Raw genomic sequence first — 71,780 nt, 5'->3', positions numbered from 1 at the left:
GTCTACACCAGAAAACAAAAGTGATATCCAAGTGTTCTTAGGTATGGCTGAATTCTATGCCAGGTACATTCCCAATTTTACAAAAAGGTCAAGTTCAATTAGAAGTCTACTTAAGAAGAATACAGAATTCTTGTGGTCTGAGGAGTGTGAGAAAGAATTTCAGGATTTGAAGAATGCTTTATCATCTGCACAATCCCTTAGTAGTTTTCAGCCTGTTCTGCCTTGTTACCTTATAACAGATGCTTCTGATAAAGGGTTAGGGTGTGTGTTGAAGCAACAGAGAGATAGTCATGATTTCACTATTGCCTTTGCCTCACGCACTTTGCGTGGTGCGGAGTTTAAATACTCCACAATTGAAAAAGAGGCGTTAGCCATTTATTGGGCCATTAGAAAATTCAAACAATTTCTTTGGGGCATATGTTTTGAAGTGCATTCTGACCATAAACCCCTGCGAGAGATCTTCGAAAAAAAAGATCTAGATAATGTATCTTCTCGTATCTGCAAGTGGGTGGTAGCGCTCCAAGATTTTCAATTTGTTGTAAAATATGTTCTTGGGTGTGACAACAAGACTGCCGATTGTTTATCTAGATTGAGTTCGGGTGATGTGACAGAAGATACTAATTGTACGTCATGGTGGACAGATGATGAAGTGAAAGTTTGTGCTATAACTGATGGGTGTGTTTTGGAACAGAAATGGTTAGAAGAGATGGCTAAGGATGTGGACTTGGTAAAAGTAACTGATTTACTCAAGTCTGGACAATTGAGGAGCAGTTGTGATACTTCTGTTCTGCCTTTTAAGAAAATATGGGATGAACTGTGGATACATGATGGATTGTTGTTGAGGGGAAATAAATAAGTAACCCCATCTTGCCTACGTACGCATCTTCTAGATCTTTCTCATTCAGGTCATCAAGGCATTAGTAAGACTAAGGAAAGGATGAGGAATATGTATTGGTGGCCTGGGATGGATCTTGCTTTGGAAAGGAAATTCAGAGAGTGTATCGAATGTCGCCTAGCTGATAAAACGTTGAAAATGAAGACCCAGCCTATGGTACTTAAAGAAATTCCCAAAGATATTTGGGAAGAAGTTTCCATTGATATTATGGGGCCAATTTCTTCAGGGTCTAATTCTAAGTATGTCATTGTACTTATGGATATGTTGTCTCGGTAGCCAGAGGTGTTAATCACTTCAGAAGTTACTTCAAAAGTTGTAATAGATTTCCTTTCTAAGGTCTTCAGCAGGGAAGGGAATCCTAAAGCTATTTTAACCGATAATGGGGTTAAATTTACTTCAAACTTTATCTGTGAATTTCTTTCCTCCAGGGGAATAATTCACAAGAAGTGTGCGCTGTATCATCCCGAGACAAATGGCATGGTGGAACGTTTTAACAGACCATTAAAGGAGACTATACAGTTTGCCAAAGTGAAGGGAGTTCATTGGGAAAGTTAGTTGAGTCAAAGGTAGAAGAATATAGGTTTACTCCACATTCTAGCACAGGCCAGACTCCTTTTGTATTATTCAGGAAGCGTGTACCGTATACCAAAATCAATCCTCCATGGGTAAAAAGATATCTTGCTTCAGTTCCTTTATGAAGCTGGGGAGGGAGGCGGTTTGTCTGATGTGGATGGGTAGGATGTTCCAGGCGGTGGCTGTGAGGTAGGAGAAGGAGAGTCCTCCTGTTCTGGTTTTCCTGATGCGGGGTACTTCTGAAAGAGAGAGCTGGGCTGAGCGTAGGGCCCTGTGTGGTACGTAGAAGTTGAGTCGCTGGTTCATGAAGGCTGATCCGGTGTTGTGGCGGGATTTGTGTGCGTGGGTGAGGATCTTGAAAGTGATTCTTTTCTCTATGGGGAGCCAGTGCAGTGTACGTAGGTGTTGCGAGATGTAGCAGTGTCGGGGTAGGTCGAGGATCAGTCTGACGGCGGCGTTCTGGATGTTTTGCAATTTGCAGGTGGGTTTTGGTGATTCCGGCGTAGAGTGTGTTGCCGTAGTCCAGTCTGCTGGTGATGAGGGCGTGTGTGACGGTCTTTCTATGTTCAAGGAGGATCCATTTAAAGGTCTTGCATATGAGGCAGAGGGTGCAGAAGCAGGTGGAGGTGACTGAGTTGATCTGATAGTTCATGCTGAGGTCGGGGTCCAGGATGATCCGAGGTTGCAGGCTTGGCTGGCGGGGGTGGGCGGGTTTCAGAGGGTGGGAGGCCACCAGGAGTTGCTCGATTTGCATAGGGTTGAGGGCCCATGATGAGTACTTCTGTCTTGTTCGTGTTGAGTTGAAGGCAGCTGTCTCTCATCCAGTTGGCGACTGCTTTCATGCCTTCGTGGAAGTTGTGTCTGGCCTTGTCAGGTTCGTTGGAGAGGATGAATTGTGTGTCGTCGGCATAATGGATGATGTTTATTCCGTAGGTTCCGACGATGGTGGCTAGTGGGGCCGTGTAGATGTTGAACAGCGTGGGGCTGAGGGAGGATCCCTGGGGCACTCTGCAGGTAGTGGGTGTGGGATCTGCGAAGAAGGGGGCGAGTCTCACTCGTTGCGTTCTGCCTGAGAGAAAGGATTGGATCCAGTTGAGGGCCTTGTCTCTGATGCCGGCTTCATGGAGTCTTATCTGGGTGTGATGGGAGATTGTGTCAAAAGCCACCGACAGGTCGAGTAGGATGAGTGCTGCCATCTTTCCATTGGCCAGTAGGGAGCGGATATCATCTGTTGCGGCCAGGAGGGCTGTTTCGGTGCTGTGGTTTGACCTGAATCTGGATTGGGAGATGCCGAGGATGTTGTGGTCTTCTAAAAACGTGGTGAGTTAGCTGTTGGCTGCTTTTTCAATGACTTTCGCAGGAAATGGAAGTAAGGAGATGGGCCTGAAGTTTATGAGGTCGGTGGGGTCTGCAGAGGTTTTCTTGAGGAGGGGTTGATATTGGTGTGTTTCCAGTCATCGGGGAAGGTGGCGCCAGCCAGTGAGCAGTTGACGGTTAGGCGGAGGTTGGGGGTGATGGTGTCTGCAGCTCTGTTGAAGATGTGATGGGGGCATGGATCCATGGGAGCCCTGTAGTGTATGGACTTCATTGTTTTCAGAGTATCTTCGGTGGAGAGGGGTGTCCAGGTGGAGACTGTAGGTTTGTTGGTGTCAGGGCTTGGAAGGGGGGGTTCTGCGCGTGGGTTGTCCTTGTTGAAAATGTCATAGATGGTCTTGATTTTGTGGTGGAAGTAGGTATTGAGTCTGTCACATAGGTCCTGTGAGGGTGGGATGTCCGTTGTTTCACTGTTGGGTTGGGCAAACTCCTTGATGATGCTGAAGAGTTCCTTGCTGTTGTGTGCTTGTGAGGAGCTCCTGTCTTGGATAGCCTTCTTTCTGGTGTTTCTGATGAGTTGGTGGTGTGCGATGGTGGTGGCTCTGAAGTTGCTGTGGGTTTCTTGGGATTTGGTGTTGCTCCAGATTTTCTCAAGGTGGCGACAAGTGTGTCTTGATTCCCGGAGTTTGGGGGTGAACCAGCTGGCTGTCTTTGCGTGGGTGTTGTTCTTTTTGAGGGAGCTATGGGGTTGGCACAGTTGGTGATCCAGTTGTGCTGCGGTGTTTGGGTCATTGTTGCATGCGATGGTGGGGGTGGCGATGGCGAGGGCGGCGGTGAGCTGATCGACGGTTATTCTTGTCCAGTTTCTATGCAATGGCTGGAGTTGGGGTCTGGTGATGGTGGGTGTGTTGAAAGTGAAGTGAATGCATCGGTGATCCGTCAATGGGAGTTCCGTGGTGTAGTTGAAGGTAGCGGAGGTTCCTGTAGTGAAGATGGGATTGAGGATGTGTCCTGCAGAGTGTTTTGGCTCTGTCATGATCTGTCGGAGTCCTTTGTTGTGGAGGTTGTCCAGGAGGTATGCCGTGTTGGGGTCTTGTAGATTCTCAAGGTGGAAGTTGAGGTCTCTCAGCAGGGTGTAGTTGGTGGCTGCAATGGCTTGTGCGGAGATGCAGTGCGTGATGGAGTTGGCGAAAGGTGTGCGAGGTCGGAGGGGCGGTAGATGATGGTTCACCTGATGGTGGATGTTGGGCTGGTGTGTAGCTTGAAGTGGAGGTGTTCCATCAGGTTTGTGGCTTTTATTGAGTCATCGGAGTGTGTGTTAAGGTGGAGGTTTGACCCATGGACAATGGCCATTTCCCCCCCTAGGGCGGCTGGTGCGGTCTTTACGGGCGATCTTGTATCCCTGGGAGATGGCGATGTCTGGGCCTGAGGTGTTGTTGGTCTAGGTCTCGGTGAGGAATGCGACGTCCGGGGTGGTGCTGTTGAGGAGGTCCCAGATTTCGGTGGTGTATTTATGGAGGGAGCGAACATTGAGGAGGATGCACTTCAGAGGTTTCAGGTTCAGAGAGTTGTTGCAGGTGGGTTGTGCTGGGTCCTGGGTCTTAGTTGTGGTGCAGGTTTGACGGCAGTGGAGGCAGCTGAAGGGACCATGTGTGTTGTCTGGAGATGCTTGCTTGCAGTTTTTGTTGTGTCCTGGGTTGAGTGCGATGAGTTTTGCTGCTGTGTAGAGGCGGAGGGTGGCAGGACCAGGGGTCGTAGCGCTGGTCGCGTTCGGGTCATGGACGGGTGCAAACGGGCTTGCCTTAGGCGTGCCTTTGGTGCGGCCACCATTAAGTAGGGAGGGGGGAGGAGAAGACAGTTGGGAGGCGGGAGCAGAAAACGGTGCGAAAAAAGGGGGTGGGCTGCAGCAGTAGCTGCAGCGGGGATAGAGCGTGAGAGAGAGGAGGGGTGTGGGGCTGCAGGGGCAGCAGCGGCGGGGGAGAGCGAGAGTGGAGAGAGAGCGGAGTGAGGGGAAAAAATGAGGAAGAGAGTAAACGCAGAAAGCGAAGGACACAAAATGAGCACAAAAGGAAACAGAATAGAAAAGAAACAGCACACAGAAAAAAGAGAGAAAAGACAAAAAAAGTGAAAAGAAGTCAGAGGGCAGCCTAGGAGAAGAGCAGAGCTCTCCCACTAGGCACCAAGGATGAGGCGCAGGCAGGAGCCTGTGGGTGGAAGAGGGCCTCGAACTCCTGACAGAGGTCAGAGTCCAGAGGACAGAAGGGCTTCACTTGCCGGTGGAGCTACGAGGAGGGAGAGCAGTTCACTGACTAGGTCAGTGAGGTTGCTCATCCTACAACGGAGCGACCGCCATTAAGTAGGGAGGAGAGGACAGCTGGGAGGAGAGAGCGGGAGCGTGAAACGGTGCAGAAAAAAGGGGGCGGGCCACGTGCCCAGCAGCGGCGGGGATAGAACGTGAAAGAGAGGAGGGGGTCGGGCCGCAGGGGCAGCAGCGGGGGGCAGTAAGAGAGGGGTGAGAGCGATAGTGAAGAGAGAGAGAGCAGAGTGAGGAGAGAAAAACGCGGAAGAGAGAATAAACGTAGAAAGCGAAAGACACAAAAGGAACAGCACACAAAGAGTGAAAAAAGGCAAAAAAAAGAAAAAAGGAGAAAAGAGGCAGAGGGCAGCCGAGCAGAAGAGCAGAGCTCTCCCACTAGGCACCAAGGATGAGACTCAGGCAGAAGCCGGCAGGTGGAGGAGGGCCTCGAACTCCTGACAGAGGTCAGAGGACAGAAGGGCTTCACTTGCTGGTGGAGCTACGAGGAGGGAGAGCGGTTCACTGGCCAGGTCAGTGCGGTTGGCACATTATTTTTCCAGGATATGATTGAAGCTCGGTGGACTTTAAAGGTAGATGGTATTTTTCATAGTACCCAGAAGCAGTATTTCTTCACAGCTGCAAAGCATCTTGTGTTCTTGTAGAAAACTGAGTGTCTTTCCCTTATGGCCTCTCTCTTGGTTGGAGGGAGGTAGGACCCGGAGTACACTTACCCCAGGAGCAGACCAGAGTCCTCCCTCTTCCTGGGGTCTTCACAGTGTCCAGAGGAGCTATTTCAGCTCTGACACCCAGGGGCTTCGTAGCCCATAATGCCGTGCAGGTGCAAGGGGCATTTACAGCAGTTCTCTGCACCCCTGGGGCCGTTTGGTATTACAGGAGAGCTGACCTCATGGGTCTCCCATGTCTACACTTTCTGCAGGCACTGTGCTGTCTCTTCAGAGGCTGCCACAGCCCATCTGGGGGTCTCTCCTCCCTCCTCAAGGTCTCTTCCAACCAATGTGGGTGCACAACCTGCAGACAAGATCACTTCAGTGACGTCTACAGTCTACCGTGATCATGACACCTGAACTTGACGTTTAAAAGGTTGCAGGTGAGCAATCTGATTCCATGTGGCTGTAGAAAAGTACCATCTTGCCTGGCATGTTACCCCCATATTTCAGTGTATATATGTTGTTTTAGTCTATGTGTCGCTGGGACCCTGCCAGACAGGACCCCAGTGCTCATAAGTGTGCCTGAATGTGTTACCTGTGTAGTGACTAACTGTCTCACTGAGGCTCTGCTAACCAGAACCTCAGTGGGTATGCTCTCTTTGCTTTCCAAATTTGTCACTAGCAGGCTAGTGACTAAATTTACCAATTCACATTGGCATACTGGTACACCCATATAATTCCCTAGTATATGGTACTGAGGTACCCAGGGTTTTGGGGTTCCAGGAGAGCCCTATGGGCTGCAGCATTTCTTTTGCCACCCATAGGGACCTCTGACAATTTACTACACAGGCCTGCCAGTGCAGCCTGAGTGAGATAACGTCCACGTTATTTCACAGCCATTTACCATTGCACTTAAGTAACTTATAAGTCACCTATATGTCTAACCTTCATCTGGTGAAGGTTGGGTGCAAATTTACTTAGTGTGAGGGCACCCTGGCTCTAGCCAAGGTGCCCCCACATCGTTCAGGGCAAATTCCCCGGACTTTGTGAGTGCAGGGACACCATTACAGGCGTGCACTGTACAGGGGTCACTACCTATGTACAGCGTCACAATGGTAACTCCAAACATGGCAATGTAACATGTCTAAGATCATGGAATTGTCACTCCAATGCCATTCTGGCATTGGGGGTGACAATTCCATGATCCACCGGGTCTCTAGCACAGAACCCGGGTACTGCCAAACTGCCTTTCCGGGGTCTCCACTGCAGCTGCTGCTGCTGCTGCCAACCCCTCAGACAGGTTTCTGCCCTCCTGGAGTCCAGGCAGCCCTGGCCCAGGAAGGCAGAACAAAGGATTTCCTCTGAGAAAGGGTGTAACACTCTCTCCCTTTGGAAATGGGTGAGAAGGCTGGGGAGGAGTCGCCTCCCCCAGCCTCTGGAAACCCATCTCTGCATAAGCCAGTCTACACTGGTTTAGGGATCCCCAGCCCTGCTTTGGCGTGAAACTTGACAAAGGAAAGGGGAGTGATCACTCCCCTGACCTGTACCTCCCAGGTGAGGTGCCCAGAGCTCCTCCAGTGTGTCCCAGACCTCTGCCATCTTGGAAACAGAGGTGTCTGTGGCACACTGGACTGCTCTGAGTGGCCAGTGCCAGCAGGTGACGTCAGAGGCTCCTTCTGATAAGCTCTTACCTCTCTTGGTAGCCAATCCTCCTTCCTAGGTAGCTAAACCTCCTTTTCTGGCTATTTAGGGTCTCTGCTTTGGGGAATTCTTTAGATAACAAATGCAAGAGCTCACCAAAGTTCCTCTGCATCTCCCTCTTCACATTCTGCCAAAGGATCGACCGCTGACTGCTCAGGACGCCTGCAAAACCGCAAAACAAAGTAGCAAGACGACTGCTAGCAACCTTGTATCGCTTCATCCTGCCAGCTTTCTCGACTGTTTCCAGGTGGTGCATGCTCTGGGGTAGCCTGCCTCCTTTCTGCACCAGGAGCTCTGAAGAAATCTCCCGTGGGATGACGGAATCTTCCCCTTGCAACCGCAGGCAACAAAAGACTGCATCACCAGTCCTGTGGGTCCCCTCTCAGCATGACGAGCGTGGTCACTGGAACTCAGCAACTCTGTCCAAGTGACTCCCACAGTTCAGTGACTCTTTAGTCCAAGTTTGGTGGAGGTAAGTCCTTGCCTCCCCACGCTAGACTGCATTGCTGGGTACCGTGTGATTTGCAGCTGTTCCGGCTCCTGTGCACTCTTCCAGGATTTCCTTCGTGCACAGCCAAGCCTGGGACCCCGACACTCTAACCTGCAGTGCACAACCTTCTGAGTTGTCCTCTGGCGTCGTGGGACTCCCTTTTGTGACTTCAGGTGGACTCTGGTTCACTTTTCTTCAAAGTGCCTGTTCCGGTACTTCTGCAGGTGCTGCCTGCTTCTGTGAGGGCTCCCTACGTTGGTGGGCACCCCCTCTGTCTCCTCATCCAAGTGTCTTCCTTGCACCCTCAGCTGGCATTTCCTGGGCTCCTGCCCACTCTCGACACTGTCGCGACTCTTGGACTTGGTCCCCTTGTCTTACAGGTACTCAGGTCCAGAAATCCACTGTTGTTGCATTGCTGGTGTTTGTTCATCCTGCAGAATCCCCCTATCACGACTTCTGTGCTCTCTGGGGGTAGTAGGTGCACTTTACACCTACCTTACAGGGTCTTGGGGTGGGCTATTTTTCTAACCCTCACTGTTTTCTTACAGTCCCAGCAACCCTCTACAAGCTCACATAGGTTTGGGGTCCATTTGTGGTTCGCATTCCACTTTTGGAGTATATGGTTTGTGTTGCCCCTATACCTATGTGGTCCTATTGCAATCTATTGTAACTTTACACTGCTTGCATTACTTCCTTTTGCTATTACTGTATAATTTTGGTATTGTGTACATATATCTTGTGTATATTTGTTATCCTCGTACTGAGGGTACTCACTGAGATACTTTTGGCATATTGTTATTAAAAATAAAGTACCTTTTTTTTTAGTATATCTGTGTATTGTGTTTTCTTATGATATTGTGCATATGACACCAGTGGTATAGTAGGAGCTTTACATGTCTCCTAGTTCAGCCTAAGCTGCTTTGCCATAGCTACCTTCTATCAGCCTAAGCTGCTAGAAACACCTCTCCTACACTAATAAGGGATAACTGGACCTGGCACAAGGTGTAAGTACCTCTGGTACCCACTACAAGCCAGGCCAGCCTCCTACAGTGGCCAAGTGTGAAGCGTGGCTCACGCGGGCGTCATTCTCTGATGTCACTTCCTGGCTGCCTGACATAACAAGAGCTCCATGTATCACTGTCTGACTTCTGGCTGACAATCCAATCCGAATTGTTTAGATATGATACAGAGTGTTCCAGGGATTCAAAAGTGACTCAGATCCTGTATATAATATTACTCAGCAAATCCTTTATCTAGAACTCTTGTTGAATTCAGCTACACACAACCTTCCCGATAGCTACTCGTATTAATATTTGTAAAGTCTGCCCTTCACCAGTTTTTGTGTTCCTTTGACGCTACGAAGGACCTCACAACCATTGTAACATTCACTAGAGCTGTGTGTTCATGACAGGTTTTTTTCTGTTCTGCACATCATTAGGAAACTTGCATCCCACACACAAACTGAATTGTTCGATCATTTTCAGTTGCATGGTTTATCCTGTTCTTTCAGGTGTGTTTTGTTGCATCTCAGGTTTTCCTCCGGAAACTATAGGGGTGCCTTGAGGGCAACGACTGAAGAGTAAACTGCAAATCAATAAATTAGTTTTAGAGATCAATTTCTGATTCTTTTATATACTATACTTTTCCTTTCTTTCATGTCACTCAATTATTTCTGTTTCACTGGGCCTAATGCTCTGATTATTTTATTATCTAAGTGCTGCTCAGTGATAAAGCCCCCTGGAGCTGGGAAAGTGGGCGATGAAACTGAATATCACTTTGCACAGAGGACTGAGAAGGTACTAACGGGCATATTTGTACCCCATTTGCGCTGAATTGGCATCATTTTTTTTTAAGCAAATTCAGCGCAAAACTAACTCCATATTTATATTTTGACGTTACACCAGTCTAAAGTCAAAATATTGGAGTTTGCACCATTTTACACATGCGTGAACCTACCTTGCGTCAATGAGATGCAAGGTAGGCGTTCCCATCTAAAAAATAATGCTAGCCTCATATTTATTCCCCAGTGCTAAAATGACGCATGGGTGGGAGGAGGGGCTAAATAACGGTGCAAAGCTTTCTTTGCACCATTACTGAACGCCTGGGTCAGATTAGGTGTTAGGGAACCTGTGGACCCAGTTCCATGCTTAAACACCATGGAATGGGTCCACAGGTGCCCTCCTCAAGCCCCAGGAACGCCCCGACCCACACCAGAGGGACACCAGAGGATGTGGGACCCCATCCCAGGTAAGTAGGGTAAGTATAGGTAAGTCATTTTTTAAAAATTAAAGTGCCACTGCGGTCCCACCTAGGGCCCCCTGCATGGCACAGGGTACAATTGCCACGCCCAGGGGATCCTGCTCCCCTGTGCTGGCCACTGGGGTGATGGGCATGACGCCTGCCTTTTCTAAGACAGGAGTCATGTGGTATGGATGGTTTTGCACCAACAAATGATGCTAAGCTGGTTAGAGTCATCTTTTTTTACTCTAACCAGCGTAACACCATTTTTGGGTACAAAACCCCCTTCTCCCAGACCGCCACCCCGTCCTGGCTAACGTCATTTTTTAAAACTCTAGATATGCCCCATATTGTCCGGATTTTCAAGGGAAATTATTGTAAATGGAGACTTGCACGGTGGAAACAGTGAAACAATACTTTGTGAATATGGCAGGGGTTCTCTTTTAATAAGAATGTATTTACTTCTTTTAATTATTGGTGTTTTTGTGATAGGATGCATAAATCAACATTTGTGTTTAAATACACTCAATAGTTATAAGTAACGCCATTGTAGGAGTCACTGAGGCTCATATTAAATATTGATTCTATCAAGGTCAGAGGGATCCCTTTTGGTAGAGCGCGTCCTCCTATGTGTTTAAAACGAATATAAAATTCCTTCAAAAAATAAATCTAAGATTTGCATTGCGTCGCCTGGTACATCTGGAAAGAGCTCACACTTGTTGGTGATGCACTTCACAAGTGCTCTCCTACCTGGCAGTCTCTCTCCCTCTCCAGGGACTCTGGTGCCTGCAGTGTGGGGGTCTCCCCCCCCCTCCATCTCCAGGGACTCTGGTGCCTGCAGTGTGGGGGTCTCCCCCCCCTCCCTCTCCAGGGACTCTGGTGCCTGCAGTGTGGGGGTCTCCCCCCCCCCTCCCTCTCCAGGGACTCTGGTGCCTGCAGTGTGGGGGTCTTTTCACACCCTTCTCCCTCTCCTGGGACTCTGGTGCCTGCAGTGTGGGGGTCTTTTCACACCCTTCTCCCTCTCCTGGGACTCTGGTGCCTACAGTGTGGGGGTCTCCCCCCCCTCCCTCTCCAGGGACTCTGGTGCCTGCAGTGTGGGGGTCTCCCCCCCCCCTCCCTCTCCTGGGACTCTGGTGCCTGCAGTGTGGGGGTCTCCCCCCCCCTCCCTCTCCAGGGACTCCGATGACTACAGGGTGGGGGGCTTTTTACCCCCCACTCCCTATCCAGGGACTCTGCCTCCTGGTGGCTTCTGCCTCCTGGTGGTCTATGCCTCCTGGTGGTCTCTCCCTCCTGGTGGTATGTGCGTCCTAGTGGTCTGTGCCTCCTGGTGGTCTCTGCCTCCTAGTGGTCTGTGTCTCCTGGTGGTCTTTGCCTCCTGGTGGCCTCTGCCTCCTGGTGGTCTGTGCCTCCTGGTGGCCTCTGCCTCCTGATGGCCTCTGCCTCCTGGTGGCTTCTGCCTCCTAGTGGTCTGTGCCTCCTGGTGGTCTCTGCCTCCTGGTGGTCTCTGCCTCCTGGTGGCATCTGCCTCCTAGAGGTCTGTGCCTCCTGGTGGTCTGTGCCTCTTGGTGGTCTGTGCTTCCTGGTGGCCTCTGCCTCCTGGTGGTCTCTGCATCCTGGTGGGCTCTGCCTCCCAGTGGTCTGTGCCTCCTGGTGGCCTCTGCCTCCTGGTGGTCTGTGCCTCCTGGTGGCGTCTGCTTCCTGGTGGTCTGTGCCTCCTGGTGGTCTCTGCCTCCTGGTGGTCCCTGCCTCCTAGTGGTCTCTGCCTCCTGGTGGTCTGTGCCTCCTGGTGGTTGTGCCTCCTGGTGGCCTATGCCTCCTAGTGGTCTGTGCCTCCTGGTGGTCTGTGCCTTCTGGTGGTCTGTGCCTCCTAGTGGTCTGTGCCTCCTGGTGGTATGTGGCTCCTAGTGGTCTGTGCCTCCCGGTGGTCTGTGCCTCCTGGTGTTCTCCGCCTCCTGGTGGCCTCTGCCTCCTGGTGGTCTCTGCCTCCTAGTGGTTTGTGCCTCCTGGTGGTCTTTGCCTCCTGGTGGCCTCTGCCTCATGGTGGTCTGTGCCTCCTGGTGGTCTCTGCCTCCTGTTGGTCTCTGCCTCTTGGTGGCCTCTGCCTCCTAATGGTCTCTGCCTCTTGGTGGCCTCTGCCTCCTAGTGGTCTCTGCCTCTTGGTGGTCAATGCCTCCTGGTGGTCTGTGCCTCCTGGTTGTCTCTGCCTCCCGGTGGTCTGTGCATCCTGGTGGTCTGTGCCTCCTGGTGGTCTCTGCCTCCTAGTAGTCTGTGCCTCCTGGTGGTCTCTGCATCTTAGTGGTCTGTGCCTCCTGGTGGCCTCTGCCTCCTGGTGATCTCTGCCTCCTGGTGGTCTCTGCCTCTTGGTGGTCTGTGCCTCTTGGTGGTCTGTGCTTCCTGGTGGCCTCTGCCTCCTGGTGGTCTCTGCATCCAGGTGGCCTCTGCCTCCCGGTGGTCTGTGCCTCCCGGTGGTCTGTGCCTCCTGGTGGCCTCTGCCTCCTGGTGGTCTTTGCCTCCTGGTGGCCTCTGCCTCCTGGGGGTCTGTGCCTCCTGGTGGTCTCTGCCTCCTGGTGTTCTCTGCCTCCTGGTGGTCTGTGCCTCCTGGTGGTCTCTGCCTCCTAGTGGTCTGTGCCTCCTGGTGGCCTCTGCCTCCTGGTGGTCTGTGCCTCCTGGTGGCCTCTGCCTCCTGGTGGTCTCTGCCTCCTAGTGGTCTCTGCCTCCTGGTGGTCTATGCCTCCTGGTGGTCTCTGCCTCCTGGTGGTATGTGCCTCCTAGTGGTCTGTGCCTCCTAGTGGTCTCTGCCTCCTAGTGGTCTGTGCCTCCTGGTGGTCTTTGCCTCCTGGTGGCCTCTGCCTCCTGGTGGTCTGTGCCTCCTGGTGGCCTCTGCCTCCTGATGGCCTCTGCCTCCTGGTGGCTTCTGCCTCCTAGTGGTCTCTGCCTCCTGGTGGTCTCTGCCTCCTGGTGGTCTCTGCCTCCTGGTGGCGTCTGCCTCCTAGAGGTCTGTGTGTCCGGGTGGTCTGTGCCTCTTGGTGTTCTGTGCTTCCTGGTGGCCTCTGCCTCCTGGTGGTCTCTGCATCCTGGTGGGCTCTGCCTCCCAGTGGTCTGTGCCTCCTGGTGGTCTTTGCCTCCTGGTGGCCTCTGCCTCCTGGTGGTCTGTGCCTCCTGGTGGCGTCTGCCTCCTGGTGGTCTGTGCCTCCTGGTGGTCTCTTCCTCCTGGTGGTCCCTGCCTCCTAGTGGTCTCTAGCTCCTGGTGGTCTATGCCTCCTGGTGGTTGTGCCTCCTGGTGGCCTATGCCTCCTAGTGGTCTGTGCCTTCTGGTGGTCTGTGCCTCCTAGTGGTCTGTGCCTCCTGGTGGTATGTGGCTCCTAGTGGTCTGTGCCTCCCGGTGGTCTGTGCCTCCTGGTGTTCTCCGCCTCCTGGTGGCCTCTGCCTCCTGGTGGTCTCTGCCTCCTAGTGGTTTGTGCCTTCTGGTGGTCTTTGCCTCCTGGTGGCCTCTGCCTCATGGTGGTCTGTGCCTCCTGGTGGTCTCTGCCTCCTGGTGGTTTCAGCCTCCTGGTGGTCTGTGCCTCCTAGTGGTCTCTGCCTCCTAGTGGTCTCTGTCTCCTGGTGGTCTCTTCCTCCTGATGGCCTCTGACTCCTGGTGGTATGTGCCTCCTGGTGGTCTCTTCGGCCTTTCAGGGTTGTTTTCACCCATCATCAGCTCTGCCTTTATCCCTGCAAGTGGCTTTAATTGTTTACTTTTTACCTAAACGTCTTCCTCCTTCACAACAGGTGATCAAAGGAATCCTCAATGTCTGAACCTGTTCCTCGCCTGGTGGGATTGATGGGACACTCAAATGAGTATGTGTTCAGAAGTACATCAAGTAACGCCCAGAAGTGCATGAAGTAAAGTGCAAAAGTGCAGAAAGTAACGTCCAGAAGTGCACAAAGTAACATCTACAAATACACAAAGTGATCTCCAGAAGTGCACAAAGTAACGTCTAGAAGTCCACGAAGTAATCTCCAGAAGTGCACAAAGTAACGTCCAGAAGTGCACGAAGTGATCTCCAGAAGTGCACAAAGTAACATCCAGAAGTGCACAAAGTAACGTCCAGAAGTGCACGAAGTGATCTCCAGAAGTGCACAAAGTAACGTCCAGAAGTGCACGAAGTAATCTCCAGAAGTGCACAAAGTAATGTCCAGAAGTGCAGAAAGTAACGTCCAGAAGTGCATGAAGTAACGTGCAAAAGTGCAGAAAGTAACGTCCAGAAGTGCACAAAGTAACATCTACAAACACACCAAATGATCTCCAGAAGTGCACAAAGTAACGTCCAGAAGTGCACAAAGTATCATCTACAAATACACAGTGATCTCCAGAAGTGCACAAAGTAACATCCAGAAGTGCACGAAGTGATCTCCAGGAGTGCACAAAGTAACATCCAGAAGTGCACAAAGTGATCTCCAGGAGTGCACAAAGTAAGGTCCAGAAGTGCACGAAGTGATCTCCAGAAGTGCACAAAGAAACGTCCAGAAGTACACAAAGTAACATCTACAAATACACAGTGATCTCCAGAAGTGTACAAAGTATCTCCAAAAGAGCACAAAGTAACGTCCAGAACTGCACAAAGTAACGTCCAGCCGTGCTCAAAGGCCCATATTTAAACTTTTTGACGTAAAACTGCGCAAACACTTTTTGCGTCAAACCGTTTAATGCCAGCTTGTGTCATTCCTGAGCACAAGCCGGGCGCCATATTTATGGAATACTGCAAGCCAGCAGTAAGTATCGGCTAGCGCTGAAAGAAAAGATGCTACCCAGGTGGGAGTGGCGGTAGGGTGAAATGGCATTAGGGCACCAGAAATTACGCTAGGCTGGTGAACACCAATAAATATGGTGTTAACCAGTCTAGCGTCATTTCCTGAAGCAATAGCACTGAAAAATTACCCCTGTCTTAGTAAAGACAGGATTCATGCCTACCACCCAAATGGTGATGCCGAGGGGACTAGTGTCCCCTGGGCATGGCCATTGGACCAAGTGCCATGCTGGGGGGCCCATGTAAGGGCCCCCAATGGCACTTAAAAAAAATACTTACAATACTCACCTGGTATGGGGTCCCCCGTTCTCTAGTGTCTCTCTAGTGTGGGTGGGGGTGTTCCTGGAGCTTGGGTGGTCACCTGTGGGCCCATTCTATGGTATTTGGCCATGGAAATGGGTCCACAGGTCCTCTAATGCCTGGTCTGACCCAGGTATTAAATAATGGCGCTAAGCAGACTTAGCAACATTATTTAGGCAAGCCTCCCACCTGTGCACCGTTTTTGCCGGGGGGATAAATAGAGTGCTACGGGCTTATAGTAATTTTTGGGATGGGAACGCCTACCTTGTATCTTATTGACGCAAGGTGGGTTCGCGCATCCAAAAAATGACGTTATTTCCAATATTTTGATGCTAGGCAGGTCTAGCGTCAAAATATAAATATGGAGTTAAGTTTGTGCTGTTTTTGCATTAAAAAAATGACACACAAATGGCACAAACAGAGTATAAATATGCCCCAAAGGGCCTCTAGGAGCCCCACCTTCGCTCCCAGAGGCAGCGAGTGCCACTCTATTGCTAAACTCATACATCCAAAGCTAATCTGCCCGAGTTACTGAAGTCATGTCTCTGCAGGAGGGTTACACAACCAAGCACTTTGTAGCTGGCGTTCCCATTGTGTGCAGCCCACTCCCTGGGGTGCAAGAAACAATGCCCCTTAGATAACACAGGCTCTGTGTTGATGGGATTCTGGCACTCCTCTGTTTTCGAAGAAGCCAATTTACTGTGTGATCTGTAACACAAAAGCTGAAGTATGTTTTGTCTTTAATGTAAAGGTGTTGTGATCTACCTGACAGGTTTGTAAGGTGTGGTACACAGAACACAATACAATTTCCATTTCACATTGTTTCTAAAACCTACTTGGTTACATCTGAACACAACTCTAATCTTAGTAACTAATTTAGCCTTTTCTAGTAATCTGGCCCTGAGTTTATAGCAACAAAGGCTCATTTGAAAGACAGGCAACTACTTGTCAAATCTCAAAAGAGATTTGGGAAATCTATGCGGTTATTCGATAGCAACTGGAGCTGTCCCAGTAGCCTGAAACTCACCTTTAGGTTTTCAGTCATCTATGACAAAATTAGATTCTTTGCCCCAACTCACTTAACAACCTGTGTCAATGATTCACACACATTTAACAGGAACCCTGGGAGTCTTGCGAGTAACACAACACACTGTTCTCAACCCTGCCAATGAGCTGCCCAGCTATCCCCTCACATCACCGAGCATCCTGCTAACCAGCTGCTGTGATCATTCTGGCGGGGAAGTAGGGGTCACAACCCATGCTGAACAGTCTGTATCATTTTGGGGGTCACAGTCCGACTGAGGGGTGGGTCAGACGCCATGTTTCTTACACTAAATACTCTTTGCACCTACAAGATGATCATTAATATTACTACTACTGTTGTTGTTACTGTTGTAGCTGATGCTGTTGTTGTTGTTGGTAAGTAGCTGTTGTTGTTGTTACTTGCTGTAGTTGTTGTTACTGTTGCTGTTGTTGTTGTTACTGTTATTATTGTTGTTGCCGTTGTTGTTGTTGTTATTGTTGTTATTGGTTTTGCTCTTGTTGTTACTGTTATTGTTGCTGTTGTTGTTGGTATGTTGTTGCTGTTGTTCCCGTTTTATTGTTGTTACTGTTGTTGTGTTTATTGTTGTTGTTATTATTGTTGCTGTTGTTGTTACTGCTGTTGTTGTTTATATTGCTATTGTTGTTACTGTTGTTGTCGCTACTGTTACTACTGATGTTGTTGCTTCTGTTTCTACCATTGTCATTGTTGTCACTGTTGCTTTTGTTGCTGTTGTTACTGTTGTTGTTATTGCTGGTGCTGTTGATGTTCTTACTGTTGCTGTTGTTACTGTTGCTGGTGCTGCTACTCTTTTTCCTGTTGTTATTGTTGTTGTTACTGTTGTTGCTGCTGTTACTGTTGTTGTTGTTGTTCCTGCTGTTTTATCGCTGCTGCTACCGTTTTTGATGTTGTTATTGTTGTTGTTGTTACTTTTGTTGTTACTGTTGATTTTGCTACTGTTGTTGCTCTTGTTACTGTTGTTGTTGTTGCTGTTTTTGCTGCTGTTACTGTTGTTGTTGCTGTTCCTGCTGTTGTAACTGTTGCTGTTGCTGCTGCTACTGTTTTTTATGTTGTTATTGTTGTTGTTGTTGCTGTTATTATTATATGAAGAGTACAATGGATTAACAGATATATATACTGGCTGAGTGTGGAATTCATCCAAGGCTAGACTCTGGTGAGCTGCAGGATTCTTGGGTGAACTCACCAAGAAGCCCCTTTGGATGTAAGTAATAAACAGGAAGGTTGAGTCATTTCTGGTGACCTGCTAGAGGAATGATGCAGCCTGCAGCTTGTGTGACAAGGCAGATTGGGCATGGGGCACAGACTACCCACAGGTTTCAATATGTGCAGACTGGCTTCATATCATGTTAAGATGAGGGCTCGAAAAAGCCCTACTGAAGGCAGATTACTGCTGGCAGTGTCCCAAAGTTAGGGTTTTAGACAACACAGGTATGTTGGTGATCAAACAACGCACGCTGGACTTGGGTTTCAGGGAGGGGTTCCAAGAGCAATTTGTTACATACAGTGGGGTGCAACTTATTTCAAAAGAAATGCCACCACGCTTTATGCGATATGATACAAAACACACGAGGAATGTACAATCCTACAAATAATGGTACAATGGAGAGAACTAATAGGGGGCTCGCGGAGTCCACAGTAAAACAAGTGGATTGGGGAATCACAAGTAAAAACATGCCATGGAATTATGGACAAGTCTATATGCAAATACGAAGGAATGATAACTTGAATTTCAGTGGCGCAGAGTGCTGTGCTCCAGTTGACCCATAATGGTTGGTTAGTTATGAGGTAGAAACTGTGCCAAGAGCAGAAGTGAAAGGACACTATTGATAATACAAGAAGTGTTTAAGGAACAGGACACTGGAAGGATGCAGATAGGGATAGAAAATTGTCATTGTGGATGGCATGTGTGGATTAGGATGTTGGCAAATGTAAGGGATGGGAGGTAACACATGAATGACAAGTCAGGTGCACGAGTGTACCACATGAGTGTATGGCACAAGTGTGCCAGCCAATGTGCAAACACAAGGACTACATTTATGGCCAAAATAGTTTTGCTGCTTCAGTATCTACAAACATGTGTTCCTTTCTTTTTTGCATTGCTTTGTTGTATTGTTTTGTTTACGGAAGGAGACATATTGGCCCATATTTATGGGGAATCGGCATAGGGCAGTTCTGGAAGTCTTCTTTCTGCTCTGCTCTACGCTAGTGTGAAAGGGCAGGAATGCACCATATTTATGAAATACAGAGCATTCCTGTCCTTTCCCACTTTGGTATTCTAGCACCACCACAGGCACCCTTGCAGCGTGGTGCCAGGGTGTCTGAGTTGTCAGCAGGATTTGTTTTTGTACAGGAAGGAGCACCTTCATGCAACAAAAACAATCCTGAGAGGCGTTTCCCACTTTGTATGTGTGCTGCAGAATGTAGCACACATCTAAAGAGGAAAAGAGGAAGAAATGAGAGGAAATTAAAATATTTCTCCTCATTGCACCTGCTCTGGTTAGGCGTAAGGTTTTGGTGCTGTCCCTGATTTATGTGATTAAGTAAATGTGGGGATGCGTCAAAATCCATGGGTGATGCGTGGGAAACCCCTCTACGAAGCCCATTGAACACCTCCCTGGCATAGAGTAAGGCAGCGCAGCCACTTGCACTGCCTGACCATACACCATATCTATGAGGCCACTCAAAGCCAGGCAAAGTGGCCTCACAGATATGGTTAAGATGCTTACACCAGGAGCATTCCAAAAAATGGACGCTCCAGCTGCACAAGCCTCTCATAAATATGCCCCATAACGTTTATTTCTTTCCCTGACATGATGGGGTAAGGAGTGCAAAGACGGCTCCTCTATCAGTGGCTAAGGGCTGTGTCAATCACATTGTTCCGAACCTGCAATAAAAGTTCATCACTCACAGTAGATTTGTATTTTGAAAGGTTTCCTTCGTGTGCAAAATACTTATTTACGTGTCACTGTGACTTCGTCATGCTGCAAAACGTGGCTGAACTTTGAGTTCTTTTGAACTTGTGGGCTATTGCACTGCTTTGTATATGTTAACAAGACTATCCTACTGTACTCACATTCAGATCAACTCACTCCTACTAAATGTTTGTGTTATGAGGCATTTGGTTTGTATTTATGAACTTGGCTTATTCATTTTTTACAGACTCTTGAGAATATCTCACAGGTAGGTTGGAGTTTTCTGGGAAAAAAGCATGTAACTGGAAGAGATCCTGCTGCGGAATAAATTCAAATACATTTAAGTAACTGTAAGTCAGATGTACAAAGGGTTTTTGCATTTGTTAAATTAGAAGGTTTGTAAACACTAAGCACAGGATGTGTAAAAATGCAATTTTGCATTTCTTAAATAGCGACTTCATAGAAATTGTTATTTAAGAAATGCACAATGCTATGTACAAAGATACTGATTTCCTAATAGTGATTCCTACAAAGTAGAAATCACTATTAGGAAATCGGTATTAAGAAATCCCATTGCATTTTAGTCAATGGGCCGGTTTTGCATTTCTTAGTAAGAAATGGGTATTTAGGAAATGTAAAACCAGAGATAGCAATGTGAAAAAAGGCTCCCTTGGTGCATCCCAAAAAATAGGGGTGCACCTGCAGAGCACACGTATTCCTGAGGGCCATGAGTGTGCTCTACTGCAATTTAAAAAAGCACCTTCAGGTGCACGTGGTTACCACCGGCTTCAAATCAGTGGTAATTGCATCTCCAAAATCCCAAAATCGCATTTTGGAAATGCATGGTACATCAGAATAGGAAATCTGTATTTGCATTTCCTATTCTGGGAATCACAAACTGCAGTTTCTATGGGGTAGAAATCGTAATTTGCAATTCTTTAACCCCTTCACTGCCAGGCCTTTCCCCCCCATGTGCCAGGACTTTTTTGGGCTATTTGGGTCAGTTCACGATAAGGCCCTCATAACCTTTTCTCCACATAAGCTGCCCACGCCAAATTTGCGTCCTTTTTTTTTCAACATCCTAGGGATTCCAGAAGTACCCAGAGATTGTGGGTTTCCCTGAAGGAGAAAAAAGGGCTGCAGAAGAAGCCTTGTGTTTTTTTTCCCCTGAAGATGGCATCAACAAAGGGTTTGCGGTGCTAAAATCACCAGCTTTCAGGAGCAGGCATAATTGAATCAGAAAACCCCATTTTTCAACACAATTTTATCCTTTTACTAGGGCATTCCCCATTGTTACTATTTTTGTGTTTTTAGCCTCCCAGTTAGTGACAGAAATGGGTGTGAAAACAATGCTGGATCCTGGACAATTAACATTTCTGAAAAGTAGACACCATTCTGAATTTGGAAAGGGGTCATTTGTGTAGATCCTTCAAGGAATTCTTACAGAAAGTAACAGCCAAAATAATTTTTAAAAAAATAAATTGAGGTGAAAAAAGAGCCATTTCTCTCCACGTTTTCTTCTATAACTTTTTCTAGCTATGGCAGATTTGTGAAAGCAAAGAGGAAAGCTGGGTGGTAGGAAATTTGTGCCGGTGGGGTGATCCTACAAAAAAAAGTGATGAAAATATGTTTTTTAAGCAAATTTTGAGGTTTGCAGAGGAGTCTGGGTAAGAAAATGTTGGGGATCCACGCAAGCCACACCTCCCTGGGCTCCTCTGGGAGTCTAGTTTTAAAAGATGTCTGGGTTTGGTAGGTTTCTGTAGATGACATCATTTTGATGTATCCACATCCTTCTGTGATGTTCCAAACAACAAAATTATGAAAAGAAACGCAATTAGGTTATGTTAAAAAGACCCCTCACCCACCAACTAAGTTGGTGGCATGCTTCATCATCGGGGTCCCACCCGAGACACCTACCGTGTCTCAAGTGTACTGTGACGCCTGATCACAGTGGAGCAGGTTTTTGTCATTTTTGCCACACATACCAGTTGGATTTGGCACGAGGGTGAGTGATGGTTCATTAGATCAAATTTTATTAACAAGAGATTTCACAAAAATGAAACGCACTGTTAATAATTGAAAGGCCAATAAACTGAACCAATTACTCACAGCTTGTGAGAAAGTAGCCTCTTTCTAGCCTTGTTACCCCCACTTTTAGCCTGTTTGTGAGTGTATGTCAGGGTGTTTTCGCTGTCTCACTGGGATCCTGCTAGCCAGGGCCCAGTGCTCATAGTGAAAACCCTATGTTTTCAGTATGTTTGTTATGTGTCACTGGGACCCTGCTAGTCAGGACCCCAGTGCTCATACGTTTGTAGCCTATATGTATGTGTTCCCTGTGTGGTGCCTAACTGTCTCACTGAGGCTCTGCTAACCAGAACCTCAGTGGTTATGCTCTCTCATTTCTTTCAAATTGTCACTAACAGGCTAGTGACCAATTTTACCAATTTACATTGGCTTACTGGAACACCCTTATAATTCCCTAGTATATGGTACTGAGGTACCCAGGGTATTGGGGTTCCAGGAGATCCATATGGGCTGCAGCATTTCTTTTGCCACCCATAGGGAGCTCTGTCAATTCTTACACAGGCCTGCCACTGCAGCCTGAGTGAAATAACGTCCACGTTATTTCACAGCCATTTTACACTGCACTTAAGTAACTTATAAGTCACCTATATGTCTAACCTTTACCTGGTAAAGGTTAGGTGCAAAGTTGCTTAGTGTGAGGGCACCCTGGCACTAGCCAAGGTGCCCCCACATTGTTCAGGGCCAATTCCCCGGACTTTGTGAGTGCGGGGACACCATTACACGCGTGCACTACATATAGGTCACTACCTATATGTAGCTTCACAATGGTAACTCCGAATATGGCCATGTAACATGTCTATGATCATGGAATTGCCCCCTCTAGGCCATCCTGGCATAGTTGGCACAATCCCATGATCCCAGTGGTCTGTAGCACAGACCCTGGTACTGCCAAACTGCCTTTTCAGGGGTTTCACTGCAGCTGCTGCTGCTGCCAACCCCTCAGACAGGTTTCTGCCCTCCTGGGGTCCAGCCAGGCCTGGCCCAGGATGGCAGAACAAAGGACTTCCACTGAGAGAGGGTGTTACACCCTCTCCCTTGGGAAAATGGTGTGAAGGCAGGGGAGGAGTAGCCTCCCCCAGCCTCTGGAAATGCTTTCATGGGCACAGATGGTGCCCATTTCTGCATAAGCCAGTCTACACCGGTTCAGGGACCCCTCAGCCCTGCTCTGGCGCGAAACTGGACAAAGGAAAGGGGAGTGACCACTCCCCTGACCTGCACCTCCCCTGGGAGGTGTCCAGAGCTCCTCCAGTGTGCTCCAGACCTCTGCCATCTTGGAAACAGAGGTGCTGCTGGCACACTGGACTGCTCTGAGTGGCCAGTGCCACCAGGTGACGTCAGAGACTCCTTCTGATAGGCTCCTTCAGGTGTTGCTAGCCTATCCTCTCTCCTAGGTAGCCAAACCCTCTTTTCTGGCTATTTAGGGTCTCTGTCTCTGGGGAAACTTTAGATAACGAATGCAAGAGCTCATCCGAGTTCCTCTGCATCTCTCTCTTCACCTTCTGCCAAGGAATCGACTGCTGACCGCGCTGGAAGCCTGCAAAACTGCAACAAAGTAGCTAAGACGACTACTGCAACTCTGTAACGCTGATCCTGCCGCCTTCTCGACTGTTTTCCTGGTGGTGCATGCTGTGGGGGTAGTCTGCCTCCTCTCTGCACTAGAAGCTCCGAAGAAATCTCCTGTGGGTCGACGGAATCTTCCCCCTGCAACCGCAGGCACCAAAGAACTGCATCACCGGTCCCTTGGGTCTCCTCTCAGCACGACGAGCGAGGTCCCTCGAATCCAGCAACTGTGTCCAAGTGACCCCAACCGTCCAGTGACTCTTCAGTCCAAGTTTGGTGGAGGTAAGTCCTTGCCTCCCCACGTCAGACTGCATTGCTGGGAACCGCGACTTTTGCAGCTACTCCGGCCTCAGTGCACTTCCGGCGGAAATCCTTTGTGCACAGCCAAGCCTGGGTCCACGGCACTCTAACCTGCATTGCACGACTTTCTAAGTTGGTCTCCGGCGACGTGGGACTCCTTTGTGCAACTTCGGGTGAGCACCATTTCACGCATCCTCGTAGTGCCTCTTTCTGGCACTTTTCCGGGTGCTACCTGCTGCTGAGAGGGCTTCTTGTCTTGCTCTACGTCCCCTCTGTCTCCTGACGCAATTTGCGACATCCTGGTCCCTCCTGGGCCACAGCAGCATCCAAAAACACTAACCACACGATTTGCAGCTAGCAAGGCTTGTTGGCGGTCTTTCGTCGGGAAAACACTTCTGCACGACTTTCCACGGCGTGAGAGATCAGTCCTCCAAAGCGGAAGTCTCTAGCCATTGTCGTTCCTGCAGAAACCTAAGCTTCTACTGTCCAGTAGCAGCTTCTTTGCACCCACAGCTGGCATTTCCTGGGCATCTGCCCATCTCCGACTTGCTTGTGACTTTTGGACTTGGTCCCCTTGTTCCACAGGTACCCTCGACTGGAAATCCATCGTTGTTGCATTGCTGGTTTGTGTCTTTCCTGCAGAATTCCCCTATCACGACTTCTTTGTCCTTTGGGGAACTTTAGTGCACTTTGCACTCACTTTTCAGGGTCTTGGGGTGGGCTATTTTTCTAACCCTCACTATTTTCTAATAGTCCAAGCGACCCTCTACAAGGTCACATAGGTTTGGGGTCCATTCATGGTTCGCATTCCACTTTTGGAGTATATGGTTTGTGTTGCCCCTATCCCTATGTGTCCCCATTGCATCCTATTGTAACTATACATTGTTTGCACTGTTTTCTAAGACTATACTGCATATTTTTGATATTGTGTACATATGTCTTGTGTATATTTCCTATCCTCTCACTGAGGGTACACTCTGAGATACTTTGGCATATTGTAATAAAAATAAAGTACCTTTATTTTTAGTATAACTGTGTATTGTGTTTTCTTATGATATTGTGCAAGTGACACTAGTGGTACTGTAGGAGCTTCACTCGTCTCCTAGTTCAGCCTAAGCAGCTCTGCTAAGCTACCATTATCTATCAGCCTATGCTGCTAGACACCCTATACACTAATAAGGGATAACTGGGCCTGGTGCAAGGTGCAAGTACCCCTTGGTACTCACTACAAGCCAGTCCAGCCTCCTACATTGGAGGCAGCGACGGGATAAGTGCTTTGAGACTACTTACCACTCTTGTCATTGTACTTTTCATAAGAGAAAAATATACAAAACAAGTTCAGTGTGTGTACACATAACTAAAAAGTTTTGCATTTCCTCTTTTCACTCTTTTCTAAAGTGCTGAAAAGTACTTCTAAACTTTCAAAAAGTTCTAAAAAGTTTTTTTTTTAAATTCTCTGTCTTTCTAAAAGCTCTGACAAACTTTTTTTCTCTTTTTCTATCACTTTAACTCTCTCTAAAAATGTCTGGCACAGGCCAAAATGTTGATCTGTCCAAACTTGCATATGATCACCTTAGCTGGAAAGGAGCAAGGAGTCTCTGCATAGAGAGAGGTTTGAGTGTAGGGAAGAATCCTTCCTTGGAATTGTTACTTAACATGCTTAGAGAACAAGATAAGGCTAAAAGTGCCCCATCTGTTGAAAAAGTAGCTAATGGTTCCCAATCTGATCCAGGGACTCCCACAGGAAAGGATTTAGGATAGAAACTTCTTAGCCTGCCCATTACTAGACAGTCTAGCATAGTTGGTACTGAGGTGGAGTCACATCATACAGATGGTGTGCTCTCACATTACACTGTCAGCCAAGCTGTTAGGGTGCCCTCTGTAAGGGACAGGTCTCCTTCTGTTCATTCTCATCATACTTCTGTGTCTAGGAATGTCCCTCCCACCAACCCTGATGACAGATTGTTAGAAAGGGAACTCAATAAGTTGAGGGTGGAACAAACCAGACTGAAGCTTAAAAAGCAACAGCTGGATTTGGATAGACAGTCTTTAGAACTAGAGAAGGAAAGACAGAAGTTGGGTTTAGAAACCCATGGTGGCAGCAGCAGTATTCCCCATAGTCATCCTGCAAAAGAGCATGATTCCAGGAATCTGCACAAGATAGTTCCCCCTTATAAGGAGGGGGATGACATTAACAAGTGGTTAGCTGCACTTGACAGGGCCTGTGTTGTACAGGTTGTCCCTCAAAGCCAGTGGGCTGCTATCCTATGGCTATCATTTAGTGGAAAAGGTAGGGATAGGCTCCTTACTGTGAAAGAAAGTGATGCCAATAATTTTACAGTTCTTAAGAATGCACTCCTGGATGGTTATATCTTAACCACTGAACAATACAGGATAAAGTTCAGAGAGACCAAAAAGGAGTCTTCACAAGACTGGGTTGATTTAATTGACCATTCAGTGAAGGCCTTGGAGGGGTGGTTACATGGCAGTAAAGTTACTGATTATGACAGCCTGTATAACTTGATCCTGAGAGAGCATATTCTTAATAATTGTGTGTCTGATTTGTTGCACCAATACTTGGTGGACTCTGATCTGACCTCTCCCCAAGAATTGGGAAAGAAGGCAGACAAATGGGTCAGAACAAGGGTGAACAGAAAAGTTCATACAGGGGGTGACAAAGATGGCAACAAGAAGAAGGATGGTAAGTCTTCTGACAAGGGTGGGGACAAATCTAAAAATGAGTCTTCATCAGGCCCACAAAAACACTCTGGTGGGGGTGGTGGGCCCAAATCCTCTTCTAATCAAAACAAGGAAAAGAAACCATGGTGCTATTTATGTAAAATAAAAGGCCATTGGACAACAGATCCCAGTTGTCCAAAGAAAAGCACCAAGCCTCCTACCACTACCACCCCTACTGCTACACCTAGTGTCCCTACTAATAGCAGTGGTGGTGGGAGCAAACCTACTAATAGCCAATCCAAGGGAGTAGCTGGGCTCACTTTTGGTAACTTAGTTGGGGTTGGTCTTGTTAGGGAGACCACAGAGGCTGTGTTAGTCTCTGAGGGGGCTATTGATTTAGCCACCTTAGTTGCTTGTCCCCTTAATATGGATAAGTACAAGCAGCTACCCCTAATAAATGGTATTGAGGTTCAGGCCTACAGGGACACTGGTGCCAGTGTGACTATGGTCATAGAGAAACTGGTCCACCCTGAACAACACCTACTTGGTCAACAGTACCAAGTAACCGATGCTCACAACAACACACTTAGCCACCCCATGGCTGTTGTAAATCTCAACTGGGGGGGGGGTTACTGGTTCAAAGAAAGTTGTGGTAGCCACAGATTTACCTGTAGACTGTCTACTAGGAAATGATTTGGAGACATCAGCTTGGTCAGATGTGGAGTTGGAGGCCCATGCAGCAATGCTGGGCATACCAGGGCAGATGTTTGCTTTAACCAGGGCTCCGGCCAAAAAGCAAAAAGGACAGGGAAGCTTGGATCCTGGAACAATGGACCAAGTGCTCCCTAAAGCTAGGGCTAGTAGAAGTAAACCACTTCCTACTATCCCTCCCTCTACAGTGGATTCTACTTCTGAGGAAGAAGAATTTCCACCCTGTGCAGAACCTACACCAGAGGAGCTGGAAGCAGACACTGCTGAGCTTTTGGGTGAAGGGGGGCCTCCCAGGGAGGAGCTGAGTGTGGCACAGCAATCCTGTCCCACACTAGAGGGTCTAAGACAGCAAGCTGTCAAACAGGCTAATAGGGATGTCAGTGACTCTCACAGAGTTTACTGGGAGGACAACCTCTTGTACACTGAAGCAAGGGATCCTAAACCTGGAATTGCCAGGAGGTTAGTGATTCCTCAGTAGTACAGAAAGTTCCTCCTAACTCTAGCCCAAGACATTCCCCTAGCTGGACATCTGGGACAAATGAAAACTTGGGACAGACTTGTTCCCTTGTTTCATTGGCCTAGGATGTCTGAGGACACAAAGGAATTTTGTAAGTCCTGTGAAACCTGTCAAGCCACTGGCAAGACAGGTGGTACTCCAAAGGCACCCCTTATTCCACTGCCTGTGGTTGGGGTTCCCTTTGAAAGGGTAGGGGTTGACATAGTTGGCCCCCTTGACCCTCCTACTGCTTCAGGCAATAGGTTTATCTTGGTGGTAGTGGACCATGCCACAAGATATCCTGAAGCTATTCCTTTAAGGACCACTACAGCACCTGCAGTGGCAAAGGCCCTACTGGGAATATTTTCCAGGGTGGGCTTCCCAAAGGAAGTAGTATCAGACAGAGGAAGCAATTTCATGTCTGCATACTTAAAGGCCATGTGGAAGGAGTGTGGTGTGACATACAAGTTCACTACACCCTATCATCCACAAACAAATGGACTGGTGGAGAGATTTAACAAAACTCTCAAAGGCATGATTATGGGTCTCCCTGAAAAACTCCGCAGGAGATGGGATATCCTGTTACCATGCCTCCTTTTTGCCTACAGGGAGGTACCCCAGAAAGGAGTTGTCAAAGCCCAGCTCACCTGAGTCCTTGTTCAGTTCTGATGGAGGTTGAAGACAATCCGACCCCACCCTGAAACTGCTTGTTCCAGCACACTAGTTTTTAAAACAGTGCACTAAGAACAGAAGCTCAAGGGAAGAGGGGAAGTGGATAAAATAAAATAAAGAGACAACACCGTTCTTGCGTTTCCACTGTTGAAGTGCTGCACAAATCTGCGGCCCTCTCTGACTTCTGTAGAAACTGGTGCCTAATGAAACCTAAACAAAGAACAGATAAGTACAACCTATTCCTAACTGGGTTCCTGACTATCCCTTTATTTATTAGAAATTTTCTTCTAAAAGTACCTCTTGGATCCTGGTCTCTAGTTTCCAGGTTTGGAATGTGTTACTGCTCTGGGATGTGCTTTCTATTACTCTAAAGCTTCTAAAACATTAAACAAATACTGTTATCAGAATTACCAATATCAAACATTCATCTTAATATAACTAAAGCCTAAATTCCCAATAGCAGACTCACTTTTCCCATATTTCCAGAATCTTTTATAAAACAAATACTGTACTTTTACGTCAAAATACAGCATGTAATTTGTGCAAGTCCTTGATTTACTGTTTGCCTTGCTGTTAATGGTTTCCACGGTTCGATTCTTAAAAGTTCCATAAAAAAAAAAAAATGTTTGCTTCACAAAGTTCCTCAAAGTATTCTTGTAACAAAGAGTTTGAATCCCAATGTTCGTGGAAGGTATCTTGTTTCAAATTGTCTATACACGAATCCAGAAATTGTTGTCAAAGTTCTTTCAGGTAATAAAAGTTTTGCACTTACTTGTTGCGGGCAAGAGATACTGATCAGTCTAACCTTGTCTTCTTTCTCTTTTGCAGATTGCTTGTAGGAGAGAGGCTGAGGCAAGGAGGAACCGGAAACCGGAAGAAGGAAGAGCCAGCAGCTGCGCCCATTGAAGCCAATGAAAGTCTGTAGAGAGCAGGAGTGCCAGCGCCGAGGGATCTGTCCTCAGGTAAGCGGGAGGTAGACGAGCACAAGCACTGGGTGAGGCTCGGGGGCTGCCTTTTATAGACAGGGCTGGGTGTGGTCCTCACATGCTGCACGTGTTCTTGAAAGGTGTGCAGAGCTGGGTGTGGTTTGAAGAGCTGGGTGTGGTCCTCACATGCTGCACATGTTCTTGAAAGGTGTGCAGAGTTTCAGTTATTATGCAAATGAGTTAAATTAACACATGGCCTAGAGAGGAGTATTTTAAAGAAGCCTTGGTAAAAGCAAGGCTCAATGTGTAAACAAAACAGCACACTAAACAACATACACAGAAGCCTGGGGGGTGGGAGGTGAGATAACAAGAAAGGCTTTCAATAGTAAGTTTAAAAGGGAGCTATTACAGAACCCACTAGTGCAGTGAGAGGGGACATGCTCTTTGCTGTGCACAAACCCTAACAGGAGTGGGCTTCAGCCCCTTTGAACTCCTCTTTGGACACCCTGTCAGGGGTCCACTAACACTTGTCAAGGAGGGTTGGGAACAACCTTTAAAAGCTCCAAAACAAGATATTGTGGACTATGTACTTGGCCTCAGATCAAGGATGGCTGAGTATATGAAAAGGGCCAGTAAAAACCTTCAGGCCAGCCAAGAGCTCCAGAAGCAATGGCATGACCAGAAGGCTGTTTTGGTTCAGTACCAACCAGGGCAGAAAGTGTGGGTCTTGGAGCCTGTGGCCCCAAGAGCACTCCAAGATAAATGGAGTGGACCCCACACAATTGTTGAGAAAAAGGGTGAAGTCACCTATTTAGTTGACTTAGGCACTGCCAGGAGTCCCCTTAGGGTGCTCCATGTCAACCACCTGAAACCCTACTATGACAGGGCTGATCTCACCCTGCTCATGGCAACTGATGAGGGACAGGAAGAAGACAGTGATGCTCTACCTGATCTCTTCTCTTCCACAGAACAAGATGCTCTAGTGGAAGGTGTAGTTTTGGCTGAATGTCTTACTGCTGAGCAGAAAGACCATTGCATAAATCTCCTAGGTCAGTTTTCTGAACTCTTCTCTACTGTGCCAGGTACCACTTCTTGGTGTGAGCACACTATAGATACTGGAGACAGCTTGCCTTTCAAAAGTAAGATCTATAGGCAGCCTGACCATGTCAGAGACTGCATAAAGCAAGAGGTGCAGAAAATGTTAGAACTAGGAGTGGTTGAACACTCTGAAAGTCCATGGGCTTCTCCTGTGGTACTTGTACCAAAACCCCATTCCAAAGATGGAAAGAAGGAAATGCGGTTTTGTGTAGACTACAGAGGTCTCAACCAGGTAACCAAAACTGATGCTCACCCTATACCCAGGGCAGATGAGCTCATAGCTACACTGGCATCTGCCAAGTATCTAAGCACTTTTGATTTGACTGCAGGGTATTGGCAGATCAAATTGTAAGAAAATGCTAAACCTAAAACTGCATTTTCAACCATTGGAGGACATTACCAGTTCACAGTAATGCCTTTTGGATTGAAAAATGCACCTGCCACTTTTCAGAGGTTGGTGAACACAGTCCTGCAAGGGATGGAAGCTTTCAGTGCAGCATATTTGGACGATATAGCTGTCTTTAGCTCCAGCTGGGATGATCACCTGGTCCACCTATGGAAAGTTTTGGAGGCCCTGCAAAAGGCAGGCCTCACTATCAAGGCTTCAAAGTGCCAGATAGGGCAGGGAAAGGTGGTTTATCTGGGACACCTTGTTGGTGGGGAACAGATTGCACCACTACAGGGTAAAAATCCAAACAATTATTGATTGGGTTCCCCCTACCACTCAGACTCAGGTGAGAGCCTTCCCAGGCCTCACTGGGTATTACAGGAGGTTCATTAAGAACTATGGCTCCATTGCAGCCCCTCTTAATGACCTCACATCCAAGAAAATGCCTAAAAAGGTATTATGGACAGCAAACTGTCAGAAAGCTTTTGAGGAGCTGAAGCAGGTCATGTGCTCTGCACCTGTCCTGAAAAGCCCTTGTTACTCTAAAAAATTCTATGTCCAAACTGATGCATCTGAATTAGGAGTAGGGGCAGTCCTATCACAACTTAATTCTGAGGGCCAGGATCAACCTGTTGCTTTTATTAGTAGGAGGTTGACCCCTAGAGAAAAGTGTTGGTCTGCCATTGAGAGGGAGGCCTTTGCTGTGGTCTGGGCACTGAAGAAGTTGAGGCCATACCTGTTTGGCACTCACTTCATTGTTCAGACAGACCACAAACCTCTACTTTGGCTAAAACAAATGAAAGGTGAAAATCCAAAATTGTTGAGGTGGTCCATATCCCTACAGGGAATGCACTATACAGTGGAACATAGACCTGGGAGTAGCTGTAGGAGGCTGGACTGGCTTGTAGTGAGTACCAAGGGGTACTTGCACCTTGCACCAGGCCCAGTTATCCCTTATTAGTGTATGGGGTGTCTAGCAGCTTAGGCTGATAGATAATGGTAGCTTAGCAGAGCAGCTTAGGCTGAACTAGGAGACGTGTGAAGCTACTACAGTACCACTTAGGGTCATATGCACAATATCATAAGAGAACACAATACACAGTTATACTAAAAATAAAGGTACTTTATTTTTATGACAATATGCCAAAGTATCTTAGAGTGTACCCTCAGTGAGAGAATAGGAAATATACACAAGATATATATACACAATAGCAAAAATATGCAGTATAGTCTTAGAAAACAGTGCAAACAATGTATAGTTACAATAGGATGCAATGGGGAAACATAGGGATAGGGGCAACACAAACCATATACTCCAAAAGTGGAATGCGAACCACGAATGGACCCCAAACCTATGTGACCTTGTAGAGGGTCGCTGGGACTATTAGAAAATAGTGAGAGTTAGAAAAATAACCCTCCCCAAGACCCTGAAAAGTGAGTGCAAAGTGCACTAAAGTTCCCCTAAGGAAAAAGTAGTCGTGTTAGAGGAATAATGCAGGAAAGACACAAACCAGCAATGCAACAACTGTGGATTTCCAATCTAGGGTACCTGTGGAACAAGGGGACCAAGTCCAAAAGTCACAAGCAAGTCGGAGATGGGCAGATGCCCAGGAAATGCCAGCTGCGGGTGCAAAGAAGCTTTGACAGGACAGAAGAAGCTGAGGTTTCTGCAGGAACGAAAAGGGCTAGAGACTTCCACTTTGGTGAACGGATCCATCTCGCCGTGGACAGTCGTGCAGAAGTAGTTTCCCGCCAAAAGAACGCCAACAAGCCTTGCTAGTCGCAAATCGTGCGTTTGGAGTTTTTGGACGCTGCTGGGGCCCAGGAGGGACCAGGAGGTCGCAAATTGGACCTAAAGAGAGAGGGGACGTCGAGCAAGACAAAGAGCCCTCACTGAAGCAGGTAGCACCTGGAGAAGTGCCAGAAACAGGCACTAAGAGGATGCGTGAAACGGTGCTCGCCGAAGTTGCACAAAGGAGTCCCACGTCGCCGGAGACCAACTTAGAAAGTCGTGCAATGCAGGTTAGAGTGCCGTGGACCCAGGCTTGGCTGTGCACAAAGGATTTCCACCAGAAGTGCACAGGGGCCAGAGTAGCTGCAAAGTCGCGGTTCCCAGCAATGCAGCCCAGCGAGGTGAGGCAAGGACTTACCTCCACCAAACTTGGACTGAAGAGTCACTGGACTGTGGGGGTCACTTGGACAGAGTCGCTGGATTCGAGGGACCTCGCTCGTCGTGCTGAGAGGAGACCCAAGGGACCGGTAATGCAGCTTTTTGGTGCCTGCGGTTGCAGGGGGAAGATTCCGTCGACCCACGGGAGATTTCTTCGGAGCTTCTGGTGCAGAGAGGAGGCAGGCTACCCCCACAGCATGCACAAGCAGGAAAACAGTCGAGAAGGCGGCAGGATCAGCGTTACAGAGTTGCAGTAGTCGTCTTTGCTACTATGTTGCAGGTTTGCAGGCTGCCAGCGCGGTCAGCAGTCGATTCCTTATCAGAAGGTGAAGAGGGAGATGCAGAGGAACTCGGATGAGCTCTTGCATTCGTTATCTAACGTTTCCCCAGAGACAGAGACCCTAAATAGCCAGAAAAGAGGGTTTGGCTACCTAGGAGAGAGGATAGGCTACTAACACCTGAAGGAGCCTATCAGCAGGAGTCTCTGACGTCACCTGGTGGCACTGGCCACTCAGAGCAGTCCAGTGTGCCAGCAGCACCTCTGTTTCCAAGATGGCAGCGGTCTGGAGCACACTGGAGGAGCTCTGGACACCTCCCAGGGGAGGTACAGGTCAGGGGAGTGGTCACTCCCCTTTCCTTTGTCCAGTTTCGCGCCAGAGCAGGGGCTAAGGGGTCCCTGAACCGGTGTAGACTGGCTTATGCAGAATTGGGCACCTCTGTGCCCAACAAAGCATTTCCAGAGGCTGGGGGAGGCTACTCCTCCCCTGCCTTCACACCATTTTCCAAAGGGAGAGGGTGTCAGACCCTCTCTCAGAGGAAGTTCTTTGTTCTGCCATCCTGGGCCAGGCCTGGCTGGACCCCAGGAGGGCAGCTGCCTGTCTGAGGGGTTGGCAGCAGCAGCAGCTGCAGTGAAACCCCAGGAAGGGCAGTTTGGCAGTACCAGGGTCTGTGCTACAGACCACTGGGATCATGGGATTGTGCCAACTATGCCAGCATGGCATAGAGGGGGCAATTCCATGATCATAGACATGTTACATGGCCATATTCGGAGTTACCATGGTGAAGCTACATATAGGTAGTGACCTATATGTAGTGCACGCGTGTAATGGTGTCCCCGCACTCACAAAGTGCAGACGGTATGTTGTATCCACTGTACCCCAACACAGGCAGACACAGCCCCAGGGCACTGGGGTGAAGAGGGTATGTGTATCCACTGTACCCCAACACAGGTAGACACAGCCCCAGGACACTGGGGGTGCAGAGGGCAGGTGGTATCTGCTGTACCTCAAAATAGGCGGACACAACTCTGGGACACTGTAGGTGCAGAGAGTATGTGTATCCACTGTACCCCAACACAGGCGGACACAGCCCCAGGCACTAGGGGTGCAGAGGGTATGTGTATCCACTGTACCCCAACACAGGCAGACACAGCCCCGGGGCACTGGAGGTGCAGAGGGTATGTGGTATCCACTGTACCCCAACACAGGCAGACACAGCCCCGGGACACTGGAGGTGCAGATGGTATGTGTATCTGTAGGAGGCTGGACTGGCTTGTAGTGAGTACCAAGGGGTACTTGCACCTTGCACCAGGCCCAGGCTGGACCCCAGGAGGGCAGATGCCTGTCTGAGGGGTTGGCAGCAGCAGCAGCTGCAGTGAAACCCCAGGAAGGGCAGTTTGGCAGTACCAGGGTCTGTGCTACAGACCACTGGGATCATGGGATTGTGCCAACTATGCTAGGATGGCATAGAGGGGGCAATTCCATGATCATAGACATGTTACATGGCCATATTCGGAGTTACCATGGTGCACGCGTGTAATGGTGTCCCCGCACTCACAAAGTTCAGGGAATTGGCTCTGAACAATGTGGGGGCACCTTGGCTAGTGCCAGGGTGCCCTCACACTAAGTAACTTTGCACCTAACCTTTACCAGGTAAAGGTTAGACATATAGGTGACTTATAAGTTACTTAAGTGCAGTGTAAAATGGCTGTGAAATAACGTGGACGTTATTTCACTCAGGCTGCAGTGGCAGGCCTGTGTAAGAATTGTCAGAGCTCCCTATCGGTGGCAAAAGAAATGCTGCAGCCCATAGGGATCTCCTGGAACCCCAATACCCTGGGTACCTCAGTACCATATACTAGGGAATTATAAGGGTGTTCCAGTAAGCCAATGTAAATTGGTAAAATTGGTCACTAGCCTGTTAGTGACAATTTAAAAGTAATGAGAGAGCATAACCACTGAGGTTCTGGTTAGCAGAGCCTCAGTGAGACAGTTAGGCACCACACAGGGAACATACACATGCACACCTATGAGCACTGGGGCCCTGTGTGACAGGGTCCCAGTGACACATACATATAGGCCACAAACCTATGAGCACTGGGGTCCTGACCAGCAGGATCCCAGTGACACATAACAACCATACTGAAAACATGGTGTTTTCACTATGAGCACTGAGGCCTGGCTATCAGGATCCCAGTGAGACAGTGAAAACAGTGACAAACACCCTGACATACACTCACAAACAGGCCAAAAGTGGGGGTAACAAGGCTAGAAAGAGGCTACCTTCTCACAGTAGCCACTCCAATGCAGATGGACTCTCCAGATATTTCCACTTAGACAATGAAGACTCATCAGGTCATGGCTAGTCTTATTGTCCTTCGTTTGGGGGGGGGGTTGTGTAGGAAAGTACCATCTTGCCTGGCATGTTACCCCCATTATTCACTGTATATATGTTGTTTTAGTTGTATGTGTCACTGGGACCCTGTCATCCAGGGCCCCAGTGCTCATAAGTGTGCCTGAATGTGTTACCTGTGTAGTGACTATCTGTCTCACTGAGGCTCTGCTAATCAGAACCTCAGTGGTTATGCTCGCTCATTTCTTTCAAATTGTCACTAACAGGCTAGTGACCAATTTTACCAATTTACATTGGCTTACTGGAACACCCTTATAATTCCCTAGTATATGGTACTGAGGTACCCAGGGTATTGGGGTTCCAGGAGATCCCTATGGGCTGCAGCATTTCTTTTGCCACCCATAGGGAGCTCTGACAATTCTTACACAGGCCTGCCACTGCAGCCTGAGTGAAATAACGTCCACGTTATTTCACAGCCATTTTACACTGCACTTAAGTAACTTATAAGTCACCTATATGTCTAACCTTTACCTGGTAAAGGTTAGGTGCAAAGTTACTTAGTGTGAGGGCACCCTGGCACTAGCCAAGGTGCCCCCACATTGTTCAGGGCCAATTCCCCGGACTTTGTGAGTGCGGGGACACCATTACACGCATGCACTACATATAGGTCACTACCTATATGTAGCTTCACAATAGTAACTCCGAATATGGCCATGTAACATGTCTATGATCATGGAATTGCCCCCTCTATGCCATCCTGGCATAGTTGGCACAATCCCATGATCCCAGTGGTCTGTAGCACAGACCCTGGTACTGCCAAACTGCCTTTCCTGGGGTTTCACTGCAGCTGCTGCTGCTGCCAACCCCTCAGACAGGTTTCTGCCCTCCTGGGGTCAAGCCAGGCTTGGCCCAGGAAGGCAGAACAAAGGACTTCCTCAGTGAGAGGGTGTTACACCCTCTCCCTTTGGAAAATGGTGTGAAGGCAGGGGAGGAGTAGCCTCCCCCAGCCTCTGGAAATGCTTTCATGGGCACTTTTGGTGCCCATTTCTGCATAAGCCAGTCTACACCGGTTCAGGGACCCCTTAGCCCTGCTCTGGCGCGAAACTGGACAAAGGAAAGGGGAGTGACCACTCCCCTGACCTGCACCTCCCCTGGGAGGTGTCCAGAGCTCCTCCAGTGTGCTCTAGACCTCTGCCATCTTGGAAACAGAGGTGCTGCTGGCACACTGGACTGCTCTGAGTGGCCAGTGCCACCAGGTGACGTCAGAGACTCCTTCTGATAGGCTCCTTCAGGTGTTGCTAGCCTATCCTCTCTCCTAGGTAGCCAAACCCTCTTTTCTGGCTATTTAGGGTCTCTGTCTCAGGGGAAACTTTAGATAACGAATGCAAGAGCTCATCTGAGTTCCTCTGCATCTCTCTCTTCACCTTCTGCCAAGGAATCGACTGCTGACCGCGCTGGAAGCCTGCAAAACTGCAACAAAGTAGCAAAGACGACTACTGCAACTCTGTAACGCTGATCCTGCCGCCTTCTCGACTGTTTTCCTGGTGGTGCATGCTGTGGGGGTAGTCTGCCTCCTCTCTGCACTAGAAGCTCCGAAGAAATCTTCCGTGGGTCGACGGAATCTTCCCCCTGCAACCGCAGGCACCAAAAAGCTGCATTACCGGTCCCTTGGGTCTCCTCTCAGCACGACGAGCGAGGTCCCTCGAATCCAGCAACTGTGTCCAAGTGACCCTGTTAGACCTGACAGCCTTAGGGTAGTCACCCCTAACTTTTTGCCTGCCTCCCTCCACTTTTTGGACACTGTTTTTGCTGGTTTATAGACTCTGCGCACTTTACCTCTGCTAACCAGGGCTAAAGTGCATATGCTCTTTCCCCTAAAACATGGTAACCTGGAATCATACCTGATTGGACTATTAATTTACTTATAAGTCCCTAGTAAGGTGCACTCTATGTGCATAGGGCTGGTAAATTAAATGCTACTAGTGGGCCAGCAGCACTGGTTGTGCCACCCACTTAAGTAGCCCCTTCTCCTTGTTTCAGGCCTGCCATTGCAAGGCCTGTGTGCAGTTTCACTGCCACATCGACTTGGCATTTAAAAGTTCTTGCCAAGCCTAGAACTCCCCTTTTTCTACATATAATTCACCCTTAATGTGTGCCCTAGGTAACCCCTAGGGCAGGGTGCTGTGTAGGTAAAAGGCAGGACATGTACCTGTGTAGTTATATGTCCTGGTAGTGTAAAACTCCTAAATTCGTTTTCACACTACTGTGAGGCCTGCTCCCTTCATAGGCTAACATTGGGGCTGCCCTCATACACTGTTGAAGTGGCAGCTGCTGATCTGAAAGGAGCAGGAAGGTCATATTTAGTATGGCCAGAATGGTAATACAAAGTCCTACTGACTGGTGAAGTCGGATTTAATATTACTATTCTAGAAATGCCACTTTTAGAAAGTGAGCATTTCTTTGCACTTAAATCCTTCTGTGCCTTACAATCCACGTCTGGCTGGGCTTGGTTGACAGCTCCTTGTGCATTCACTCAGACACACCCCAAACACAGGGTACTCAGCCTCACTTGCATACATCTGCATTTTGAATGGGTCTTCCTGGGCTGGGAGGGTGGAGGGCCTGCTCTCACACAAAGGACTGCCACACCCCCTACTGGGACCCTGGCAGACAGGATTGAATGAAAGGGGACTGGTGCACTTCTTAGCCACTCTTTGAAGTCTCCCCCACTTCAAAGGCACATTTGGGTATAAAACAGGGCCTCTGCCCTACCTCATCAGACACTTGCTGGAGAAGAAACCTGAACCAGAAACTACATCCTGCCAAGAGGAACTACCTGGCTGCTCAAAGGACTCACCTGCCTGCTTTCTACAAAGGACTGCTGCCTTGCTGTTGCCCTGCTGCCTTGCTGAACTCTTGTCTGGCTGTGAATGTGCTCTCCAAGGGCTTGGATAGAGCTTGCCTCCTGTTCCTTGAAGTCTCAGGACCAAAAAGACTTCTCTCTTTTACTTGGACGCTCCGTGCGCTGAAAATTTCGACGCACAGCTTGTTTTGCGGCGAGAAAAACGCCGCACTCCGACGCTGATCGACGCGGCGCTCTTGGGACGATCGAAGATCCGACGCACGGCCTCGCAAGGACAACGCCGCCCGACCTCTAGAGGAGAAATCGACGCGACGCCTGCCGTGAGATCGTAATTTCAACGCGCAGCCCCGCAGATCGAAGTCTAGAGGAGAAATCGACGCGACGCCTGCCGTGAGATCGTAATTTCGACGCGCAGCCCCGCAGACCGACGCACAGCCGGAGAACAAGCAGGAAAATCCACGCACAGACCCGGGACATCTGGTAATCCCCGCGATCCACAGAAAGAGACTGTCCGCGCGCCGGAAAACGACGCCCGACTTCCCCGCGTGGAAAATAACGACGCAAGTCCGTGTGTGCTGGGGAGAAATCGACACACACACCCTTTTTCCACGCACCTCTTCTCTTGTGGCCCTCTGAGGAGATTTTTCCACGCTAAACCAGGTACTTGTGCTTGAAAGAGACTTTGTTTATATTCTAAAGACTTAAGACACTTTATATCACTGTCCTGTGATATTCCTACAATTTTCCATTGCAACTTTATTCTTTTTGACCTACAATTATCCTGATAAATATTATACATATTTTTATAAACACTGTGTGCTGTATTTTTGTGGTGCTATATGGTGGTATTGTATGATTTATTGCACAAATACTTTACACATTGCCTTCTAAGTTAAGCCTTACTGCTCGTGCCAAGCTACCAGAGGGTGGGCACAGGATAATCTTGGATTGTGTGTGACTTACCCTGACTAGAGTGAGGGCTTTTGCTTGGACAGGGGGTAACCTGACTGCCAACCAAAAACCCAATTTCTAACATTGGTGGCAGCGGTGGGATAGGACTTGTATTTGTGCAGTGACATACAGTAGCTAAGTATTTCACTACCTACCCACAGTTGAAGGTCAACTTGGTTTTTTCTCTTTTTGAAAACCCGATTTTTTCCTGACAATTTTCAAAAACTAAATCCTCACTCAAAATGTCTCTGACTGGGTCTCAGACAGGGGAATTTGACCTAGTCCAGTTGGATGCATATACGGTCAAACAACTAAGAGGATTCTGCAGGGCACTGAGGGTACCCACCCAAGGGGCCTCCAGAAAGGAGGACTTTCAAGTGGCACTGAGGGCCTGGGCAGAAGCCCATTTAGAGGATGATGAGGAAGAGGAGCCAGAACATGGCCCCTCAGAGGAATTTTCACTATCTGTGGATGGTGTTACCACTGCAATTGTGCCCCCTTCCAGACCAGGGAGCAGTGTCTCTATGCAAAGCCTGACCGCAGAGGAAAGGAGAGAGGAAAGGGAGTTCCAATTGCAAATGGCAAAACTGAAAATTGAGGCCCAACAGGAGGAGAGGAGGGCAGAGAGAGAAGCCAAACAAAGTGAAGCTGAAAGAACAGCCAAACAGATTCAAGCAGAAGCTGAAAGGGCAGCCAAACAAGCGGAAGCTGAAAGAGCAGCTGTAGGAAGTTGGCTCTGTATGTGCTATTTCAAAGTAAGGAATAGCATGCACAGAGTCCAAGGGTTCCCCTTAGAGGTAAAATAGTGGTAAAAATAGATAATACTAATGCTCTATTTTGTGGTAGTGTGGTCGAGCAGTAGGCTTATCCAAGGAGTAGTGTTAAGCATTTGTTGTACATACACATAGACAATAAATGAGGTACACACACTCAGAGACAAATCCAGCCAATAGGTTTTTGTATAGAAAAATATCTTTTCTTAGTTTATTTTAAGAACCACAGGTTCAAATTCTACATGTAATATCTCGTTCGAAAGGTATTGCAGGTAAGTACTTTAGGAACTTCAAAACATCAAAATTGCATGTATACTTTTCAAGTTATTCACAAATAGCTGTTTTAAAAGTGGACACAGTGCAATTTTCACAGTTCCTAGGGGAGGTAAGTATTTGTTAGGTTAACCAGGTAAGTAAGACACTTACAGGGCTTAGTTCTTGGTCCAAGATAGCCCACCGTTGGGGGTTCAGAGCAACCCCAAAGTCACCACACCAGCAGCTCAGGGCCGGTCAGGTGCAGAGTTCAAAGTGGTGCCCAAAACACATAGGCTAGAATGGAGAGAAGGGGGTGCCCCGGTTCCGGTCTGCTTGCAGGTAAGTACCCGCGTCTTCGGAGGGCAGACCAGGGGGGTTTTGTAGGGCACCGGGGGGGACACAAGTCCACACAGAAATTTCACCCTCAGCGGCGCGGGGGCGGCCGGGTGCAGTGTAGAAACCAGCGTCGGGTTCGCAATGTTAGTCTATGAGAGATCTCGGGATCTCTTCAGCGCTGCAGGCAGGCAAGGGGGGGATTCCTCGGGGAAACCTCCACTTGGGCAAGGGAGAGGGCCTCCTGGGGGTCACTTCTCCAGTGAAAGTCCGGTCCTTCAGGTCCTGGGGGCTGCGGGTGCAGGGTCTCTCCCAGGCGTCGGGACTTTAGGTTCAAAGAGTCGCGGTCAGGGGAAGCCTCGGGATTCCCTCTGCAGGCGGCGCTGTGGGGGCTCAGGGGGGACAGGTTTTGGTACTCACAGTATCAGAGTAGTCCTGGGGTCCCTCCTGAGGTGTTGGATCTCCACCAGCCGAGTCGGGGTCGCCGGGTGCAGTGTTGCAAGTCTCACGCTTCTTGCGGGGAGCTTGCAGGGTTCTTTAAAGTTGCTGGAAACAAAGTTGCAGCTTTTCTTGGAGCAGGTCCGCTGTCCTCGGGAGTTTCTTGTCTTTTCGAAGCAGGGGCAGTCCTCAGAGGATGTCGAGGTCGCTGGTCCCTTTGGAAGGCGTCGCTGGAGCAGGATCTTTGGAAGGCAGGAGACAGGCCGGTGAGTTTCTGGAGCCAAGGCAGTTGTCGTCTTCTGGTCTTCCGCTGCAGGGGTTTTCAGCTGGGCAGTCCTTCTTCTTGTAGTTGCAGGAATCTAATTTTCTAGGGTTCAGGGTAGCCCTTAAATACTAAATTTAAGGGCGTGTTTAGGTCTGGGGGGTTAGTAGCCAATGGCTACTAGCCCTGAGGGTGGGTACACCCTTTTTGTGCCTCCTCCCAAGGGGAGGGGGTCACAATCCTAACCCTATTGGGGGAATCCTCCATCTGCAAGATGGAGGATTTCTAAAAGTTAGAGTCACCTCAGCTCAGGACACCTTAGGGGCTGTCCTGACTGGCCAGTGACTCCTCCTTGTTTTTCTCATTATCTTCTCCGGCCTTGCCGCCAAAAGTGGGGCCTGGCCGGAGGGGGCGGGCAACTCCACTAGCTGGAGTGTCCTGCTGGGTTGGCACAAAGGAGGTGAGCCTTTGAGGCTCACCGCCAGGTGTGACAATTCCTGCCTGGGGGAGGTGTTAGCATCTCCACCCAGTGCAGGCTTTGTTACTGGCCTCAGAGTGACAAAGGCACTCTCCCCATGGGGCCAGCAACATGTCTCGGTTTGTGGCAGGCTGCTAGAACTAGTCAGCCTACACAGACAGTCGGTTAAGTTTCAGGGGGCACCTCTAAGGTGCCCTCTGTGGTGTATTTTACAATAAAATGTACACTGGCATCAGTGTGCATTTATTGTGCTGAGAAGTTTGATACCAAACTTCCCAGTTTTCAGTGTAGCCATTATGGTGCTGTGGAGTTCGTGTTTGACAGACTCCCAGACCATATACTCTTATGGCTACCCTGCACTTACAATGTCTAAGGTTTTGTTTAGACACTGTAGGGGTACCATGCTCATGCACTGGTACCCTCACCTATGGTATAGTGCACCCTGCCTTAGGGCTGTAAGGCCTGCTAGAGGGGTGGCTTACCTATACGGCATAGGCAGTGAGAGGCTGGCATGGCACCCTGAGGGGAGTGCCATGTCGACTTACTCGTTTTGTCCTCACTAACACACACAAGCTGGCCAGCAGTGTGTCTGTGCTGAGTGAGAGGTCTCCAGGGTGGCATAAGACATGCTGCAGCCCTTAGAGACCTTCCTTGGCATCAGGGCCCTTGGTACTAGAAGTACCAGTTACAAGGGACTTATCTGGATGCCAGGGTCTGCCAATCGTGGATACAAAAGTACAGGTTAGGGAAAGAACACTGGTGCTGGGGCCTGGTTAGCAGGCCTCAGCACACTTTCAATTGTAAACATAGCATCAGCAAAGGCAAAAAGTCAGGGGGCAACCATGCCAAGGAGGCATTTCCTTACACAACCCCCCCCCAAACGAAAGAGGATGAGACTAACCTTTCCCAAGAGAGTCTTCATTTTCTAAGTGGAAGAACCTGGAAAGGCCATCTGCATTGGCATGGGCAGTCCCAGGTCTGTGTTCCACTATAAAGTCCATTCCCTGTAGGGAGATGGACCACCTCAACAGTTTAGGATTTTCACCTTTCATTTGCATCAGCCATTTGAGAGGTCTGTGGTCAGTTTGAACTAGGAATTGAGTCCCAAAGAGGTATGGTCTCAGCTTCTTCAGGGACCAAACCACAGCAAAGGCCTCCCTCTCAATGGCACTCCAACGCTGCTCCCTGGGGAGTAACCTCCTGCTAATGAAAGCAACAGGCTGGTCAAGGCCATCATCATTTGTTTGGGACAAAACTGCCCCTATCCCATGTTCAGAGGCATCAGTCTGCACAATGAACTGCTTAGAATAATCTGGAGCTTTTAGAACTGGTGCTGAGCACATGGCTTGTTTCAGGGTGTCAAAGGCCTGTTGGCATTCCACAGTCCAGTTCACTTTCTTGGGCATTTTCTTGGAGGTGAGTTCAGTGAGGGCTGTCACAATGGATCCATATCCCTTCACAAACCTCCTGTAATACCCAGTCAAGCCAAGGAATGCCCTGACTTGAGTCTGGGTTTTTGGAGCTACCCAGTCCAGAATAGTCTGGATCTTGGGTTGGAGTGGCTGAACTTGGCCTCCACCTACAAGGTGTCCCAAGTAAACCACAGTTCCCTGCCCTATCTGGCATTTGGATGCCTTGATAGAGAGGCCTGCAGATTGCAGAGCCTTCAAAACCTTCTTCAGGTGGACCAGGTGATCCTGCCAGGTGGAGCTAAAGACAGCAATATCATCAAGATAAGCTGTGCTAAAGGACTCCAAGCCAGCAAGGACTTGATTCACCAACCTTTGGAAGGTGGCAGGGGCATTCTTTAAACCAAAGGGCATAACAGTAAACTGATAATGCCCATCAGGTGTGGAGAATGCTGTTTTCTCTTTTGCTCCAGGTGCCATTTTTATTTGCCAGTACCCTGCTGTCAAGTCAAAGGTAATTAAGAATTTGGCAGCACCTAATTTGTCTATGAGCTCATCAGCTCTAGGAATTGGATGGGCGTCTGTCTTGGTGACAGAATTGAGCCCTCTGTAGTCCACACAAAACCTCATCTCTTTCTTTCCATCTTTGGTGTGAGGTTTGGGGACTAAGACCACTGGGCTAGCCCAGGGGCTGTCAGAGCGCTCAATTACTCCCAATTCCAGCATCTTGTGGACTTCCACCTTGATGCTTTTCTTAACATGGTCAGATTGTCTAAAGATTTTGTTCTTGACAGGCATGCTGTCTCCTGTGTCCACATCATGGGTACACAGGTGTGTCTGACCAGGGGTTAAGGAGAAGAGTTCAGGAAACTGTTGTAGGACTCTCCTACAATCAGCTTGCTGTTGGCCAGAGAGGGTGTCTGAGTAGATCACTCCATCTACTGTGCCATCTTTTGGGTCTGATGACAGAAGATCAGGGAGAGGTTCACTCTCTGCCTCCTGATCCTCATCTGTTACCATCAACAGATTGACATCAGCCCTGTCGTGGAAGAGCTTAAGGCGGTTTACATGGATCACCCTCTTGGGGCTCCTGCTTGTGCCCAGGTCCACCAGGTAGGTGACCTGACTCTTCCTTTCTAGTACTGGGTAAGGGCCACTCCATTTGTCCTGGAGTGCCCTGGGAGCCACAGGCTCCAGAACCCAGACTTTCTGCCCTGGTTGGAACTCAACCAGTGCAGCCTTTTGGTCATACCAAAACTTCTGGAGCTGTTGGCTGGCCTCAAGGTTTTTGGTTGCCTTTTCCATGTACTCTGCCATTCTAGAGCGAAGGCCAAGTACATAGTCCACTATGTCCTGTTTAGGCTCATGGAGAGGTCTCTCCCAGCCTTCTTTAACAAGGGCAAGTGGTCCCCTTACAGGATGACCAAACAGAAGTTCAAAGGGTGAGAATCCTACTCCCTTCTGTGGCACCTCTCTGTAAGCGAAAAGCAGACATGGCAAGAGGACATCCCATCTCCTTTTGAGCTTTTCTGGGAGCCCCATGATCATGCCTTTTAATGTCTTGTTGAATCTCTCAACCAAGCCATTAGTTTGTGGATGGTATGGTGTAGTGAATTTATAAGTCACTCCACACTCATTCCACATGTGCTTTAGGTATGCTGACATGAAGTTGGTACCTCTGTCAGACACCACCTCCTTAGGGAAACCCACTCTGGTAAAGATACCAATGAGGGCCTTGGCTACTGCAGGGGCAGTAGTCGACCTAAGGGGAATAGCTTCAGGATACCTGGTAGCATGATCCACTACTACCAGGATATACATATTTCCTGAGGCTGTGGGAGGTTCCAGTGGACCAACTATGTCCACACCCACTCTTTCAAAGGGAACCCCCACCACTGGAAGTGGAATGAGGGGGGCCTTTGGATGCCCACCTGTCTTACCACTGGCTTGACAGGTGGGGCAGGAGAGGCAAAACTCCTTAACCATGTTGGACATATTGGGCCAGTAGAAGTGGTTGACTAACCTCTCCCACGTCTTGGTTTGTCCCAAATGTCCAGCAAGGGGAATGTCATGGGCCAATGTTAGGATGAACTTCCTGAACAGCTGAGGCACTACCACTCTCCTAGTGGCACCAGGTTTGGGGTCTCTGGCCTCAGTGTACAGGAGTCCATCCTCCCAATAGACCCTATGTGTTCCATTTTTCTTGCCTTTGGACTCTTCAGCAGCTTGCTGCCTAAGGCCTTCAAGAGAGGGACAGGTTTCTTGTCCCTTACACAGCTCCTCCCTTGAGGGTCCCCCTGGGCCTAAGAGCTCAACCTGATAAGGTTCGAGCTCCAAAGGCTCAGTTCCCTCAGAGGGCAGAACTTCTTCCTGAGAAGAGAGGTTCCCTTTCTTTTGCTGTGTTGCAGTTGGTTTCCCAACTGACTTTCCTGTTCTCTTGGTAGGCTGGGCCATTCTTCCAGACTCCAGCTCTACTTGTTCACCCTGTGCCTTGCATTGTGCTCTTGTTTTCACACACACCAGTTCAGGGATACCCAGCATTGCTGCATGGGTTTTTAGTTCTACCTCAGCCCATGCTGAGGACTCCAGGTCATTTCCAAGCAGACAGTCCACTGGGATATTTGAGGAGACCACCACCTGTTTCAGGCCATTGACCCCTCCCCATTCTAAAGTAACCATTGCCATGGGATGTACTTTTCTCTGATTGTCAGCGTTGGTGACTGTGTAAGTTTTTCCAGTCAGGTATTGGCCAGGGGAAACCAGTTTCTCTGTCACCATGGTGACACTGGCACCTGTATCCCTCAGGCCCTCTATTCTAGTCCCATTAATTAAGAGTTGCTGTCTGTATTTTTGCATGTTAGGCGGCCAGACAGCTAGTGTGGCTAAATCCACCCCACCCTCAGAGACTAGAGTAGCTTCAGTGTGGACCCTGATTTGCTCTGGGCACACTGTTGATCCCACTTGGAGACTAGCCATACCAGTGTTACCTGGATGGGAGTTTGGAGTGGAACCTTTCTTGGGACAGGCCTTGTCTCCAGTTTGGTGTCCATGCTGTTTACAGCTATGACACCAGGCCTTTTTGGGATCAAAGTTTTTACCCTTGTACCCATTGTTTTGTGAAGAGGCTCTGGGCCCACCCTCCTGTGCAGGTTTTTGGGGGCCTGTAGAAGACTCTTTAGTATTTTTAGTTTTGGTTGTCTCATCACCCTTCCCCTGGGGAGTCTTTGTGACCCCTTTCTTTTGGTCACCCCCTGTTGAAGTCTTGGACACCCTTGTCTTGACCCAATGGTCCGCCTTCTTTCCCAATTCTTGGGGAGAAATTGGTCCTAGGTCTACCAAATGCTGATGCAGTTTATCATTGAAACAATTACTCAATAGGTGTTCTTTCACAAATAAATTGTACAGCCCATCATAATTACTTACACCACTGCCTTGAATCCAACCATCTAGTGTTTTCACTGAGTAGTCAACAAAGTCAACCCAGGTCTGGCTCGAGGATTTTTGAGCCCCCCTGAACCTAATCCTGTACTCCTCAGTGGAGAATCCAAAGCCCTCAATCAGGGTACCCTTCATGAGGTCATAAGATTCTGCATCTTTTCCAGAGAGTGTGAGGAGTCTATCCCTACACTTTCCAGTGAACATTTCCCAAAGGAGAGCACCCCAGTGAGATCTGTTCACTTTTCTGGTTACACAAGCCCTCTCAAAAGCTGTGAACCACTTGGTGATGTCATCACCATCTTCATATTTTGTCACAATCCCTTTGGGGATTTTTAACATGTCAGGAGAATCTCTGACCCTATTTATATTGCTGCCACCATTGATGGGTCCTAGGCCCATCTCTTGTCTTTCCCTTTCTATGGCTAGGAGCTGTCTCTCTAAAGCCAATCTTTTGGCCATCCTGGCTAACAGGAGGTCATCTTCACTGAGAGCATCCTCAGTGATTTCAGAAATGTGGGACCCTCCTGTGAGGGACTCACTATTTCTGACTAACACAGTTGGAGACAGGACTTGAGGGGTCCTGTTCTCCCTATTTAGGACTGGAGGAGGGACATTGGCCTCCAAGTCACTAATTTCATCCTCTGTGAGGTCATCATCAGAGGGGTTGGCTTTTTCAAACTCTGCCAACAGATCCTGGAGCTGAATTTTGGTAGGTCTGGAGCCAATGGTTATTTTTTTGATATTACAGAGAGACCTTAGCTCCCTCATCTTAAGATGGAGGTAAGGTGTGGTGTCGAGTTCCACCACCTGCATCTCTGTATCAGACATTATTCTGCTAAGAGTTGGAATACTTTTTAAAGAATCTAAAACTGTTTCTAGAATCTAATTTCAAACTTTTAACAAACTTTTAAACTCTAAAAGACAATGCTAAACAGGGACTTAACACACAAGGCCCTAGCAGGACTTTTAAGAATTTAGAAAACTTTCAAATTGCAAAAATGAATTTCTAATGACAATTTTGGAATTTGTCGTGTGATCAGGTATTGGCTGAGTAGTCCAGCAAATGCAAAGTCTTGTACCCCACCGCTGATCCACCAATGTAGGAAGTTGGCTCTGTATGTGCTATTTCAAAGTAAGGAATAGCATGCACAGAGTCCAAGGGTTCCCCTTAGAGGTAAAATAGTGGTAAAAATAGATAATACTAATGCTCTATTTTGTGGTAGTGTGGTCGAGCAGTAGGCTTATCCAAGGAGTAGTGTTAAGCATTTGTTGTACATACACATAGACAATAAATGAGGTACACACACTCAGAGACAAATCCAGCCAATAGGTTTTTGTATAGAAAAATATCTTTTCTTAGTTTATTTTAAGAACCACAGGTTCAAATTCTACATGTAATATCTCGTTCGAAAGGTATTGCAGGTAAGTACTTTAGGAACTTCAAATCATCAAAATTGCATGTATACTTTTCAAGTTATTCACAAATAGCTGTTTTAAAAGTGGACACACTGCAATTTTCACAGTTCCTAGGGGAGGTAAGTATTTGTTAGGTTAACCAGGTAAGTAAGACACTTACAGGGCTTAGTTCTTGGTCCAAGATAGCCCACCGTTGGGGGTTCAGAGCAACCCCAAAGTCACCACACCAGCAGCTCAGGGCCGGTCAGGTGCAGAGTTCAAAGTGGTGCCCAAAACACATAGGCTAGAATGGAGAGAAGGGGGTGCCCCGGTTCCGGTCTGCTTGCAGGTAAGTACCCGCGTCTTCGGAGGGCAGACCAGGGGGGTTTTGTAGGGCACCGGGGGGGACACAAGTCCACACAGAAATTTCACCCTCAGCGGCGCGGGGGCGGCCGGGTGCAGTGTAGAAACCAGCGTCGGGTTCGCAATGTTAGTCTATGAGAGATCTCGGGATCTCTTCAGCGCTGCAGGCAGGCAAGGGGGGGATTCCTCGGGGAAACCTCCACTTGGGCAAGGGAGAGGGCCTCCTGGGGGTCACTTCTCCAGTGAAAGTCCGGTCCTTCAGGTCCTGGGGGCTGCGGGTGCAGGGTCTCTCCCAGGCGTCGGGACTTTAGGTTCAAAGAGTCGCGGTCAGGGGAAGCCTCGGGATTCCCTCTGCAGGCGGCGCTGTGGGGGCTCAGGGGGGACAGGTTTTGGTACTCACAGTATCAGAGTAGTCCTGGGGTCCCTCCTGAGGTGTTGGATCTCCACCAGCCGAGTCGGGGTCGCCGGGTGCAGTGTTGCAAGTCTCACGCTTCTTGCGGGGAGCTTGCAGGGTTCTTTAAAGTTGCTGGAAACAAAGTTGCAGCTTTTCTTGGAGCAGGTCCGCTGTCCTCGGGAGTTTCTTGTCTTTTCGAAGCAGGGGCAGTCCTCAGAGGATGTCGAGGTCGCTGGTCCCTTTGGAAGGCGTCGCTGGAGCAGGATCTTTGGAAGGCAGGAGACAGGCCGGTGAGTTTCTGGAGCCAAGGCAGTTGTCGTCTTCTGGTCTTCCGCTGCAGGGGTTTTCAGCTGGGCAGTCCTTCTTCTTGTAGTTGCAGGAATCTAATTTTCTAGGGTTCAGGGTAGCCCTTAAATACTAAATTTAAGGGCGTGTTTAGGTCTGGGGGGTTAGTAGCCAATGGCTACTAGCCCTGAGGGTGGGTACACCCTTTTTGTGCCTCCTCCCAAGGGGAGGGGGTCACAATCCTAACCCTATTGGGGGAATCCTCCATCTGCAAGATGGAGGATTTCTAAAAGTTAGAGTCACCTCAGCTCAGGACACCTTAGGGGCTGTCCTGACTGGCCAGTGACTCCTCCTTGTTTTTCTCATTATCTTCTCCGGCCTTGCCGCCAAAAGTGGGGCCTGGCCGGAGGGGGCGGGCAACTCCACTAGCTGGAGTGTCCTGCTGGGTTGGCACAAAGGAGGTGAGCCTTTGAGGCTCACCGCCAGGTGTGACAATTCCTGCCTGGGGGAGGTGTTAGCATCTCCACCCAGTGCAGGCTTTGTTACTGGCCTCAGAGTGACAAAGGCACTCTCCCCATGGGGCCAGCAACATGTCTCGGTTTGTGGCAGGCTGCTAGAACTAGTCAGCCTACACAGACAGTCGGTTAAGTTTCAGGGGGCACCTCTAAGGTGCCCTCTGTGGTGTATTTTACAATAAAATGTACACTGGCATCAGTGTGCATTTATTGTGCTGAGAAGTTTGATACCAAACTTCCCAGTTTTCAGTGTAGCCATTATGGTGCTGTGGAGTTCGTGTTTGACAGACTCCCAGACCATATACTCTTATGGCTACCCTGCACTTACAATGTCTAAGGTTTTGTTTAGACACTGTAGGGGTACCATGCTCATGCACTGGTACCCTCACCTATGGTATAGTGCACCCTGCCTTAGGGCTGTAAGGCCTGCTAGAGGGGTGGCTTACCTATACGGCATAGGCAGTGAGAGGCTGGCATGGCACCCTGAGGGGAGTGCCATGTCGACTTACTCGTTTTGTCCTCACTAACACACACAAGCTGGCCAGCAGTGTGTCTGTGCTGAGTGAGAGGTCTCCAGGGTGGCATAAGACATGCTGCAGCCCTTAGAGACCTTCCTTGGCATCAGGGCCCTTGGTACTAGAAGTACCAGTTACAAGGGACTTATCTGGATGCCAGGGTCTGCCAATCGTGGATACAAAAGTACAGGTTAGGGAAAGAACACTGGTGCTGGGGCCTGGTTAGCAGGCCTCAGCACACTTTCAATTGTAAACATAGCATCAGCAAAGGCAAAAAGTCAGGGGGCAACCATGCCAAGGAGGCATTTCCTTACAGCAGCCAAACAAGTGGAAGCTGAAAGAGCTTTGGCTGAAAAGAAACTATTGTTGGCTCATGAACTGAGTCTCAAGGAGCTGGAGATCAAGGCGAGGCAGTCTGAATCCAGCAATAATGGTGGCAGCATACAGACAGGACCTGCTGGAGAAAAGAAGGTTCGTATACCCAAAAATGTGGTGCCCAGTTTTGTGGTGGGAGATGACATAGATAAATGGTTAGCTGCTTATGAAGTTGCACTAAGGGCTCATGAGGTTCCTGAAGGGCAATGGGGGGTAGCTATGTGGGGTTATGTGCCGCCATTGGGGAGGGACACACTTCTCACATTGGATCAACCTGATCAAAACACATACCCACTTCAGAAAGCCACTTTACTTGCCAAGTTTGGGCTGACCCCTGAGGGATACCGTCAGAGGTTCAGGGACAGCACCAAACAAACCACACAAACATGGGTAGATTTCTTTGATTTCTCCAGTAAGGCACTGAATGGATGGGTGCGGGGCAACAAAGTAGCAGATTATAAAGGTTTATATGACTTGATTCTGAGAGAGCATATGCTTAATACTACTTATCCAGAGTTGCGCCAGCACCTAGTGGATAGTAAGCTGACTGATCCCAGGAAGCTTGCTGAGGAGGCGGACCTCTGGGTTAGCACCAGGGTGTCCAAGAAGGTACCTGGGGGGGACTCCCACAAAGGTGGTCAGGGTTCCCAACAGAAGAAAGAGGGGGGAGATAAACTTGTGGATAAGGAACTTTCCAAAGGCCCCCAAAAGAATTCCCAGGGAGGGGGTGGCAACCCTTCCTTTTCCAAATTTGGGAAAAAGCCAGGGACATATGACAAGTCAGGGAAATCTAGCCCCAAATGCATGGAGTGTTACCAGTATGGTCACTACAAAGGTGATCCACAGTGCCCTAAGAGGGCACCGTCCACTACCGGACAGGCACCTGGGTTGACTAGTGTAGCGCTCGGGGGGAGATGGACCCAAGTAGCTTTGGGGAGCAGGTAGAGATTTCCCTAGTGTCCCTGGGAGAAGGAGAAATGGTGCCCAAGGCCCACATGCCCAAAAATACTTCCAAGTACCGGCAGTGGGTCACCATTGATGGGCAGAAGGTGGAGGCTCTGCGTGACACAGGAGCCAGTATGACTACTATCAAGAGTCAGCTGGTGTCAACAGAGCAGATAGTACCTAATACATTCCACCAGGTCAGAGTCGCTGACAATCGCGAGAGTCACCTACCGGTGGCTCTGGTTCCCTTTGAGTGGGGGGGTCTCTGGTACTCTAAAAGTAGCTGTGAGTCCTGCCATGCCTGTAGATTGTCTGTTAGGCAATGATCTTGAGCACACTGCTTGGAAAGAAGTGGAGCTCAGGTCTCACCTGGAGATGTTAGGGTTACCTGAGTGGGTCTGCATGACCACACGGTCCATGGCTGACCGAGAGGGAAGTCAAGGGCATCTGGAGCCTGGAACGATGGCCCAGAGAGCTGCCAGGAGGAGGGACCAGGGGCGCGGGAAACCGGCCCCAGAAGTTCCCACAGTGGCTGACGGGGCTCCTGAGGAGGAGGCTCCCGAGCCAACTGGGGAAGACATTGCCGCCCTAGGTGACTTACCTGAGCTTGCTGGCTGGCAAGTTGAGGGTGGACCCACCAGGGAGGAATTCTGCAAGGCGCAGAAAGAATGTCCCACTCTGGAAGGTTTGAGGAAACAAGCCTCAAACCAGGCAGCAGGCGACGCCTCTGGCGATCACCACCTATATTGGGAGAATGATCTCCTCTACAGTGAGCCTAAGGTTCCGGCCTTTGGGGCAGCACGTATGCTGGTGGTCCCCCAATGTTACCGAACCTTCCTACTGGGTCTGGCTCACGACATTCCCCTGGCAGGACATTTGGGGCAGGGCAAGACCTTTAACAGGCTTGTCACCCACTTTTATTGGCCCAAAATGAGGACACACTCAGATAAGTTCTGCAGATCTTGTCCTACCTGCCAGGCCAGTGGTAAAGCAGGAAAAAGGGTTAAAACCCCCCTGATTCCACTTCCTGTCGTTGGCACCCCCTTTGAAAGGGTGGGCATCGACATTGTTGGTCCCTTGGACCCCAAAACTGCCTTAGGCAACAGGTTCATCTTGGTTTTGGTGGACCATGCCACCAAAACCCAGAGGCAATCCCTCTGAGGATCGTAACTGCACCGGTGGTGGCCAGAACCCTGATGGGGATATTTACCCGTGTGGGATTCCCCAAGGAAATAGTGTCTGACAGAGGCACTAACTTCATGTCTGCATACATGAAGTCTCTGTGGGATGCGTGTGGTGTAACTTACAAGTTCACCACCCCCTATCACCCCCAGTCTAACGGTCTTGTGGAGAGATTCAACAAGACCCTGAAAGGCATGATTGGTGGCCTCCCTGAGGCCATGAGGCGTAAGTGGGACGTCCTCTTACCATGCCTTCTCTTTGCTTACAGAGAGGTCCCCCAGAGGGGGGTAGGGTTCAGTCCCTTTGAGCTTCTCTACGGGTACCCTGTCAGGGGACCCTTAAGCATTGTCCAGGAGGGATTGGAGAAAGCTCCAAAGACACCCCCTCAGGATGTGGTCAGCTATATGTTGGCCCTCCGCAACCAGATGACCTGCTTCTAGAAAGAGGCCCAAAGTAACCTTGAGGCCAGTCAAGAGGTAATGAAACACTGGTATGACCAGAAGGCCACCCTGGTAGAGTTTCAACCTGGAGACAAAGTGTGGGTAATGGAGCCAGTAGAGCCCAGAGCTCTCCAGGACCGCTGGTCTGGCCCATTTGAAATAAAGGAGCGGAAAGGGGAGGCCACTTACCTAGTGGACCTCCAAACCCCTAGGAATCCCCTAAGGGTGCTCCATGTGAACCGACTAAAAGCTCATTTTGAGAGGTCGGAGATCAACATGCTTCTGGTCACAGATGAAGGAACGGGAGAGGAGAGCGAACCTCTCCCCGACCTCCTCTCTGCCCAAGAAGGTGATGGGTCAGTAAGCGGGGTCATTCTGTCTGACTCCCTGACTCTAAACCAGAAAGGAGACTGCTATGAGTTGTTGGAGCAGTTCTCCCCCCTGTTCTCCCTTACTCCTGGACTGACCCACCTCTGTGTTCATGATATTGACACTGGTGACAGTCTCCCTGTGAAGAACAAAATTTACAGGTTGTCGGATAAGGTGAAGGCCAGCATCAAGGAGGAGGTCTCCAAGATGTTGACTCTAGGGGTTATCGAGAAATCCAGTAGTCCCAGGGCCAGCCCAGTGCTGTTGGTCCCTAAGGCTACTGCCCCAGGTGCGAAGCCAGAACTCCGGTTCTGTGTGGACTACCGGGGTCTCAACTCAGTCACACGGACTGATGCTCACCCCATCCCCCGAGCTGATGAGCTCGTGGACAGGCTAGGCGCTGCCAAGTTCCTGAGTACGTTTGATCTTACTTCAGGGTACTGGCAGATCGCCCTGACTGAGGGGGCCAAGGAAAGATCCGCATTCTCAACCCCTGATGGCCATTACCAGTTCCGGGTGATGCCGTTTGGGTTGAAAAATGCCCCCGCTACCTTCCAACGGTTGGTTAACGGGGTCCTAGCTGGAAAGGATGCCTTCTGTGCAGCCTACCTGGATGACATAGCTGTCTACAGTTCCAGCTGGGAGGAACACCTGCTTCACCTCAAGGAGGTGCTTCAGGCCCTGCAACAGGCAGGCCTGACCATCAAGGCCAGTAAGTGCCAGATTGGGCAGGGTTCCGTGGTGTACTTGGGACACCTAGTGGGTGGTGGCAAGGTGCAGCCACTCCAGGCCAAGATTGAAACTATCAAGGCCTGGCAACCACCGCAAACGCAGACTGAGGTGAGAGCCTTTCTAGGCCTCACAGGATACTACTGCAGATTTGTCAAGGGCTATGGTACCATTGTAACACCCTTTACAGAACTCACTTCCAAGAAACAACCTAGGTTGGTGAATTGGACAGAGGCATGTCAGAAAGCCTTTGACGCCCTGAAGGAAGCCATGTGCACGGCCCCCGTACTCATGGCCCCTGACTACTCCCAGGAATTTATCGTGCAGACAGACGCTTCAGAGCATGGCATAGGGGCAGTCCTAGCACAGCTGAATGAGGAGGGCAGAGATCAACCGGTAGTCTTTATTAGCAGAAGGCTATTACCACGGGAACAGAGGTGGAGTGCTATTGAGAGAGAAGCTTTTGCTGTGGTCTGGGCACTGAAGAAGCTAAGACCCTACCTGTTTGGGACTCACTTCCGGGTTCAGACAGACCACAGGCCCCTCAGATGGCTCATGCAGATGAGGGGTGAGAACCCAAAACTCTTGAGGTGGTCCATTTCCCTACAGAGGATGGACTTTACGGTGGAACATCGCCCAGGGGTTGACCACGCCAATGCTGATGGTCTCTCCAGGTACTTCCGCCTTAGCGATGAGAGCTCCCAGGAGGTCGGGTAGCTCTCCCCACTTTCAGCTGGGGGGGACACATGTTAGACCTGACAGCCTTAGGGTAGTCACCCCTAACTTTTTGCCTGCCTCCCTCCACTTTTTGGACACTGTTTTTGCTGGTTTATAGACTCTGCGCACTTTACCTCTGCTAACCAGGGCTAAAGTGCATATGCTCTTTCCCCTAAAACATGGTAACCTGGAATCATACCTGATTGGACTATTAATTTACTTATAAGTCCCTAGTAAGGTGCACTCTATGTGCATAGGGCTGGTAAATTAAATGCTACTAGTGGGCCAGCAGCACTGGTTGTGCCACCCACTTAAGTAGCCCCTTCTCCTTGTCTCAGGCCTGCCATTGCAAGGCCTGTGTGTGCAGTTTCACTGCCACATCGACTTGGCATTTAAAAGTTCTTGCCAAGCCTAGAACTCCCCTTTTTCTACATATAAGTCACCCTTAATGTGTGCCCTAGGTAACCCCTAGGGCAGGGTGCTGTGTAGGTAAAAGGCAGGACATGTACCTGTGTAGTTATATGTCCTGGTAGTGTAAAACTCCTAAATTCGTTTTCACACTACTGTGAGGCCTGCTCCCTTCATAGGCTAACATTGGGGCTGCCCTCATACACTGTTGAAGTGGCAGCTGCTGATCTGAAAGGAGCAGGAAGGTCATATTTAGTATGGCCAGAATGGTAATACAAAGTCCTATTGACTGGTGAAGTCGGATTTAATATTACTATTCTAGAAATGCCACTTTTAGAAAGTGAGCATTTCTTTGCACTTAAATCCTTCTGTGCCTTACAATCCACGTCTGGCTGGGCTTGGTTGACAGCTCCTTGTGCATTCACTCAGACACACCCCAAACACAGGGTACTCAGCCTCACTTGCATACATCTGCATTTTGAATGGGTCTTCCTGGGCTGGGAGGGTGGAGGGCCTGCTCTCACACAAAGGACTGCCACACCCCCTACTGGGACCCTGGCAGACAGGATTGAACTGAAAGGGGACTGGTGCACTTCTTAGCCACTCTTTGAAGTCCCCACTTCAAAGGCACATTTGGGTATAAAACAGGGCCTCTGCCCTACCTCATCAGACACTTGCTGGAGAAGAAACCTGAACCAGAAACTACATCCTGCCAAGAGGAACTGCCTGGCTGCTCAAAGGACTCACCTGCCTGCTCTCTACAAAGGACTGCTGCCTTGCTGTTGCCCTGCTGCCTTGCTGAACTCTTGTCTGGCTGTGAAAGTGCTCTCCAAGGGCTTGGATAGAGCTTGCCTCCTGTTCCTTGAAGTCCCAGGACCAAAAATACTTCTCTCTTTTACTTGGACGCTCCGTGCGCCGAACATTTCGACGCACAGCTTGTTTCGCGGCGAGAAAAACGCCGCACTGCGACGCTGATCGACGCGACGCTCTTGGGACGATCGAAGATCCGACGCACGGCCTCGCAAGGACAACGCCGCCCGACCTCTAGAGGAGAAATCGACGCGACGCCTGCCGTGAGATCGTAATTTCAACGCGCAGCCCCGCAGATCGAAGTCTAGAGGAGAAATCGACGCGACGCCTGCCGTGAGATCGTAATTTCGACGCGCAGCCCCGCAGACCGACGCGCAGCCGGAGAACAAGCAGGAAAATCCACGCACAGACCCGGGACATCTGGTAATCCCCGCGATCCACAGAAAGAGACTGTCCGCGCGCCGGAAAACGACGCCCGACTTCCCCGCGTGGAAAATAACGACGCAAGTCCGTGTGTGCTGGGGAGAAATCGACGCACACACCCTTTTTCCACGCACCTCTTCTCTTGTGGCCATCTGAGGAGATTTTTCCACGCTAAACCAGGTACTTGTGCTTGAAAGAGACTTTGTTTATATTCTAAAGACTTAAGACACTTTATATCACTGTCCTGTGATATTGCTACAATTTTCCATTGCAACTTTATTCTTTTTGACCTACAATTATCCTGATAAATATTATATATATTTTTATAAACACTGTGTGGTGTATTTTTGTGGTGCTATATGGTGGTATTGTATGATTTATTGCACAAATACTTTACACATTGCCTTCTAAGTTAAGCCTGACTGCTCGTGCCAAGCTACCAGAGGGTGGGCACAGGATAAACTTGGATTGTGTGTGACTTACCCTGACTAGAGTGAGGGCTTTTGCTTGGACAGTGGGTAACCTGACTGCCAACCAAAAAACCCATTTCTAACAGACCCCCACAGTCCAGTGACTCTTCAGTCCAAGTTTGGTGGAGGTAAGTCCTTGCCTCCCCACGCCAGACTGCATTGCTGGGAACCGCGACTTTTGCAGCTACTCCGGCCCCTGTGCACTTCCGGCGGAAATCCTTTGTGCACAGCCAAGCCTGGGTCCACGGCACTCTAACCTGCATTGCACGACTTTCTAAGTTGGTCTCTGGCGACGTGGGACTCCTTTGTGCAACTTCGGGTGAGCACCGTTTCAAGCATCCTCGTAGTGCCTGTTTCTGGCACTTCTCCGGGTGCTACCTGCTGCTGAGAGGGCTCCTTGTCTTGCTCGACGTCCCCTCTGTCTCCTGGCGCAATTTGCGACATCCTGGTCCCTCCTGGGCCACAGCAGCATCCAAAAACACTAACCGCACGATTTGCAGCTAGCAAGGCTTGTCGGCAGTCTTTCGGTGGGAAAACACTGCTGCACGACTCTCCACGGCGTGAGGGATCCGTCCTCCAAAGGGGAAGTCTCTAGCCCTTGTCGTTCCTGCAGAAACCTAAGCTTCTACTGTCCAGTAGCAGCTACTGTGCACCCACAGCTGGCATTTCCTGGGCATCTGCCCATCTCCGACTTGCTTGTGACTTTTGGACTTGGTCCCCTTGTTCCACAGGTACCCTCGACTGGAAATCCATTGTTGTTGCATTGCTGGTTTGTGTCTTTCCTGCAGAATTCCCCTATCACGACTTCTATGTCCTTTGGGGAACTTTAGTGCACTTTGCACTCACTTTCAGGGTCTTGGGGTGGGCTATTTTTCTAACCCTCACTATTTTCTAATAGTCCCAGCGACCCTCTACAAGGTCACATAGGTTTGGGGTCCATTCGTGGTTCGCATTCCACTTTTGGAGTATATGGTTTGTGTTGCCCCTATCCCTATGTGTCCCCATTGCATCCTATTGTAACTATACATTGTTTGCACTGTTTTCTAAGACTATACTGCATATTTTTGGTATTGTGTACATATATCTTGTGTATATTTCCTATCCTCTCACTGAGGGTACACTCTGAGATACTTTGGCATATTGTCATAAAAATAAAGTACCTTTATTTTTAGTATAACTGTGTATTGTGTTTTCTTATGATATTGTGCATATGACACTAGGTGGTACTGTAGTAGTCACAAGCGGTCCAAGGAGAGGACGAAGTAGGCGCACGGCGAGCGTCCCCTTTGATGTATGTGTGACTATAAGGGGACACTCCCCCTCCTGGATACCAGAGGCTAGCTGCCTCTAAGAAAAGGGCCGCCTCAAGGTAATTCCTTGGGTAACGTAGATCATTCTTTTTTCATTCTCTCACTCTTTGATTTCCCCATAGAGTATTTTCCTCCAACGTGAGACGTAGGGATCCTAGGCCCTGACGAATGCCCCGAGACCTTCATTGGCTCACTTTTGAGGGCAGAAACATGTTGGCTAGTAATTAGTTAGGTGACCCTGTGAGTCCTTGTCCTCACAGAGGTGTCCCAACCCCCCTTTTTAACTACACCAGACAGACACCACCATTAAATTTGTTGCTCTTCACAGGTGTCTGCTTAGGTGTTTTTAGTTTTTCAGTAGATTAGCTGGATCCCGATCTTTCCAGAAACAAGTTTATTTACGCACTCCCTCCTGTTCCTTTAACAGTGAGGTTGAGTCCGCCCAGGTGGCAATGTCCTACCTGGGTGGGTCTAGGTGGTCAAATGATGAAGCATGACACTATATAGTGTGTGAGACCACCTAGTCCGTAAAAGGAAATTCCCTTCTTCCCACCCCTCGCTGTTCCACTCGGTAATTTCCAACTGACATTCCACTGACGTTACCCTTCCAAATAGGAATACATATAACCTAGGACTACGCTAATATCCGCGACGTCCGCTTCTAGAGAACCCCGTACTTTCGTGTGTACTTTGAATTATAGGGAGCTAAGTACGGAGTGTTCCTCCATAGTTATCCCCCCTCCTCCCTCTTGCTCTCTCCATGTGTAATGATAAAAATAAAGTACCTTTATTTTTAGTATAACTGTGTATTGTGTTTTCTTATGATATTGTGCAAGTGACATTAGTGGTACTGTAGGAGCTTCACTCATCTCCTAGTTCAGCCTAAGCTGTTCTGCTAAGCTACCATTATCTATTAGCCTATGCTGCTAGACACCCTATACACTAATAAGGGATAACTGGGCATGGTGCAAGGTGCAAGTACCCCTTGGTACTCACTACAAGCCAGTCCAGCCTCCTACAACCATCTGTTGAAGAATTACTCAAGGTCACCAGGGCGGGACTCTGCATGGCAGAGCCGGCTCTATCAGGGGCCCCTGAGGGGCTGGGGCCCGGGGCCAGAGCCCACCTTCCCCATGCATTAAAACGCCATGGAGTCTAAGACTAGTGGTACCAGTCTCTGGTTGAGCCTTGAGAAGACAGGGCATGGCAGCAGCCAGCTGGCACCATGCCTGGTACACAATGGGTGATGCCCTCAGTATTACATCACAGAAGCCACAGGGTTTGGGAAAATTCCCAGCAGCACAGAAGGAACAAGCGCGGGAAATGAGTCACACCAGTGTTGCAAAAATATTACTAAACCTGCGTGCAACAGCTCATTTACAGACAGCACACGTTCATTACAAGGGCCACTGGGTTTGCACAGGTACATTTCACTCATCACATTGTATAGTGCACAAAAATAGTGCATGGAAATCCGGCTTCAGTGAATATTTATCATGTGAGCATCACCAGGTAAAATGTCTCGGTTTCTTTTCATCTCATTAAAATCTTTGTTTCCGTCACATTTCAGAATTACAAAAAATGTGCTTCATTTGTGCTTTCCTGAGTGCTGACATATTTGAAATAGTTGTACAGGTCATTTACAGATATTTAAATGTTCGTGTGCATCAAGGCTGCTGTCCGCGAGCCTGCCTTTCACGCCCCCTGTACCCCAGCAGGGCTGTCGGATAGCTCACACGTAGAGTCCTCTCAGTTTCAAGTCAGAGGAAGGAATGTGAACAGCCCCCTCCATCTGAGGAGCACACTCAGCAACTTGTCAGAGTTCAGGCAGGAAATGAGCGTGGACAGAAGGCGCCTTTATCACTCGTTCACCTTCTGCACAGCCGCATGGTTATTTTGGGGGTGCTGGAGCACCCCGCACCCCTGCTTCTAGCACACATGCACCCACTCCTTGTTTCTCTGTTTTTGCTTTTCTCCTGATCTTCCATGTTCCCAAGGTGCCACGCGCAGGGGGCACAGCCTCACACTGACACCGTGGCTGCATGACAAAGATGGGGGGTGTTTACCCACACAGAAGGCAGTGGGGGGCGGAGAAGGCTGGAGCGAGCTTGTGTTACAAGGAGGCCTCCGTGTGGGGCTCCCTCTGCCCCCCTCTCTGTGGTATGTAGAGAGCGCGCCCCAGGTCTCTGGCAGTGCCAGGGCTACGAGCCCCCTCTATGGCTCAGAGTACAAGCCCCGGGCCACTGGGGGTGCAGGGGGTATGTGGTATCTGCTGTACCCCAACACAGAAGACACAGCCTAGGGCACTGGAGGTGCAGAGAATATGTGGTATCGACCCAGGCCCCCCAACACAGGCAGACAAAGCCCCGGGGCACTGGGGTGAAGAGGGTATGTGGTACTCACTGTACCCCAACACAGGCAGACACAGCCCTGGGGCACTGGGGGTGCAGAGGGTATATCTATCCACTGTACCCCAACAAAGGCAGACATAGCCCCGGGGTACGTGGAGGTGCAGACGGTATGTTGTATCCACTGTACCCCAACACAGGCAGACACAGCCCCAGGGCACTGGGGTGAAGAGGGTATGTGTATCCACTGTACCCCAACACAGGTAGACACAGCCCCAGGACACTGGGGGTGCAGAGGGCAGGTGGTATCTGCTGTACCTCAAAATAGGCGGACACAACTCTGGGACACTGTAGGTGCAGAGAGTATGTGTATCCACTGTACCCCAACACAGGCGGACACAGCCCCAGGCACTGGGGGTGCAGAGGGTATGTGTATCCACTGTACCCCAACACAGGCAGACACAGCCCCGGGGCACTGGAGGTGCAGAGGGTATGTGGTATCCACTGTACCCCAACACAGGCAGACACAGCCCCGGGACACTGGAGGTGCAGATGGTATGTGTATCTGTAGGAGGCTGGACTGGCTTGTAGTGAGTACCAAGGGGTACTTGCACCTTGCACCAGGCCCAGTTATCCCTTCTTCTGCCATCCTGGGCCAGGCCTGGCTGGACCCCAGGAGGGCAGATGCCTGTCTGAGGGGTTGGCAGCAGCAGCAGCTGCAGTGAAACCCCAGGAAGGGCAGTTTGGCAGTACCAGGGTCTGTGCTACAGACCACTGGGATCATGGGATTGGGCCAACTATGCTAGGATGGCATAGAGCGGGCAATTCCATGATCATAGACATGTTACATGGCCATATTCGGAGTTACCATGGTGAAGCTACATATAGGTAGTGACCTATATGTAGTGCACGCGTGTAATGGTGTCCCCGCACTCACAAAGTTCAGGGAATTGGCTCTGAACAGTGTGGGGGCACCTTGGCTAGTGCCAGGGTGCCCTCACACTAAGTAACTTTGCACCTAACCTTTACCAGGTAAAGGTTAGACATATAGGTGACTTAAGTGCAGTGTAAAATGGCTGTGAAATAACGTGGACGTTATTTCACTCAGGCTGCAGTGGCAGGCCTGTGTAAGAATTGTCAGAGCTCCCTATGGGTGGCAAAAGAAATGCTGCAGCCCATAGGGATCTCCTGGAACCCCAATACCCTGGGTACCTCAGTACCATATACTAGGGAATTATAAGGGTGTTCCAGTAAGCCAATGTAAATTGGTAAAATTGGTCACTAGCCTGTTAGTGACAATTTGAAAGTAATGAGAGAGCATAACCACTGAGGTTCTGGTTAGCAGAGCCTCAGTGAGAGAGTTAGGCACCACACAGGGAACATATACATGCACACCTATGAGCACTGGGGCCCTGTGTGACAGGGTCCCAGTGACACATAACAAACATACTGAAAACATAGTGTTTTCACTATGAGCACTGAGGCCTGGCTATCAGGATCCCAGTGAGACAGTGAAAACAGTGACAAACACCCTGACATACACTCACAAACAGGCCAAAAGTGGGGGTAACAAGGCTAGAAAGAGGCTACTTTCTCACAGTATCCACTGTACCCCAACACAGGCAGACACAGCCCAGGGCACTGGGGGTGCAGAGGGTATGTGTATCCACTGTTCTCCAACACAGGCAGACACAGCCCCGGGCCCCTGGGGGTGCAGAGGGTATATCTATCCACTATACCCCAACACAGGCAGACACAGCCCTGGGGCACTGGAGGTGCAGAGGGTATGTGGTATCCGCTGTATCCCAACACAGGCAGAAACAGCCCCGGGCCACTGGAGGTGCAGAGGGTATCTGGTATCCGCTGTACCCCAACACAGGCAGACACAGCCCTGGGGCACTGGAGGTGCAGAGGGTATGTGGTATCCGCTGTACCCCAACACAGGCAGACGCAGCCCTGGGGCACTGGAGGTGCAGGCCCAGTTATCCCTTATTAGTGTATAGGGTGTCTAGCAGCATAGGCTGATAGATAATGGTAGCTTAGCAGAGCAGCTTAGGCTGAACTAGGAGACGAGTGAAGCTCCTACAGTACCACTTAGTGTCATATGCACAATATCATAAGAAAACACAATACACAGTTATACTAAAAATAAAGGTACTTTATTTTTATGACAATATGCCAAAGTATCTCAGAGTGTACCCTCAGTGAGAGGATAGGAAATATACACAAGATATATGTACACAATACCAAAAATATGCAGTATAGTCTTAGAAAACAGTGCAAACAATGTATAGTTACAATAGGATGCAATGGGGACACATAGGGATAGGGGCAACACAACCCATATACTCCAAAAGTGGAATGCGAACCACGAATGGACCCCAAACCTATGTGACCTTGTAGAGGGTCGCTGGGACTATTAGAAAATAGTGAGAGTTAGAAAAATAACCCTCCCCAAGACCCTGAAAAGTGAGTGCAAAGTGCACTAAAGTTCCACTAAGGACAAAGTAGTCGTGTTAGAGGAATAATGCAGGAAAGACACAAACCAGCAATGCAACAACTGTGGATTTCCAATCTAGGGTACCTGTGGAACAAGGGGACCAAGTCCAAAAGTCACAAGCAAGTCGGAGATGGGCAGATGCCCAGGAAATGCCAGCTGCGGGTGCAAAGAAGCTTCGACTGGACAGAAGAAGCTGAGGTTTCTGCAGGAACGAAAAGGGCTAGAGACTTCCCCTTTGGTGGACGGATCCCTCTTGCCTTGGAGAGTTGTGCAGAAGTGTTTTCCCGCCGGAAGGTCGCCAACAAGCCTTGCTAGACGCAAATCGTGCGTTTGGCGTTTTTGGACGCTGCTGGGGCCCAGGAGGGACCAGGAGGTCGCAAATTGGACCTGAAGAGAGAGGGGACGTCGAGCAAGACAAAGAGCCCTTAATGAAGCAGGTAGCACCCGGAGAAGTGCCAGAACCAGGCACTACAAGGATGCGTGAAACGGTGCTCACCCGAAGTTGCACAAAGGAGTCCCACTTTGCCGGAGACCAACTTAGAAAGTCGTGCAATGCAGGTTAGAGTACCGTGGTCCCAGGCTTGGCTGTGCACAAAGGATTTCCGCCGGAAGTGCACAGGGGCCGGAGTAGCTGCAAAAGTCGCGGCTCACAGCAATGCAGTCTGGCGTGGAGAGGCAAGGACTTACCTCCACCAAACTTGGACCGAAGAGTCACTGGACTGTGGGGGTCACTTGGACACAGTTGCTGGATTCGAGGGACCTCGCTCGTCGTGCTGAGAGGAGACCCAAGGGACCGGTGATGCAGTTCTTTGGTGCCTGCGGTTGCAGGGGGATGATTCCGTCGACCCACAGGAGATTTCTTCGGAGCTTCTAGTGCAGAGAGGAGGCAGACTACCCCCACAGCATGCACCACCAGGAAAACAGTCGAGAAGGCGGCAGGATCAGCGTTACAGAGTTGCAGTAGTCGTCTTTGCTACTATGTTGCAGTTTTGCAGGCTTCCAGCGCGGTCAGCAGTCGATTCCTTGGCAGAAGGTGAAGAGAGAGATGCAGAGGAACTCGGATGAGCTCTTGCATTCGTTATCTAAAGTTTCCCCAGAGACAGAGACCCTAAATAGCCAGAAAAGAGGGTTTGGCTACCTAGGAGAGAGGATAGGCTAGCAACACCTGAAGGAGCCTATCAGAAGGAGTCTCTGACGTCACCTGGTGGCACTGGCCACTCAGAGCAGTCCAGTGTGCCAGCAGCACCTCTGCTTCCAAGATGGCAGAGGTCTGGAGCACACTGGAGGAGCTCTGGACACCTCCCAGGGGAGGTGCAGGTCAGGGGAGTGGTCACTCCCCTTTCCTTTGTCCAGTTTCGCGCCAGAGCAGGGCTAAGGGGTCCCTGAACCGGTGTAGACTGGCTTATGCAGAAATGGGCACCAAAAGTGCCCATGAAAGCATTTCCAGAGGCTGGGGGAGGCTACTCCTCCCCTGCCTTCACACCATTTTCCAAAGGGGGAGGGTGTAACACCCTCTCTCAGAGGAAGTCCTTTGTTCTGCCATCCTGGGACAAGCCTGGCTTGACCCCAGGAGGGCAGAAACCTGTCTGAGGGGTTGGCAGCAGCAGCAGCTGCAGTGAAACCCCAGGAAAGGCAGTTTGGCAGTACCAGTGTCTGTGCTACAGACCACTGGGATCATGGGATTGTGCCAACTATGCCAGGATGGCATAGAGGGGGCAATTCCATGATCATAGACATGTTACATGGCCATATTCAGAGTTACCATTGTGAAGCTACATATAGGTAGTGACCTATATGTAGTGCACGCGTGTAATGGTGTCCCCGCACTCACAAAGTCCGGGGAATTGGCCCTGGACAATGTGGGGGCACCTTGGCTAGTGCCAGGGTGCCCTCACACTAAGTAACTTTGCACCTAACCTTTACCAGGTAAAGGTTAGACATATAGGTGACTTATAAGTTACTTAAGTGCAGTGTAAAATGGCTGTGAAATAACTTGGACGTTATTTCAGTCAGGCTGCAGTGGCAGGCCTGTGTAAGAATTGTCAGGGCTCCCTATGGGTGGCAAAAGAAATGCTGCAGCCCATAGGGATCTCCTGGAACCCCAATACCCTGGGTACCTAAGTACCATATACTAGGGAATTATAAGGGTGTTCCAGTAAGCCAATATAAATTGGTAAAATTGGTCACTAGCCTGTTAGTGACAATTTTTACTGAGAGAGCATAACCACTGAGGTTCTGGTTAGCAGAGCCTCAGTGAGACAGTTAGGCACCACACAGGGAACACATACTTATAGGCCACAAACTTATGAGCACTGGGGTCCTGACTAGCAGGGTCCCAGTGACACATAACAAACATGCTGAAAACATAGGGTTTTCACAATGAGCACTGGGCCCTGGCTAGCAGGATCCCAGTGACACAGTGAAAACACCCTGACATACACTCACAAACAGGCCAAAAGTGGGGGTAACAAGGCTAGAAAGAGGCTACTTTCTCACAGTATCCACTGTACCCCAACACAGGCAGACGCAGCCCCAGGGCACTGGGGGTGCAGAGGGCATGTGGTAGCCACTGTACCCCAACACAGGCAGACGCAGCCCCGGGGCACTAGGGGTGCGGAGGGTATGTGGTATCCACTGTACCCCAACACAGGCAGACGCAGCCCGGGGCACTGGAGGTGCGGAGGGTATGTGGTATCCACTGTACCCCAACACAGGCAGACGCAGCCCCGGGGCACTGGAGGTGGAGAGGGTATGTGGTATCCACTGTACCCCAACACAGGCAGACGCAGCCCCGTGGCACTGGAGGTGCAGAGGGTATGTGGTATCCACTGTACCCCAACACAGGCTGATGCAACCCCGGGGCACTGGAGGTGCAGAGGGTATGTGGTATCCGCTGTACCCCAACACAGGCAGACACAGTCCCGGGGCACTGGGGGTGCAGAGGGTAGGTGGCATCCACTGTACCACAACCCAGGCAGACATAGCCCCTGGGCACTGGGGGTGCAGAGGGTATGTGGTATCCACTCCGACCCCAACACAGAAGACCTGACCCTCCAAGTATAACCATAAATAATGGTCGGGCCAGGGACCCAAGGGGACTCAGGGGCCCTTATATGTTGCCTGAGCCAACGTGCCATTGTAAGCGGTCAGTTGCCATTAAAACCCTGGGCTCTCCCAGGAAAGCAGCCTCCTTAGGGAGCCAAGGCCTTGAGCATCTCAGGGGGTGAGGGACCCGTGAGCCTGAGCACTCCCAGCAAAGTAATGTCCTTGGAGAGCCGAGGCCTGGAGCATTTCAGGAGGTGTGAGAAGGGACACGTGAACCTGAGCACTCTCAGGAAAGCAGCCTCCTTAGGGAGCCGAGGCCTGGAGCATCTATGGGGGTGAGGGACACGTGAGCCTGAGCACTCTCAGGAAAGTAATGTCCTTGGAGAGCCAAGGCCTGGAGCATCTCGGGGGGTGTGAGAAGGGACTCGTGAACCTTAGCACTCCCAGGAAAGCAGCCTCCTTAGGGAGCGAGGCCTGGAGCAAACCGGGAGGTGTGAGGAGGGACCCGTGAACGTTAGCACTCCCAGCAAAGTAATGTCCTTGGAGAGCCGAGGCCTGGAGCATCTCAGGAGGTGTGAGAAGGGACACGTGAACCTGAGCACTCTCAGGAAAGCAGCCTCCTTAGGGAGCCGAGGCCTGGAGCATCTATGGGGGTGAGGGACACGTGAGCCTGAGCACTCTCAGGAAAGTAATGTCCTTGGAGAGCCAAGGCCTGGAGCATCTCGGGGGGTGTGAGAAGGGACTTGTGAACCTTAGCACTCCCAGGAAAGCAGCCTCCTTAGGGAGCGAGGCCTGGAGCAAACCGTGAGGTGTGAGGAGGGACCCGTGAACCTTAGCACTCTCAGGAAAGTAATGTCCTTGGAGAGCAGAGGCCTGGAGCATCTCAGGAGGTGTGAGAAGGGACACGTGAACCTGAGCACTCTCAGGAAAGCAGCCTCCTTAGGGAGCCGAGGCCTGGAGCATCTCAGGGGGTGAGGGACCCGTGAGCCTGAGCACTCTCAGGAAAGTAATGTCCTTGGAGAGCCAAGGCCTGGAGCATCTCAGGGGGTGAGGGACCCTTGAGCCTGAGCACTCCCAGCAAAGTAATGTCCTTGGAGAGCCGAGGCCTAGAGCATCTCAGGAGGTGTGAGAAGGGACTCGTGAACCTTAGCACTCCCAGGAAAGCAGCCTCCTTAGGGAGCCGAAGCCTGGAGCATCTCAGGAGGTGTGAGAAGGGACACGTGAACCTGAGCACTCTCAGGAAAGCAGCCTCCTTAGGGAGCCAAGGCCTTGAGCATCTCAGGGTGTGTGAGGAGGGAACCGTGAACCTTAGCACTGCCAGCAAAGTAATGTCCTTGGAGAGCCGAGGCCTGGAGCATCTCGGGGGTTGTGAGAAGGGACTCGTGAACCTTAGCACTGCCAGGAAAGCAGCCTTCTTAGGGAGCCGAGGCCTGGAGCATCTCAGAGGGTGAGGGAACCGTGAACCTGAGCACTCCAAGAAAAGCAGCCTCCTTAGGGAGCCAAGGCCTGGAGCATCTCAGGGGTTTAGGGAGGGACCCGTGAGCCTGAGCACTCCCAGCAAAGCAGCCTCCTTAGGGAGCCGAGGCCTGGAGCATCTCAGGGGGTGTGAGGAGGGAACCGTGAACCTTAGCACTGCCAGGAAAGCAGCCTCCTTAGGGAGCCGAGGCCTGGAGCATCTCAGGGGGTGTGAGAAGGGACTCGTGAACCTGAGCACTCTCAGGAAAGCAGCCTCCTTAGGGAGCCGAGGCCTGGAGCATCTCAGGGGGTGTGAGAAGGGACTCGTGAACCTGAGCACTCTCAGGAAAGCAGCCTCCTTAGGGAGCCGAGGCCTGGAGCATCTCAGGGGGTGTGAGGAGGGAACCGTGAACCTTAGCACTGCCAGGAAAGCAGCCTCCTTAGGGAGCCGAGGCCTGGAGCATCTCTGAGGGTGTGAGGAGGGACCCGTGAACCTGAGCACTCCCAGGAAAGCAGCCTCCTTAGGGAACCGAGGCCTGGAGCATCTCAGAGGGTGAGGGAACCGTGAACCTTAGCACTCCCAGCAAAGCAGCCTCCTTAGGGAGCCGAGGCCTGGAGCATCTCAGGGGGTCTGAGAAGGGACCCGTGAACCTTAGCACTCCCAGTAATGTCCTTAGAGAACGGAGGCCTGGAGCATCTCGGGGTTGTGAGGAGGGACCCGTGATGGGAGACAGATCTGGGCTTTCCGGGTACCAGCCTCTGACCATTCCCTATGGGTCTGAAGGAGGGTGTCCAACTCAAACACGGGGCGAGTCTCTCAGCCTCCAGGCAGTGACTGACACCCAGCACAGCATCCAAAGGGCAGGCAGAAAGGAGGTCACACACTCCCGGGGGTACCTGAGATCCAGCCTCTTCCGCTTTGTATCTGTAGAAAGTAATTTCGCACTTCCTGTGAGCAGCTTCTAAGCCGAGGTGAATGTCGGGGGACTCTTCACTCTATGTGCACAGCCGGTATACATACAGGGGCGCAGCTTGGTCAGTGAGATTGTGGGGGGAGTGGGGCTTCTGATTTGCCAATAGTCACTCTGGGACATAATGGTAAAATACATTATAAGACAAGTAGGGCGCACAAGAGGGGCCTGAGAGACAATGGACAGGGAGAGGAATGCTGATTGGTGGGATACTAAGTGTGAGAAAGCACTTTATTTTATGAAATAACCAACATTTTTGAAGTCTTTCCAAACAGAGAGGCGAGCGATTGTCTGTGTTTATGTAAAAATTCCTGGTGAAATCCGACAGACACCTCAACCATACCAGACTGAAAGCAGCTTTACCCCACTATTTATAACAAAATGCATTTAATAGTGGGGTGTGGCACCCCGAACACCACCACCCCTCCCCCCCAACACCCCTGATTTAATGACATGGCCAAAGCACGCTGAAACAATCTGTGCCAAGAGCCGAAGGGACCGGGCAAGAAATGTGTCAATCTGTCAATGACCCTGTGAAGCAATCCACCGCCAAGACACCAAATCTTTCGTGATATGCACGCAGTGGATATTCGTAAGGTGATGTATAGCAGGTACTGATACCTAAATGACATCTAGGCGCTTTAGGCGCAGAAAAATCCAGTAACATTGGTTCTTGACAGCAAACAGCTCCCTGACAATACACATCCTTCAACCCGAGCACGACTCGCAACTGCACCGTACGATGTGAGCAGAGGCAAGTGTTCGACCCAGTGCTTAATTCATGCAGGTCCCCTTGTTTTTCTGACATAGGTGGGTTAGATGTTCCACTTGGAGTGTGCAGGCGCTACATCGGGAGGTGGTACTTAGCGATGACCTGAGGAATGAAGGAAGGTTGAAGATGAAGATGGATTCCAAGGCTCATGGCCTTCACAAGAGGCGATAAGGCTTTACCACCCTCCCTGGCCATGTAAGTACAAGGGTCTTATTTTTGCAGCATCTTTGTGGTAGCCTCAGGGAGCTACAGGCAGCTCTCCCTCATCTCAGGGAGAATGTGCTCTAGGCTCTCACTGATGCTAAGATTCAGGTCTATCATCCACTGATAGCTCTGTGAATAACCGAGGTGTGCTCCCTCTATGTTGCTAGCTCTAGAGGGGGCGTGTATGTAAGCTAGGCTATGAGTAGACCTGTGTGTTTGTCCTGGTGACATCAATGGCTGAACCAGCACCACGTCAGCAAGACCTGATATGCTGGGCCACAGGTAATATACAACTTGCGATCGAGGAGGAAGGATCCCATCTAGTCCGCTAATGCTGGTACTCGAGCAGTATCTGGTGGTGCATATGCATTGGGAAGATCAACTATGGCCCTCCACCATCATGCTCCATCAAGGACCTTCACCACAGATTTCCATCAAGGCCTTCCATCAAGACTATCTATCAAGACCCTTCACCAAGGCCCTCCTTCGTGGAGTCCACCAAGGCTCTCCATCAAGACCCTTCACCAAGACCCTCCATCATGGAGTCCACCAAGGCTCTCCACCGTGGTGCTCCATCAAGACTTTCCAACATGGCCATCCTCTAGGGACCTCCACCAAAGCCTTCAACTGTAGCGCTCCTTCAAGGCCCTCAATCATGGACTCCATCAAGGCCGTCCACCATGGTGCTCCATGAAGGCCCCTAATCAAAGCCCTTTACCATGGCTCTCCGCCAACGCCTTCCTCCGAGGACCTCCACCAAGACCATCTATCATGGCCCCCACCAAGGCCCTTTAACATGGTGCTCCTTCAAGGCCCTCCACCAAGACTCTCCATCAAGGCCCTCCAACATGACGCTCCTTCAAGGCCCTCTACCAAGGTCCTCCATCAAGGCCCTCCACCAAGGTCCTCCAACATTGCCCGCCACCAAACCTCTCCACCGTGGCCCTCCATCAAGACCCTCTATTATGGCTTTCCACCATGGCTTTCCTCTAAAGACCTCCACCAAAGCCCTCCACCATGGCTTTCCACCAAGACCTTCCACCAAGGTCTTCCACTAAGGAACTCCCATAAAGCCCTCCACCACGGTGATCCGTCAAGGTCCCCCATCATAGACTCAACTAAGGCCCTCCATCAAAACTCTTCATCAAGGCCCTTGACCATGGCCCAGCACCAAGGCCCTCGTCCATTGCCCTCCACCATGGCCTTCTTCTATGGCCCTCCACCAAGGTTCTCCACCCAGGCCCTCCTTCAAGAGCCTCCATCAAGGCCCTTCACTATGGCCCTCCACCAAGGCCCTCCTCCAAGACCATCAATCATTGTAGTGAGAATACCATTCTGGATGTCGGTCAGGTCCAAGTGAGGGCCCAAAGCCTGTTTCCTGATCATGGAAGACATCGTTGACGGCATACACAACTACTGTGGTCTTGTTACTTCCCTTTTAGTGAGATTAGTTGGGAAGGTTTATGTTGACTATCGGGCAGTGGGAGGTTGGTCATCGTTGTCCTCAATGACTCTCTACAAGACTCTGTTGACAGCTGTTTTTTTAGATGTTTCACACGGTTTTCACAGTTGGCTCTTCACTTGTGTTTTTGTGCTGTATCCTCCTCTTGTTCTGCGTTGATTGGTTTTAAGGATGTGTAAGTGGCCTGCTGTGTGCAAGGGGGTAGTGAAGGTGTTGAAAAGAGTTCTAGGTGCTCATAGGCTTTCACTTTTTTTTCCAATTTTGGTATAAAATGACCAGACAGTCTTTGCTTGTTCCTCTCATGCTAGTTGGGGGTATTTTTACATCTGTCAGATGATCATTTAAAGGACAGCGCTGGATTTGTGGCCTCCTAGATTGTCGTTGGCTTTCTTGCTCTGTTTCACAGAAGCATGGCAGTCTCTTTAGTAGCTCTTGCCATTAATTCTTTCTTTGATGAATGAAATTTCCCCCTGATTTTCCCTAGGGTCCCATGCTCCCTATGCCACTGGATTCAAGCTAGTCAGTCTGATGAGGTGTGATACCCCAAAACCGGTTCCAGGATGCTTGTTTCCAGTCCGGGGAGGGCCCGGCTTGGTAGTTTGGACTGGACCATCCCAATTGAGAGCAGGGTCAAGAATGATTTGCATACGGTTAAGTCCAAACTAGGGTGACGTGGTGAGCAAAAGAATGACGGATTAAACCCAGGTCTGTGACCGGGGGTAAATGTTTGATTTGTTCAGCATTCCGTCCATCATCTGTTCTTTTTGCATCGGTGGGAAGGATGGCTGACTGTGGCTTAAGGTGTCTGGGCTGTTCAGCAGGAACCCCAATCTCACTCAGACCCGAACTTGCAACAGACGTTTGATTATTTTTACTGAGAGTAACAAACCATCTTCAAAGCTGTTCAGGATTGAGACTTAGTGCATTTGGGTCTGGGTGACTTATGTAGTGTGAGGAAGAAATGTCTTGTGGGTCTTCCACTGAGAACCAGATTGTGCTCTCAGGCAGGGTAGTGGTGTGAAGGCCTCTGCCTTGTAAAACGTGAGGACTGTAGCTGGCAGCTGTCAATATGTGGGCCTCTCCGAGTGTCTCCCTGCTGGACAGAACCCTATCATGACCAACTAATCACTGAGAGGGACAGGACCCAAGCCCTAAAGAGAGACCCCACCCCCTTACTACGGAGGAATCTGTATGTACCCTAAAACACATCACCACATCCGGATCT

The sequence above is a fragment of the Pleurodeles waltl genome, chromosome 1_2 (genome assembly GCF_031143425.1).
Source record: "Pleurodeles waltl isolate 20211129_DDA chromosome 1_2, aPleWal1.hap1.20221129, whole genome shotgun sequence".
In the NCBI taxonomy this organism is placed as follows: Eukaryota; Metazoa; Chordata; class Amphibia; order Caudata; family Salamandridae; genus Pleurodeles; species Pleurodeles waltl.
This window is presented reverse-complemented; position numbering follows the sequence as displayed.